Genomic DNA, 72,089 nt, shown 5'->3' with positions numbered 1-72,089 from the left:
TATATATATATATGATGTTTTTATTTTATTCTAAAAAATAATTACATAGTACAATCGTCTGATAGATAAAGCTTCCCACTTTAAAATGTAGCAAACATTTAGTATTCTCTTACTTCAGTTCCTAATTCATTTAAATTCTGTAAGTTTTGATTTTTATTCTTGTATTTTTTTATTTCATAAAATTTGAAATTATTTTTTTAATCTTTGTAGAATATATGAATTTAGATTTTAGATTCTATAAAAAATTTTATTTTTAAATTTCATTTCTTTAAAATTTTAAATAATTATTTTTATTTCTAATGTTTATTTTAAAATAGATAAATAATATTGATTTTACAAATTTAAAATATATTTTAAATAATATATACTAACATTATATCACAAAACTAATATATACTATTTGAAATTATAATTTGACTTTTTTAATTCAATGCATAAGTAACTAATTAATATCATATAATGATTGAAAGAGATAATAGTTGATTTTCAAAAATGTAAGAACAAAAAGGAATCTCCATAGATCAAAATCAAAAGCTACCTCAACCTCATTTTATAAAAATAAAAATATATTTTAATTCAAAATTAAAGTAACAAAAAGTGAAAGAAACAGAGACAAAACGGTAATCTAACTTCTATCATATCAACAGATTCAGATAGACAAGCAAGAGCACTATCTTTGTCTTTCTCTTGCTTCTTTCTTCTTTTTTTCATTTGTCAACATGCACTTCTTTAATTCTAACGGTAGTTTTTTTTTTTCTTTTAAATTTGGATGATTTCATTGTCTAAAACCTTTGGCTTTGTATGGTGTCACCCACTTGAGTGAAAATAAAGAGACTAAAGGTCAATCGACCATAGAGAAGCAATCCCATGAGCACACATCATAAATTGTTGAATGGAGTATTAATCGGGATTTTCAAATAAAATCAAAAGTATTCAAATTTATAGATATTGATCCAAATTAATAAGTAAAATGATTTTTTATGTTTTTTCATAAGAACTTATGCAGACAATTTATTTTGGGCTATATCTTCTAAACTTGTATTTTCTTTTAAGGAATAAAAGGTGTTGTCTTATAACTGAAAATACGATGTCGTACTACCAACAAAAATAAGTATTTTTTCATTCAATAAATCAAGTCATAAATCTATTAAATTTGAAGCCCAGATGAATGGCATGATTAACACCACTTTAGTGAGATTGCCTCATCTTTTTTCCAATCTATCATTCTCATTTGTAACAACACTATTTTTAACCTAATGTATTGCATTAAATAAGCTATAATCATTCTTGTAATTCTGCTAGCAATACAAACAAAATATGGTTATCATGTCTTTTAGAGTATTGTGCATAAGAAGTTTCTTGGCAACATTTTTATACATATTTACGATAGGATCTTATTAACACTTTTCTAGCGCTCTGTCTTCTATTGGTTTAAATTTAATGAAATTTACCAAAACTAAGATAGAGTGAAAGTTGTGAAGCTTAACGAATCAATTTTAGTTACTATGAAAGGAGTGTATAAGAATGTTAAAAAAAAAAAAAAACAATGGTAACATTTATCTTCAAGGTGCTGCAAACGAAGAACAAAACGTCATTATCATCTCCTTACCAAAACAATTAAAGCAGTGAAAAATACGAAACAACCCTGCAAATTCAGACCTCCACAATGAAAATAAGCCAAAAGTTCATACCGCTGCAAATTCTCTTCCCCTTGACTCAACCCCTCAGTTCCCAAATTAAAAGAAAAAAAAACAAAGCACGAGCCTCAAAAACGACATAGTCGAGTGGGCCACGGCGTAGGAGAGAATGTAAAACACGGAAAAACAATAATAAATGTCAGAAAGAACAGTGGGTACTCTTACAAATGCAAACCAAAGACGGCTTCTTTCAAACGACTCTCACTGTTTTTTCACAAAGTCAATATTTCCCACCGCTTCCTCTTTCCTTCCTCTCTCTCACTCAAAGTCACAATCTTGTACCTTTCTTTTCGCTATAAATTCAATGATCCCATCAGAACAGACACTGATTTTCCACACTCGCGGATCGGTTTCACATTAGCAGAAAGAAAGAGAGAGAGAAAAGATGGAAGTGGAAGTGGTGGTTCCGGTGGACTTCAACTTCGACAGCAACTGCTCCTCCCCATTCATCACCGCTCCTTCCAGCCCCCAACGCTTTGGTAACAACGCCAACTTCTTCTTCAGCGCCCCCACCAGCCCCACGCGTCCTACTCCCTTCTTCTTCCACGACTCTCATTCCTCCTCTGTTCCCTTCCTCCGGGAACAACAACAGCAACAACCCCAACCTAATGCCAACCACGATGATTTCGAGTTCAATTTCACCGGACACGTCGACAGACCTTCTCTCTCCGCCGACGAACTCTTCCACGCCGGAAAGATCCGTCCCCTCACGCCGCCCCTTCCCTCCCCTTCTCCCGTGACATCTCCGGGCAAGAACAAGAACAGGGAAGAAGAAGAAGAAGAAGAAGAAGAAGAAGAGAAGAAGAAGAAGAAAGTGCGAGGGAGGGAAAGAGTTTCGGTGTCTGGTCGCAGAGGAAGTAGTAGGTCCTTGTCTCCGCTGAGAATCTCCGACATTATGAGCGACTCCGAGGAGAAAACCGTTCCTTCCCCTACAAGCAACTCTAAATTGTCATTCTTGTCTTCCATTCCCTTCACCAGAAAATGGAGGATTAGAGATTTTCTCCTCTTCCGAAGTGCCTCTGAGGGAAGAGCCACGGACAAAAACCCGCTCAGGAAATACGTGATTCTCTCCAAAAGCGAAGATGTTCGAAACTCCAGCTTCCGGTCCGCCGAGAGTTCCGGTTCGGTCTCCAAACGCCGCGGCCCGGTTTCGGCCCACGAGTTGCATTACACGGTGAACCGGGCTGCGTCCGAGGAGATGAAAAAGAAGACGTTTTTGCCTTACAAGCAGGGTTTGTTGGGCTGCTTGGGCTTTAACCCTGGTATGCATCACATTTCTAAGGGTATGGGGTCTTTGACGCGTTCCTAATCAATTCAAATATATCTCCTTTGGATTTTCTTTGCTCCATTTTCATATTGTTCTCCTCTTGTCCGCAAAAACACTCAAATTTGTACCAAAATAATTTTGCCATTCACACCAACATATCATACCTTACTCTCACTTCTCTAATTTCTCACTCTTAAATCATTCAAACAAACCAAAATAAAATTATACTATAGAACAAATTAAAACGCATTTTATCATATTTAGTGAGACTATATATTTTTTATTTAACCGGGATTGTTTTTATTATTAAGTTTAAAAAAGTTAAGAGTATCGAGGTTTGCGAAGAAGACATTGAATATGATGGGATGGTGTTGGTTGCATTGATGGTGATTGGTATAAACTGAGAATGGTATATGGAATATGGTTAGCGAAAAGAAAGAAGATAAAGCATGGACGTGGAAAGAATAGAAGCATGATATAAGAAAAGGAGGAAGCTTTTGGTGTGATAAGAATGATTAGCGTTTGGAAGAATGATGGAAACGGTGTTGTACAGTGTAAAGCGTGTGGTTGAAATGGGCACCCACAGTGAAACAAAAGTAGCAGTGAAGGGCCAGATACCGAACTTGAGAGTATTTTTGTCCATCTCAATCATCCACACCTCAAATTGGAATCACAAAGCCTAATTATGTGCCGGGTTTTTGAATAAACACAAAACCAAATGCTACATCTATTTTCGGTTAGTTTTAGCGTTATTTGTAGTTATTCATTAAAATCATCACTAGATGTATGACAAATTTAGTTCAGTGATTTCAGTGGAGCCTAATTCAGCGCAAACTAATATTCCAATCCGAGTTTCGTTACTAGTACTCACTGGACAATTTAATAATTTTCAGCCTTCTCATCATCGCTTCTCTTCTTCTATATGCTTTAAAGAGGAAAATATATGTAAGAAATAAAATAAGAACAATAATTTCTTGCTCGAAGAAAAAAGAAATAAAATTATTTGATTTAAAAAACACTTTTCTGGTTTACAAAATTCCAAATATTTTATTATTTATTATTTTCATGCTTAGTTATTGATATTATTATGGTCATTTACTTTTATAAAACGCTCTAGTATTGAGAAAAGCGTTTGGAATTTTGAGAGCATGGGATTGAAACACGTGGCATTATGGGTTATAACCTGCAGACAACTGATCGCCGTAAAAATTTTGTGTATATTTGTATTTGTAATTTAATTAAGGAAAATGATATATTAACGACCATTTGACAACTTCTCTTACAATGTGACGTGGCATATGTTTTTTAATTTTTTTTAATTTTTATGCTGGCTTTTTGAAAGAAAGTGGGAGGAGACAAAGTAAAAAGTGGGAGTGAAAATTGGAAGAGAAAAAATAGAAAGCAGAAGTGCTAATGGTTGAACTAAAAAGCACCATGTTTGTCGTCTTCAACTATTGATGTTCGTCTTCAACTGCCATTCTTCATCTTTATCCCCTATTTTTCTAAAAACCCCTCTTTTTCCTCTTCGTCGTAACAATGTGGGTTTACCCATTAGACGAAAGCTTCGACGGTTCGGCGTTTGTATCCATTGGGTGGAAAGGAGAGATTTTTGTTGTTGTTTGTAATGTCGTCATCGTTGTAGTGACGTAAATTTGTGGGTTTTGTCTTTATGGTGAAATCTAATCGGGGTCGCTTCTTCGAAAGGTGCGTGGTAGTAAGTTGTATTTATTTTTGCATATTGATAGTGATTATTTTTTGTGTAAAAAGCAAGACCGAAGATGGGTTTTTGTTTTGAACGTGGGTTGTTGAGGTTAGGGTTAAGATTCTGTGTTCTTATTTTGGTTGTTGTTATTTCTGAAATGCTTCCGCTTACATTTTTCTTGGATTAAGTCAGTAAACTGTAAATCCACATATGTGCTTACTTAAGACTTAATATCTGCGAACCTATGTTGTATGATTTGTACATTAGATATCATTGGTAGTTATAATGGAGCATGAGTGATTTTGCATTTGTGACTTATTGAGTAAACTGTAAATCCACACTTAAGATATAATTACTGTGAAAACTTGCTCTATGATTTACACATTAGATATTCATGTTAGTTATAGTTGAGCAGGGATGATAATCATTCCTTGGTTTACTGAGTAAACTGTAAATCCAAATATGTGCTTACTTAAGAGTTCATAACTGCAAACCCATGGTTTATGATTTGCACATTGGTTACCCCTATTAGTTATAATTGACACATAATTGACATGTGTCTCATTAATTTCTTTTATTTAAATTACGTTTTAGGTTAAGTGAAATTGGCGTTTTGGAAGTGAGTTTTTAATGGAAGAAAGGGTTGAATTGCAAGAGAGATATGGAAGGAGGTTAATGTGTTGATGTTGGTGGTGGTTGAAGTAAATTTTGGGGATTAGGGTTTCTTGTTCTCCCTTTCAAAAAATGAAAAAGAGTCATGGATCGAAGTGTTCCACCTCCTCTTCTTCATCTTCAAAGCTCGGATGTTCAAAAATTTGTGGATATGGGGAAAGATTATTGCTTTTGAAAGCCACCATCGCGAAGAACAATGGTAGATTTTTCTAGAGATGTAGAAACTGGGCAGTAAGTATCATTTCTTGCAATGTTTAGATCTGAGGCAGTTATTTGTTCTGAATGAGTTTTTTTTTTTTTGCCATTGTAGAGATGTAGAGATCAATTGTAACATGTAGGTTGTTCATGTTTACTCTGTAATAAGTGGTGCTAAATTAAGATGTTAGTTCTGGGTTTGTTATCAGTCCATTCCATGGAAGTGTTATTTGTTATCAATTTGTGGTGAATTGTAAAAAATAACATATAAGTGTTAAAAACTTTGGCATTTGAAGATTATTTGTTATCAGTGTCTTTGTTACCAGTTCATGTACGAGTCCATTTGGGAGATGTTATCATTCCTTGTTACATATAATTGTTTAAAATTTTGGCATGAACTCGTCCATTATTAAATGGTTCATAACTTGTGTTGTAATATTCAACACACACATGTATTAATTGGTTCAATATCATATATATATATATATATATATATATATATATATATATATATATATATATATATATATATATAAAAGCTGCTCCATTAACATATCAAAGGTCCATAAACATTACAGTGGTTCAATTTCTTGACAAGTGGTGATAAAGATAAGAAGTGGTCCCCTAAAGTTGAATACAAAGCTTGATTCAAAGTTTGGTACAACCAAAATAACACATCTTCCCAAAATAAAGTTCCAATACCACTTCGAATTAAAAAAACTCCCAAAATAGCACAGCTCCTAAACTAGGTCACATGGGCTGTCATCAAGCGTTGTTTGTACTAGCTTACAAGCCTAAAACTGTTGTGGTCGCTGCAGCTTTCTTAGATCTCCTCCCTCCCCTGCTAGTTGATGGTTGTGATGTGGTGCTTATGGAGGATCTCAACCTCATATTGGTTCTCAACATTTTTGTTCTTTTTCTAGTTCTTTTTCCCTTGTCACGAATATGAAATATTGATTAGGTACAAGGCTACTATAAGTAATGTTTAATTTGATTGTAAAAATTTCAATTTTTGTACCTATGTTTTTCCAGCTTTACAACCTCTACTATTATGTCCATATTGGTTACATTTGTTGCATTTCATCCTCATAGGTTTCCTCCCTGCTTTAGAGTGACTCATGTTCTCATCTGCCTCCCTTTTTCTTAATTTCTTTGGCCTCCCTGGAGGAGGCTTAAATGATGGAGGAAGTATAGGTGTCGAGTTTGTTCTTGGCCATAATTCTTGTCCATTGATGGGTGTAATTCTTGGCCCATAGCAAACTTTGTAAGCCTCTCTCTTATAATAACGGTGGACATAATCTTGAGGTTGTTCTAATTTGTAATTTATTGCATCAATGGCATGTCTGTAGGGTATTCCTACTCATTTCCAAAAATAACATGAACACCTACGATTTCCTAGATCAACAATAAATTTCTCCATTGTAAATCCTTGGGTCACTTTTATTGGGTACATGAGGCGTACCTTTTGCTAGTCAGAAATGAACACCCACCGATTGGATTGCACATCCCCAATGTCATCCAGCAATAGACTTAGAAACCATCTCCAACTCTCCTTGCATTCATTTTCCATCACAACAAAAGGTAGAGGAAAATACTAGTCATTTGGGTCCTTTGCAACAGCCACTAATAATTGCCCTCCATAGCTACTTTTCAGGTGGCACCCATCAACACCAATGAATGGTCTGGAACCATTTTTGAAACCTTCCTTGCAACCCTCCAAGCCCATGTAAAAATCCCCAAACCGTGGCTGCAAAGTTAGTTGTGGTTGATTCACTTTAATTTTGACTGTTGTTCTAGCAGACACCCTTTTCAACTCTACTGCGTAGTCATAAAGCATGGTATATTGTTTCTGTCCATCCCCTTCTAAGACATCCATATCTAGTTGTTTTCCTTTGATTTTCCTCCACTTAGTGATCCCCACACTATAGGTCTTCTTGATGTCATCAATGATCTCATTTGTTGTCATTTTGCCTACATTTCTGAATTTCTCAACAACCACTTTAGAAACCCAATCCTTATTTGCGTTTTGATTCCCAAATACCCTGCCACAAGCATGACTATCAACCAATGTCTTGACCCTAAATGTATGGCTTCCTCCTACTTTACTATACAAAATCAGAAATCCACATTTCTTCTTGCAAACCGCCCTCATTCTTATATCATCATTTTTAACAAACATTATCTCTCTTCCATGTAGTACTGAATACTCCTTAAGAGCTTGTTTAAACTCCTTAGGCAAGCAAAACTCCATCCCAACTTTGAATTTGAAGTCCTTTCCCATATCTTCACTTTGAAAAGTGGTATACTTGTGCACAAGCTCTTCTTCACACTCAACATCACTATCTAATTCATCAGTGCTATATGTAGCATCTATGTCATGATTTTGACCTATTGAATTTGTCTCAAAAGCACCTACACCAGCACTGGCCGAAGGCTTTCTTCTTCTCCTTTCCTTAGAAATTTTTTTCCACCTTTCAAGTAGTTTTGTGATGTCTCTACGTGATTTGTTAGTGGATCCAAAACAATCATCGTCGTCTCTATGACGTTCTTCTTCACTTTCGCTCAATTCTTGAACACCACTATCATCCACATCACTTTGGTCATCCACACCAGTAGCATCCTCATTCTCAGCATCCCTACCTTGACCAACAGAATTATCCCTTCTGGCATCCCCTTTCTCAGAAAAATCAACTTCTTCCAAAATACCCTCATCCTCCACTCTGGCATCCCTTAAGTCAGCAACCCTAACTTCTTTTACAGTAGCCTCATCCTCCAATCTTGCATCCCCTTTATTAGAAACCACATCTTCTTTTCCAATATCCTCCTCTCAACTCTTGCATCCCCTTTCCCACCTTCTCGACATTCAACATTAGCCACCACCAAATCAGGCTCCTCTTCACGCCCACCCTCACCTGCATTTTATGTCCATTCAGTCACCTCAATAGGTTAAGCTGTACTCACCACACGTTCTACATAAATTTGGACCTCTTCTTTCTTTCTTTTCGCACAAGCACACAATTGCAGTGCATCATTATCTGATACAAAAGGCCTTAAATCCCTATCCATCTGACCTCTCTTTGACTTCCACTACAATTTCATCGCCCCATCGTATTTGAACTCCTCCTTCAATATAGACAACGCCTCAAAATAGAACCACCTATCAGGATCCAATTCGTGGAAAATGTGTTCTTCCCCTTCGTTGTAACGCAAAAACCTCCCCCTAAATGACTCAAATTTTCCCATGTGAAAAAACGCAACTGAGAAAGACATTCTTTGCAAAATCATAAACCCTAACTTTGTCACCCCAAACAAAAATCCCAAATGCAACCAACGATTTCAAAGCATAAAACGAAAAAACCAGTAAACCAATTGAAAACCTAAAAGAATCGAATCAAACCTTCGTATTCAGCGAAAAATCACACCACGAGATTAAGCCGTCTTCCCCAACCTTTCACGTCCTTCGAACACTATTACTGAAGAAGTAAAACCACCTTTCATAAGATTGAGTCGTCTTCCCCAATCTTTCCGCCGCGATTTGTGGTCAGTGCTATGCCGCACAGTAAAACAACATTCAAGTGGTCCACGATTGTTGTAGCTCTGGTTGTCAACAGATTTTACAATCCAAAGTAAAATTTTCATTCACCCATTTCACTTAACCTAAAATGAAATTTAAAAAAAAAATTAATGAGACACATGTCAATTATATGTCAATACAGGTGTCAACAGATATGATACTGATGTGGAACGTCGTTTGCCACGCAAGCACATTTTTAACGTCGTTCAAAAATAGGGATGAAAAATAAACGTTTTGAAAGCGCAAGGACCAAACGGTGATCAAGTTTTGAGTAGGGACCATTTACAAAATCCACTGAAACTACAGGGACTAAAAACATATTTTTGCCTAATTTATATATAAATGTTAGAGTTGGTTTAAAAATAATTTTAGAAGCATTTAATAAAAATGTCAATTTTAATAAAATATTAGTATAACATTTATATAGGAAAAAGTTTGTTTCATTTAAAGAAAATTTTGATTCAATTGAATCAAAATAACAAATTGAAGGACAAAATTGAATATAAGACATGTGAGAGTGACATGTGGCATTAACACAACATTGACATTGACACATGGTACTATCATTGCCACATCACATTGATTGTGTCACCTGACATGATAGACTTAACACGTGGACAATTTTAAAAAACAAAATAAAAATTAAAAATAATTAAAAAAAATAGAAAAATCAAAAAGTAACACAAGAAGATACAAGATATATATTTAATGTCATTGATACACTAATAACGAAAATAACTAAATTACACTAATTTTTCAAAAATTAAAATCTAATTGAAACTACAAATATTGGAAGATCAACTATTTTAATAAAAATATAGATCAAACGAGAATTTAAATCTTAATTATATTATTTCTTATCTACTTGTGCTAATATAGTTTATTAACTATTTATTTTGTTTTATTTCTCTTTATAAATCATTTCTGATTTCTATTTTATTTACATTATCTTTTTCTAAATGATTAATTTTATGTACCCTATTTCTCTAAATTCTACTTACAAAAACAAAATTGTTGCTAATGTATAGAGCTAAGTGGTATGATCCATCCAGTTCAAGCAAGTAAAAAATAAAATTGAAAAATGTTTGTTCTGAGCATTAAACAGTGATAAACTTGTGATGGCATTGTATTATAGGACCACATTCCTCGTCTGAAAAAGCAGAGCACAGCGTGGCCTTAACACACAAAAATAAAGTTAGAAAAAGTAGAACACGTAAGTGCAAAATGCTTTTTCCAATTTGGAAATCACCTACCAAGTGTCTGCTCCTAATACATATATAAGATTAGTTTTGATATTGTAGTACTTTAGAGATTTATACAATAAAGTAATGTAAACTATTAATAAACTTTAGTTAGGAATGATTTATTATACATATTTTTTTCACCTAACTTACTATTAAATAAATATTTCAAGCCTGTATAGGTTTAAATATATTTAATGTTATACTCACAGATATGTCTATTGTTCATTCTCATTTTTTTTTTAGTTTTTGCTTGTTATCCAGGAAAAATACAGTGATTTTTAATTAGTTTTAGATTGCAGAAATATTTTTTTTTTAGTTTTAGTTTGCGTTATTTCATAATAAAATATAGCAACCTTCAAAGTAAAAATAAAAAATTAACGATAAAAGCAATTATTTTTTCCAAAGAAAGAAGAGAGAAGCGATTACATTTATTAGAAGTAAAATATATTTAACCCTATCAGATTTCATGTTACATATCCAATTGTTTAGCTGGGTGAACAAAGAGAGAAGTAAAAGATGAATGAGAGAGTTTAATTGAGAAATTATTTTAGAAATTAAAATGTTTAATCGTATGACTTGAGTTGAAAAAGTAATAGCATGCTGCAATGAGTGATTGAAGCATATGATATAATTTGCAGGTAAAGGTAAAAGGAAAGTACAGATATCCATGCATGCATGTTGATGGGGTTATGCAGTTCTTTAAGAGAAAAGAAAAAGAAAAATGTCTTTTGGGAAAAGAATGAAAGAAGAGTGGGGAAGCCATGCATGCATAGCTGTCTTTATGTAAAGGGAAGTTGTGTCCATTGAAGAGGAAACCCAAATGATTATGAAGCTCTACAATTTCTTAGCTACTACCCTTTTTCTTCCCTACTTTATTATGTTTCACCAAACAAGTATTATAGGAGTATAAGTCACCATAGTGTAATATATAAAGCCATGTTAAGAGAATATTTATGCACACCATAGTCATAATACAATCATCATCCCATGGAGAAATGTATCACTTAATTAATGTATACTTTTATATGTTTAATAGTCTTGTATCATTTAGAAATTTAGAAATTGAGCTTAAAAATAATTTAAATATATTTTTCTTCTCTAATATTCTAAACTATCCCTTAAAACCAAAATTGTAAAAAAAATTCATATTCTGAAACAAATAATATTCCAAATATAATGATTAACTCTAGAGAACAAGAACAAATAGATACATGGTTGTTGTTATTTAGCATCGCGAGAATATATTATTTATACTCTCCTTTCTTCTCTTTTATTCTTGAAAAAAAATACATCTATTTTGTCTCATCTAATAGTGAAATATTAATTTAATAATTAACATTAATTTTTATTTCATGAGCTTTTTTATATTCATTTTTTATAAATATAAAAGAAAAAAATATTATACTATGTGTTTCTTCATAACTGATTTTTAATTATGGCTTGATTATTATAATTTTTTTTAGTATTTACATCTCAATTTTTTATTAAATTTATGATAAATTATTTTTTAGTCTTAAACTAAAGGTATATTGATGAAGAATAGAAAAACATATTCATATTTTAAAACGTGATAAAAGGAAAACTATGTGTGAAGATGAAAACAAGACAGTTTCAACTATCACATATATTCTCACATATATTCTGAATCATGATACTTAAGGTTCAAAAAATTACATATGAGCCATTTTCATTGTTTCTACAACTATAATAGAAAGATCATTTTCTACAATCAAATCAAGATTGCAGAATAAAAATGGAAGAGGAATTTCTTGTCAACAATATGATTATTTAAATTGAAAAAGAACTGAAAATTTTAGTTCTGGTTCAATTATTTTAGTTCTGATTCAATTATTGATGAGTTTAAGAATATGAATGAACGAATGACAATCCTTTAGATATGTATGATTTCTTTCATAGTTATGGTTATATTAAAATTATGTATTCATTGTTGTTGATTTAGTGACAATAATTGAATATATAATTTTTTAGTGTATTATTTTGGCTCTCCCAAAAATATTAGTCAAAATTCGCCACTAAGCATCACTCAGATCTGAGGACAAATATCCTTCTCACGAGGGAGGGAATGATGGAAAACCATCCAGCCATAAAAACCATGGCTAAGAAGTTGAAGAAGATGAAGCCTCATGGAGGAAGACTCTACATTTGAATAGTGAAATACAAGGGTTTCTTCCATCCTTTTTAGTCTTGTAAAAACGTAAATAAGTTATTTCTTTAGGCCTTGGACTTCTGCCAAGACTACATTTCTTTTAGGTTGTGTATTTTGATCATTTTAGTGTGATAGCCTCAATTTAATCGATTATGTAAGTGACATAATTAATTAAATCGAGAAACATTTTACAAAGTATGCATTTTGGGTTTTCTAGCATAAGTTCTTTGTGACCAGGTCTTGGCAAGCGGATTAGGGTTTATTTGGGCTAGTTTGGGCCCCAAGGAACCCTATAACATTTTCTTGGAGAGCTCTAGCTCTCAATTTGCAACTCTCTTGTTTCTAAGTTCATTAGGATAATATTTCTCCTAGACTCTCTTCCTATACATTTTCCTCTCCTTACACATACCAACCTTCATCCAAATCCCTTCCGCTTCCATCAATCTCGTTCATCATCTTTTTCGTGGTTCAACATGGAGGAGCTTCAAGTTCATGGAGCCATTTCCATCAATCCTAGTGAGACTTATTATTTGTTGGGCCTATTATGCCACCCAATATTGATATATTTGTTGGGTCTATTGTGTCACTTGCTATTAGGTTGCTATCAGATCACCTATCAATGTCTAATTCTACGTTCAATATGTATATGTCTCGACGTTAGATGAGTGTGATGGAAATTCCACGTCAACTAGAGATAAAACAAGTTTACATTATATAAATGAAATGTCACCTTATAAGTCAATTTTATGAGATTAAATTACTTAAATCCGACTTCTTAAAATAAGATATGTAAAATAATTATATGTCTATTAATTACATGTTGATAAACTCTCACAGTAATTAAATACAATAATAAAATATCTCAACTAACTAATTGAGGAATCATGTACTAAAAATTTAAGAGTAGATGATAGTATGTAATAGAGTGTCCAATAAAGTAAAATAATAAAATTTTCAAAATATTCTTTTTAGTTGCTCGTGACTATAAACTATATGTCTCAATAGTTCTCTTTATATGAATTGAGAATAACATTGGATACTATTGATTTAATTGATTTTTCTCCTGTTCTTTCAAATTCTTTACTTGATTTCTCTTGCTTTTATTGATATGAAATATTTGACAATCCTTTTTTCGATTTATAAAAATAACCAATTTAAAAACATAAAAGATCAAAAACAAAAATCACTCGGTTAGCGGAGACGTAATCTAACTCTGTAAACTTATTTAGTGGTTAAGTTAAAAGTGATCAAATAAACTCTTTTAATAGACATAAAATACTATATTGAAATCTTTTAAACTTAATGTACCAAAATACTAAACCCCAAAATATAAAAAAAATATATATATATACTAAAATTAACACTTAACTTTAAAGAAACTTTTTACTCTCTTCAACTTTTTGTTTCAACGTTTACTTCTTCTACAATCATCTTAAAATTTTAAACTAAATAAATCAATCTTTTATCAGTGAAATTAATTTCAAATTTTGGTAAAAGTTCAAAACTTTAAATATGTATGGATTTATATTTTACTAATTTTTATATTTTACAATCCTTCATGTCTTTCTTTGAAAAGAGTTTGATAGTCTTTTCTATAAAACTGTTTATAGTTTCTATACAATCTTGTATCATTGCTTTTTATTAAACATTATGTTTATGTGTTTTTTATTAATAGATAATGTCAAAAATTTTAAAATTATTAATAATAAATGTATTTTAATATTTATCTATATCTATATACAAGGAGTTCTTTTTTTTCACATTTATTTTTTAATTTTCTCTTTTAAATAATTTTTTTGTTACCATTTTTATTAATTGAATTTAACTTTTTTTACACTTAATTATTTTTTAAAGAAAAAATTCTCAACAAAATAAATAAAAATCATTTATTACAAAATTATAAAAATTACTTATATTTAATTTTAAAATTTTGATAATAAAAATAATAAAAAATTTATTAGTTGAGTGTGATTTCGATAATATCTTTTGACATAAATAAAAACATTTAAATTAGTTGAGTGTTATTAATATTTGTGATTTATATTAAGAACACACCTAAAAAAAAGGTCTTATCTATTAAAAGAAATAAGAGAAAAAAAAAAAAAGACAAACTGTAGTTTTGTTTAGAAGTGGGCTTAAAGTGGTTTCTAAGGTGAGATTTGCACCTCACGCTGAGGTATATTTATCTCGTGGGTGGAGTTTAGCTTTGATACCATGTTAGGAGTGGGCTTAAAGCCTAACTCAACCCCACAAAACCGGGTTGTAAGGTGACACCTCACTTATATATTATGAATTAGCCTTATCTCTAGTCGACGTGACACTTCCAACAATAATAATTATTAAATTTGAATAAAAAGATTATCAATGTTTTGATATAATATTTACTTTGAAAATGATGTTTTAATATCTATATTTTTAATTTTATTTTTATATGATATTTTTCGTTAAAATTTAATAATAAACTATACACAGTCATAATTAATTATAAAAGTAATTATAAAAATTACATATGTAATTTTTATTAAAGATTTAGTATTTATTTCATTCATATAAAACTAAAATAAAAATATATCTAAAGAAAATTTAACTCAATATGAATGAAACTCAAATAATCACTTAAATTAATCCATAATCAAAATAACTTATATGTTATTAATCTAATAAATTAAATCATGAAACATAATTTTTGATAATTAGAATGGATAAATTAGATTGGATCCAACTCCAAGAGAACACATGGTCTTACCTAATTAAGAATATGAGGTAGTAAGCAAAGTCTTAGTAGCTTATACCAAATAAATGGTATTTCATTTTCTTAGTAGAATTTGGAAACCTTCAAACATGAGCTGGAAGCAGAGGCATCACCATAAGCCGAAATCATTGACTTCGTACACATTTTAACATGCCAACAACTCACACAATTCCTCATTTTATTTTATTTTATTTTATTTTTTCGCTACACAAACTATATAAAATACTAAACCTCAAATATCACATATGTCATGTCAAACAAGTCATTCGCACTCATAATTAAGATCCTATCCTACATTTGAATGTGTCATAATGAACTGTTTCCTAATCTTCTATTAATAACTCAACAATAATTTGTGATTTTGGTTCAGTGATACCACTGATTAATGTACAACATTGTCTTTAGACGTGGAAAGAAAAATGGACAAACACATTACATAATCATACATGAATAAAATATCGATAACATTAAACTTAAAAGCTTTAAAATATGTTTTGAATTTTTAAATGTTACAAATTTAACATTTAACATAAACTTCTTAACTTCGAGTGGTTAAATATATAATTCATTTATATTATTTATGAATAATATTTTGAGGTATTTTCATATCGGTAGATGTATAAATATTCAAATTTGAAATTTGAATAAAATTTCGTTTAAGTATGGTTGAGTCTACGTAAACTAATTTTAACAAATTTTGAAAATTATTATATAATACAAGAAAAAATAACTTGAAGAAAAAAATAATAATAATTGTTATGAAAATTTTATAGAAAACATGTCAAAGTAATTATTAGTCTTTAAACAATAAATAATTATATTATATTATATTATAAAAATTAAAATAAAAATAATAATTATGAATAAAAAAATAATTTTTTATATATAATTATAGATAACTTAGCATAAAACTCAAGCTTTTATACGTACAAATGATTATTGATTTTTTTTTTCTTTGAGAAATTAATTCAAACTATTTAGTAGTATCTTGTTACAAATTTATATCTTGTTTCAGTATAGTTTTGCCATTTAAAATTATTTTTTATCTTTGTTTTTCTTTAGTTTTGTCACGTCTACTGTAACTTTTCTTTTAGTACTTTTTTAAGTTTATCATTAAAGTTCTTCAAGTTTTAGCTTTTAAGTTTTTTATTTATTTTTACCTCTTAAGTCACTTAGTAGAATTGTTTTTATTTTATTTTGTACCTTACTTCACGTTTTTGTCTTATATGTATTTTATTATTGTGTGGATGAATAAAGTAATATATATATATATATATATATATATATATATATTATTTTTTTCTTATGTTCTTTCTGTTATATGTATTTTATTATTGTGTGGATTAATAAAGTACTATATATTTTTTTCCTTATGTTCTTACTGTTATATGTATTTTATTGTGTGGATGAATAAAGTACTATATCTTTTTTTCCTTATGTTCTTACTGGAATATGGAGGATGGAACTTTGGAAAGGTGAATAAGGTTCAAGTGATGATTTGAATATTTCCTTATGTTTTTAGTCTTTTTTTATAAAATAGATATATTAATGAAAAATAAAATAATAGATTTAAATTTTTTTTCAAGTGATAAAAAGAGATATTCATAAAGATGAAAACAAGATAAATTTACTTATTTGTATATTTTCAAACATGATACTACTTTTTTACCCATTTCTTAATCTTTATAGGTGGAGATTTCTTATTAATTTTTTGGAACTTATACCAGAAAAACGTTCTCAAAAGTATTATTCAATGAGGGAAAGAGATGAAATTAAAAAAGTTTATTTAAAATGGGTTCTATATCAAATACAACATCAAAACTGTAATTTTTTTTAAAGAGAAACATACGTTGAGATTTCAATACTAAATTATATATATATTTTTGTTATATTAGTGACAATGATTAAATATATAAATTTTGAGTATATTATTTTGGCCCCTTCAACCATTTTGATCAAGATCCGCCACAGCTTATGACGTTCATCAGTAAGAGAGTTTTGAGTTTTGATTTATGAGTGTATGAGTGAAATTAAGGGAGTGTGTCATTCCTGAGAAGAATAACATATATCTATAAGATTTCTGGACCTCTATAGAATCTGTTACAAAATCTTGAATATCAATAATAATAAAAATTTACATTATATAAGATAAATTAGCAAGATAATAACAATAATGTACCATCATATATTGTGATGGTACATGATACAAAGGGATGTTGTGATATCAATATATCTTCAAGTCAAACTACTGAGATTCTGACCATATATTCTGTTAATATACGGTTACAACTCTAACAAATATTTTGTTAATATTATTTAAATTCTTCAGGCTAATAATATTGAATGGGCCTTGTTGGGCTATGCTCTTAAATATATTTGTTTGACTAGGTAGGTACACTTACCTCTCTCAGAAAAGGATAAGAGTCAAACACTAATTGTATTTGATTATTTGTTATTTTGTTTTCTAAACTTAGGTCAATGTTAAGATTACCATCTTTCCACCCTCTACTTAAGCATTAATGTATAAGAAAGAAAATAGTAAACTAAAGAGAATCATAGAACAATAAAAAGTGCAATGAGAACAAGTGAGAAGACATATGGATAACATACGAAGGACCTCTCATACCCCATCTCAACATGGAAGTCATAATGAGATAGATTGAAGAATTCAAGAAACGAGTCATGACTTCTTTGATTACAAAGTGCAAAAGCCAAATTTAAAGATATCAAAATTTTATGGTATAAGTGATAAAAAAAAAGTATTTAGAATAGGAAGCTAAAGTATATCAAATTTATAAAATATATAATAGAACCCAAAAATTCCAATTAGTTTATTTATAATTTAAGGACTATATCATAACATGGCAAAATAAAAACTCTTGGGACATTGGAAAAATAAGAGATTATATGTGGTCTTTCTAGAGGACTTAAAATATTTTATGTGCTTTAAATTTGTTTCTTTTAGGAATGACAATGTCGTGCAGACAATGCAGCTCAACCTCATGAAAAAGTGTGGGGTGAATTGAGTATTTTAGCTAGTTGACCCTATAAGACCCGAGAAAAATAAATAAATTTCAAGAATGATGGGCGTGAATATTATTATTTAAAGTAAGGTTTAAATACTACTTTGATCCATGTTTTGGTCCAGTTTATTCAATTTGATAATTTTTTTGTGCGTTCATTTTGATCCCTGTTTTTCTAAATTATGTTCAATTTTGTCCTTTTTATTCACGTTGTTTAAATTGATAACCATAGATTGTACATGCTAACACTGTTCACATTACGCGGACTGTTTTAATTATGATTGTTTTTGTTTTGTTCAAATAAGTCTCTATTTTAGTTAAGTTTGTTCAATTTAGTCCATCCTCCACTTCATTACCCTTAACTTCCACTTCATCATGACCTTCACAATGGACTCCTCCATCATGCTCACTCTTTATTTCATTATGATGGTTTCAATTGGTGGTAGTAGTGGTGAAGGGTCATGAAATAAAAAGTGAGGGTAATGAAGGAGTCCATGGTAAGGGTCATGATGAAGACCAAACTAAAACCATCACTACGACCCTACAACCACCACCATCACCACCACAACTACAACCACCACCACAACCTCCCTGCAACCACCCCCTACAACCACCACCACCACAACTGCCACACTAAAATCATATTCACCACCATCAAACTAAAACCCTACCACCGTTAGTGTTGTAGTTAGTGGGTTTAGTGTAATGGTGGTGAATGTGATTTTAGTGTGGTGGTGGGGGTGGTAGTGGTGGTGGTGATTTTAGTGAGGTGGTGGTTGTGAGTTTAGTTTGTTGGTGGCGATGGTTTCAATTGGTGGTAGTAGTGGTGAAGGGTCATGAAATAAAAAGTGAGGGTAATGAAGGAGTCCATGGTGAGGGTAATGATGAAGTGAGGTTGAGGGTAGTGAAGTGGAGAGTGAGACTAAATTGAAGAAAATTAACTAAAATAGGGACTTATTTGAACAAAACACACGCAATCATAATTAAAACAATCTACGTAATGTGAATAGTGTCAGCTTGTACACTTTGTCATTATCAATTGAAACAATCTCAACGAAAAGGACGAAATTAAACATCATTTAGCAAAACAGGAACTAAATTGAACAAACTAGACCAAAACAAGAGCCAAAATAGTATTTAAATCTTAAAGTAGTAAATAATAATCTATATCAAAGTGAAGAGTACCATAATTAGTAAGAGCTCTTTGTTATGGATTGAGGTTGGGAGGTCATGTGTTTGATTCCTATTGTGTTGTAATTTATGTTTTATTTTATTGGACATGTTTATGGGTGTAATTAATATTTGTAATGTTTGTTGTGTATGTAAGTGATAAGATAAATGTGATAGTTTGCTTGATTTGGAATTCTTTTTTGGAACTTAAAGGTGGTGAGTTCAAACCTTGACTATAACAAAAATATATTAGTTTTCTTTTAGCATTTTTGGTGGTATTTTTGGGAAGATGAAAAGCTGAAAGCAATCTAGTTGAATTTGGTCACACACACAAGAAATAAAAACTCATTAAGGTGAATGAAGTGCATAATTAAAATTATGTTTTTCTTTGTGTTGTTTTTGTGCTGGACAGCATGAACTAATAGAAATGGATAAGGATATTTTTTTAGGGTTGTTAGTAATATTAACGTTGACATGTCAGGAAAATAGGGGGTTTTATTTTGCTGAGTTAAAAATTGGTCTTTAAGGAGAAGTGGTAGTAACATTGGTTGTTTTGAAAGAGAGTGGTCAGATTTTGGTCAGAGAAAGAGTAGAGCAAGGACGTAAAGGAAGGAAAAGAAAAATAGAGTAAAGTTAAGAAGTCTTTGTTGGAGGAATTTCATGTGAAGGGAGCTAACTTTTTCTTCCTATTATGTGTGGCGGTATGTTTGAAGTTGAGATTATAGAATGGTAAAATATGTTTTGTTGGTGATCATAATTATGATAACGAAATTTTAGTGGATGAATCTCTAATGAAATTCTAAAATTCATATATTCTTTTGGATTAAGTTTTTGGTGTAAAGATTTTATTTTTTTAGTTTTTAGTTTTTATTTGACAAATTGCTTTTAAGGAGCTTTTATTTTGATTAAATTGTGTTTCCAAAATAAAAGGATAGGTTTTTATTATATCATAAAATATATGAATTGGTATGTGAAAAAAAATGGAATTGGTATGTGATGAGCATATATTTTATAGTGTGTAAAAAGTTAGTATTTTTGTTACATGTGAAAGTAATATTTTATTTGAAAAAAATAATTTATTTAAATAATAAATTGATACATATGTCTAAAAATTAAATCTTTGTTTATTGGTTGAGCAATTGCATGGTTATTTTGTTTATTGGTTTAGTAATTATGGTATTGTTTTGGTATGATATGATATGTAAGTATAAGATTTTCTTTTATTAGCAATTTAGTTTTGGTTTCTTTAAATGTCCATGGAGGATGTTGTATTTTGTTTTAGCATGTATTTTGTAATACATATAATCATATATATTTATATATATGTTATTGTTTTTATGATATAGTTTGTTTAAAATTCTATAAAGAAGTATGTATGGTATAATGTATTATAGTTGATGGGAGTCTTGTATACAGTCACATAAAAATTATATCATATTATATAACTTGTTGGAAATTTTGTGTAATATGAAATAATATTATATTATTTTCAATAACATGTATATATTTTATAATTTAGAAGTTATATGCTTGAATTTTCTTTTACGTTGAAATAATCACTACAAAAAATATTAATTTTAATGAAGGATATTTAGTGGAGGTTAATATAACCTTGGTAAAAAAATTTAAATAGTAGAGGTTTTAAGAATCTTTGTTAAATTCTAAAGGTTTATTTAAAACCCCATTAAAATAACATAGGTTTATTGAAAACCCCATCAAAATAATGTAGGTTATTCAAAACCCCAACAAATATATAGAATTTATTCTATTTTTCCCTCGTGTTTATTTTCGTTCTCTCCCTCTCGCTCGTTGTTTTCATTCTTTCTTCTTCATCTTCCTAAACCCTAATCAGGCACTCAACGAAAAGAAGCATCGTAACCGACGAAGTCGCCTCACCGTCGTAGCTCACCGCCATAGCTCGCTGCCTCTGGTTTCTAGGGTTCCGCTTCACTTTCATGATTTCTCGTCTTTCTGTGGTAATGCGTCTTTTCTTCTCTCAACCTCACTCATTTGATTTCCTTCTTCTCCTTTTCCTTAGGCGCTGGCACATCGTTTATTCGCTTCATTATCCGCGGATTTCATAATTCAGATGTTCAACATGGATTGTGGTGTTTTCTGAAATAGAATTGGAGAAATCTGTTGGATTTGTGATGTTCAACATGTTTACTCAGTACATTTTCAATTTGTTGCCTTCAAGTTTCGTAGGACGTCAAAGATGGGGTTTGAGCCAAGCTTCTTCGGTGCCTTATTAATGTACATTTGCTCACTTATTTTAATCTCTACACAGCTTATGTATTCTTTCACCCAAAAATGCCAATGAGTGATTGGTGGAGCTCAAAAATTGATATTCCCGGTTATTATACTCTAATTTGGCTACTATTCTTTTAAGTTTCGTTAATTTTCTATAGAATTCTGGATATACTTTAAAATGTAATATTAAAAAAGTATCACATTATCTAATGGCTCTATTTTGTTTCCTGTTTAGAATTTTCCTTTGTTATGTCTTCGTATATGCTTATTGCATCCCAGTAGTATGTCCTTCATTCAATTCACCAAATTACAATACATTCCATAGTTTTGAGAACCAAATAATACTTCATATTAAAAATTCTTATAAATACTCTGTTTCAAATAGAATTTTACTGTTAGTAAGTCAAGATATTTTCATTGATGAATTTTACATGTTGATTTGGTCACCATGTTGGAGAAAGTGATTAGTTATGTGAAGGTTCTTCAGTTGCAAGTAACCCAAATATCCCGTTTTTCATTGGGTCTTGGCTAACCACTCATCAGAGGTTCTTGATTTTAACAAGTCATCTACATTTCAAGATCTCTCAAAGCCTGTTGGAGCACTTGATACAAAACGATTTGAGGTTAGCGTTTAAAATATAAGTCAGTGTAATCTATTATCTTTATTATTACCATTCTTATGGTATGCTTCTTATATTTAGGTATTTGAATATGGTTGAGTTGTAGGCTAGGGATCCAAATGCAGATTTAGCACATTTCTTTGATGTGATAGGAGGGAGTGGCACTGGTGCACTCATAACAGCTTTGTTAGCCACACCAAGCCCTCAAGATCCTACTCGTGCTACCTTTACTCCTACACAAATTGTTGACTTCTACAAACAAAATGGCCCGCATGTATTCAATTCATCTAGGTATAATAACACCATTAATATTTTCAGAACATCATCAATATTAACAATTAACCACAAATCATAATAACATGCTTTCGTTTTGTGTTTGTGATATTGAAACAACCAACATGCAGACATGGAAAAGATACGCAATTCGACGGGGAGATTTTACACAACATAACTCGTGAACTGTTGAAGGACAATTCGACATCAAGAGACAAAAGCTAGTTATATTCTCAAACTACAAGGTTAGCACCATATGCATTTATTATATTTTTCTTTACTGAAAAAAAAAATAATATTAAAGTTTTGGTGATGTAGGTTGAGAAGTATCCCTACTTCAATGCCTTGATGTCTGATATAAGCATATCGGCTTCAGCAACACCCACTCTTCTTCCACCCTACTATTTTCAGAATGATGGTGTTGACTTCAATTTGATTAGTGGTGCGGACTTGAGTATGCTTAGTAATGATCTAGTAAATGGGAATCCGGTGTTATTGATTACAATTATGATCAAATTAATTAGATGTAAATTATGATGCATGGATACTTATATATATTGTTGCTTCCCCGTGTTTTGTGTTGTTCTGTTTTCAGGATTGTTAATCTGTCTCTATTATCTTGTTTTTCTGCTATTTGGAGGAACTTTTTTTACCCTATCCAAAAAAAGATAAATAGAACCGTGCACTCACAAAGAAAAGGAATATGTAACTTTTATGCTAGTATAATTAAAGCTATTAAAAAATATTCAAAATTGATCAAATAGATATCGAATTGACTTGTTAATTTTTTTTAACCATTTTGTAAAGTTTTTAACTGAAACTATCATATTTCATGAGCTCTATATACAGAGCTGATTAATCTATTACATGTTACTAAACCAATTAAGAAGAAGTAAATAATTTTATGCACTCACAGGGCTTTAAATATGCAGAACCATTTATACCTTGTGAACATTATAAGTGGTTTCCTGTACTTGAATTGAAAAGTCTGTTGGGATTTGAGGAGCAACGAACCTACATAAGACCAACTCAGAAAAAGAAACAAAAGGAAAACCAGCACATAAAGGGTTCACTCAAAACATGTTACTGTAGAATTTTTATCTGTCTAATCCATAAAAAGAAATGGTATTTTGCAGTTGTACCATGAATGTTCTCTTTTGAAGCTATCAGCTATTGCCGTGAGTTTGTTAGGAATGACAATGGTTTTTTCAGAAAGCTTATCACTTCCATTGGAGTCTCGTTGTGGTTGAAGGGAGTTCATGGTAATAGAGTTCATTCGAAGCCTGTAATGTTTCTCATTCTCTCTCTCTATCTATCTATATATATATATATATATATATATATATATATATATATATATATATAGCAATGCTATATTCTAATGTGTAATAATTATAATAGCAGAATATTTATTTTGAATATTAATATTATTCTATTATAACATATTTTAACAGAATTCATGCTCCTAGATTTATTTATTTGGTTACTGATCATGAATATGTGCTTAAATTTGTTTTCTTAGTTTGTGAATGTGAGAGGATGTTTTATTATTAATCTTCAATATACGGTTCAATTTTGAACCCTCTGATTCATTATTTGAATCCTGATTCAACTACCATCTATAAGTTCATTTATTTACAACTTTGATTTGTTTTTTATTTGAATATTTTTTATGTGGGTATCTTTTTTATCTAAAAACTTTTTTGTTTAAAAATCTAGGGAAACCAAATGTGTTATGTCTGCTTGGGATGTATTTTGGCATGCTTTCATATCTTTTCAAATAAATATTTGCAATATTCCACATTAACATTGTTTATGTGAATATATCCTTCCTCATCTTTTTGGTTTATTGATACATCTTTTTGGTTTTTGGTGAAAGTCAACAGTGAGAAAGTGGCATCACTTGCATATGCTCACATACAAGGGAAAGCAACACTCATTGTCCACTTCCAAAATTAAAGGTTGATGAATGCGGATAATCATTGCAGGTCTATCCTTTTTTATATATATATACATGAAACTCGTATATAGTATAATACACATGTTAGTTGATTAATGGCGAGAAAAATAAAAGGATATATATATATATATATATATATATATATATATATATATATATATATATATATATATATATGTTCTTTAGGATATATCCAAGGTAGGGGTGCATCCTAAAAGGACTTTATGTGGAATGATATTACTAGGAATATACCGAAGGAAATTGGCAATATAAAAACATTGAAACTCTTGTAAATTCACTCATCTATCTTGGCCAGCATGTAGGACCATGGTTGAATGTTTTAGTAGTTATTAATATGTATGTTTTGAATGCATCTTGACAACAATAACTTGACAGGAAATCTCCCATCCGAGCTCTCTGAGATGCCATGCTTGTTTATTATGTTATTTATTTTCTAGTGTAAGGAATATATCATCATGAAGTTGCATTTGTGGGGAATTGTATTGGGCTGGTTTAGAAAGGAACATGTGGATTACATTGTAGAATACATTTATAGTATGTTGTTTATCAGGTTGTTTGGTTCTAATTGTAGCAAATAATTATATAGTAATGGAGAAATATTTTAACTATATACCGGAAATTATTGTTGTTGAAAAAATATATACGAATGTATAAATGATAAATCATGGTAGTTAATGGAGGTTTTGAAAACCCATGGTAGTTAACGGAGGTTTTGAAAACCCATGGTAGTTAGCGGAGGTTTTGAAAACCCATGATAGTTAGCGGAGGTTTTGAAAACCCATGGTAGTTAGCGGAGGTTTTGAAACCCACGGAAGTTAACAGAGGTTTCAAAAAACCCCAACAATTGATCGGTCTTTCCTGAGGTTCAAAAAAACCCTGGCTAACACATTCTCCAGGGATGGTTTAGCGGGGGAAACTAGAATCCCAGGTAAATGACTTAACGAAGGTTTTAACCCTGGGTAATAAAAAAAATAACCTCCGTTAATACCTATTTTTTTTGTAGTGAATGTATAATACAATTAAATAATATCATTTTATTGCTAACGCATGATAATATTATTTTATTTTAAATATTTAACATTAACCACGTGGATATTTTATTTAAGGTTTTATGTATTATTATTAGCGTTCCACTGAAAAATGTATATCATTTTGAGAGATTTAATTAGAAGTTGGATGTTGGTGCTATTTTTACACTAAAATATTGTTGTTGTTTTAGAAATGTGATGTTGTTGTTATTTTTAAATTAAAATGTTGTGCTATTTTAGAAATTGGATACTAGTGTTGTTTTAGAAAAGTTGATGTTGTTGTTGTTTTAAAATTAAAATGTTGTTGTTGTTTTAAAAATTGGATGCTAGTGTTGTTTTAGAAATTTTATGTTATTGCTATTTTTAAATTAAAATATTGTTGTTATTTTAAAAATTGGATGTTGGTACTGTTTCAGAAGTTTGTGTTGTTACTGTTTTAAAAATTGGGTGTTGTTGTTGTTTTTAAAAATGGTGTTGATGTTGTTTTAAACATTTTGCTATTTTTGTATTATTTGGTGCAAAATTGTGGTTGCTACTTCTGTTTAATTTTTGTGCAGAATTTTTTTGAGTTATATGTTAAAATCCTTAAGATCAAATGAAACAATGTTTGAGTTACGATATGATTATGATGCATGGTTAATCATATGATGATGAAATGTATGTATGTATGCATGCATGTATGTATGTGATGGTGTGTATGTATTATCTCGTAACCGTAAAGTTTGGTTGGTTCTTTTAACCATGGACTTTGGTGAGTAGGCATAGTTTTTTCTTGTAAGTCTTATAGAAAGTAGGGGAACAACTCTTTCCAAGAGGTGTTGGTGCCCATGAAATGTAATGAGTAGTTATGAGATAAGGACATACTTAATTTTTATACTTGGTGGTAATATGACTTGGTTGAGTTTATGAACATGTTTATTCTTATGATCATGGTTTTGGATTATGGTTTGGAATTGTTTGGTTTGAATAATGTGGGTGAGTAATACGATTGGTGGATATTGTCATGAATATGGTTTTGGATTATATTCTCGATGATGTTAGAATTAGTGATGTTTGGGTGAGTGATATGTTTGGTAAATTATTGTTATGTATTGGTTTTCTATTAGCTCACCCTTGTATGTTTGTGGTTGTGGTTTTCACTTGCGATGATCATATGACTGGTGTTATACTTGAGTATAGTGACATTGCAGATGATATTGATTTGGATTCACAATAGTGAGGATCTCAAGGTGTTGGATTCCCCCTCATACTTCAATTCTCTCACAAGATTTTAGACCTCTCTTTCTCTATTTTGTAGGATTTTAGTAAAGAAAATGTGGGAAATGAAGTCCTATTTATAAGACAAACTTTGCACAAATGAATAAGGATTAATTAATGGTAGATTTACGAGATTCCTTAGCGAGGGTAAATTTATTTTGACCATATAGAGAAGTTGTAGAAATCGTGTAGCAGAATAATTAGCGTTTGGACAAAAACCAAGAGGGGGTGAATTGGGTTCTTAATAAAAATTGTGCTTTCAAAATTTTCCCTTTTAATATAAAAAATCAATTAAAATTCTTTCCTTTATTTTAATAAACACAATAAAATAAAGATAGTAGAGAAGATAAAATTACACAAAGTATTTATACTGGTTCAGATCAAAAGACTCTACGTTTAGTTGTTAATCTCTCAAAAACGAGATTAAGTTAATCACTAAAATAAACCAAACTTACAATTAATGATAAGAAATATTATTTTTAGAAAACACCTTTCTTGAATCACACAAGAGATGAAGACACCTCCCTTGAAATCCACAAGGGATGAAAACGCCTTCCTTGAATCACACAAGGAATGAACACCTCCTTTGAATCACACAAAGGATGACTGGCTTCTCCTAGCAACAACAACAGCACTCAATCACTCAAGATCCCACTTGATGAAAGTTATCGCTCTACCCGCAATAGATTTTTCAAAGGCTTCCCATAGAGAGTTCTCAAGTACTCAGACTTCTCTTACTTTTGTATTTGATAATTAAAGCCTACCACTCTATTTATAAAAGCCTATTTAGAAATTAGTTTAAGAATATGAAAAGTTAAATCACAATTGCCATAGATAATCGATTATCATAAGTGATAATCGATTATCACATAAACTTTTCTAAAAACATTTTTCTCGCTGTGATAATATATTATCAGCCAGGATAATCTATTATCAGCAAGTGATAATCAATTATCAGCAGTGATAATCAATTATCAGCAATGATAATCAATTATCAGCAGTGATAATCGATTATCGCAGAGGCTTTTCACAAAAATCAGTTTTAACTAAGATAATCAATTATCACTAAGAATAATCGATTATTCTAGTTAGTTTTGCAAATAAATAAAATTCTCTTAGTGCTCTACTACTTGGGTTTTTCTTTTTGACTCATACTAGTTTAACTATTTTAAATAACATACACATATTAAAAGACTTAAATAACTAAACCCCTAAGTCTTCAATGTATCTCTTGATTCCAAACATTCTTTTAAGTCTTCAACATGTTTTCATGCATAATCAATAAGTCTTCCATACTTCTTCATAAGTCAATATCATCATCATCAAAACTCCTTATTGAAGGAAGATGTCCATCTTCTTCTTTTTGTCAACAGAAGCTTGGTCGAAATTCCCATAGTTGGCAACTTCATGGTAGTTGCAAGGAGACTTGTTGACTTTCTAGAAGACTTGTTCTTACTCCAAACTGTAAAATTTATATCTCTTACCACACACTCTTTTTTTTTTATAAATCCTGATGCTGAAACTAAAGCTCTATGTCTCTAGAAAATCTCTAAAAAATTTGAGTTCCATCCAACAGTTAATGAAACTGTAATCAAATTTGTACTGAAATAACTCAAAATAGGACATAAGTGACGACAGTTCAAACTACAAAAATTATTTTTCTAATCACAAACCTTTAAATCGAAATCCAAAATGATCAAAATTAAGTACTATTTCTTAAGAACTATGTAAACATATTTCATCATGATCCAATGGTTAGCGAAGCGGGAATAATATGTTTACCAAGGCAACTCAAAACTAGACAACATGTGGAGACCTAACTTTTACACTAAAGTGCGGGAATACTACTCCTTCTATACATCTCTAATTCAAAATCCCATTGTTCACAGTAAAGAACTATGTTTGAAGAATACTCTATAAAAATTGCAGCTTAATCCATTGGTTAATGAAGTCTTAATCAAAATGTTACTTAGACAACTTGAAAATAGGAAGTAGTTGACACCCAAAAAAAAAATCATTATTTACTTTATACAAAACCCTTCCTCATAATTTTTCAATTTACTTATGAAATCATAAAATTACTTCATACTACATATTTAAACATAAAATAAAGGGTGTTACACATTGCCATACCTAGTTCCTTCACACTATCAGAAGGAACTCATTTTGAAACATCAATGACTTCAACAAAGATAAAGAAGTGTGGATGTGTATTTATATATTTACAAATCACTATGATGAAAGCCAATTCAAATTATGAAAGTTGATGTGTTAAGATGGCTAGATTTACGAGTGAACTTAATAGAGATATCCATGATAAGATACAATTACATCATTATGTATCCTTAGAAGAATTAGTTCATTAAGCTATGAAAGTTGAGAATCAATTCAAAATAAAGGAAAATTTGTAAAATACTCATGGAACCACTTACTACAATGAATTGGAAGGATACAAATAAAAATAAATGAGAGAAATCCTTCCAAATTGTCTAAAGTGGTCACTCCTCATAATTAATAAGTCTAAATATTAAAAACCTTTCCTACACACTCCTTTTATTTCTCTAAAGAATAAAGAAGAATAGAATGATTATCCCTTACTTTTACCATTATACACGTTGAATATATATACATAAATCATTTTGAACAATTTCTAGACTCCTATTGGATAATTTTAGAAATAAAAAGATATAACAAATTAAAACTCAATAAATGAATAATTATAGTTAATAAAAATAATATCAGAAATTTCCTAAAATATCCCAACACTCCTTCTTAAACTGGTGAATAAGTGTTTTCCATTTCCAACTTGGATATAATTCTTTCAAAATTATTGTTGTTCAACCCTTTGGTCAATATATCCATAATTTGTTCTTGAAAAAAAAACATATGATGTGCAAATGAAGTTGTTGTCAAGCTCCTCTTCCATTAAATGTATGTCCACTTCAATACGTTTAGTTCTATCATGTTGTACTAGATTATGAGCTATGCTAATTGCAGATTATTGTCACATTTTATCTTCAAGTCGTCCAATATAACTTTAAACCACAATAGCTCACATATCCCTTATGACATTGCTTGAAATTCTTCTTCAGTACTAGACTAGCTATCACACTTTGCTTATTACTCTTCCAAGTTACCAATTTTCCAACAAGGAAAATGTAATAATCAATAGTTGGTCTTCTATCAACATTGATCCTACGTAATCAACATCAATATATGCTTCAAGATTGGCATTCTTATTTCCTCTAAACAAAATTCCTTTTCTTGGTGTCCCTTTCAAATACTGGACAATTCTAAGAGCAGATCATCAATGAGCTTCCTTTGGTTGATGCATAAACTGACTTAATAAACTCCCAACAAAAGCAATATCAGGTCTAGTGTGAGATAAATAAATAAGTCTTCCTACAAGCCTTTTATATTCTTTTTCAACAATCACACCATCCTCTTCATTCCCAACTTTATATTTGGACCAACTTGTGTGCTTACTGGTTTGCAGGCCATTTTACATGTTTCTTGCAACAAATAAGTAATATACTTTTATTGGGATATAAAAATCCCTTTCTTGGAGTGAACAACTTCAATTCCTTAGAATATTTTATTTTTTCCAAGATTTTAATTTCAAATTCTCTAACCAAATTTTGGCTCAATCTTTGTTGTTGATGTTCATCATTTTCAGTCACAATAATATCATCTATATAGACTAATAAAATGGTTACTCCCCTAAATCAAAATACTTAAGAAATAAAGTGTGGTTTCCATGACTTTGTCTATACTTAAGGCTCGTCATGACTTTGGTGAACCTCCCAAAGCATGCTCTAGGTGATTGTTTCAACCACACTACCTTTCTCATTTTGAACAATGTATTTGCCTTAATCTGTCTTGTATATCCATGTGGTACCTCCATAAGATACCTATGTAAGAATGCATTTTTCGACATCAAATTGTAGCAAATTCCATTCATCGTTTACTACCAAAGATAAAATCATTCTAACTGTGTTCATTTTTGCAACTACTACAAAAACCTTTAAGTAATCCACTCCATATGTTTGAGTGAATCTTTTTGCCACCAGTGTAGCCTTGTACCTGACAATGGTTCCATCAGCCTTGTATTTTACTGTATAAATCCACTTTCACCTAACAAATTTTTTTCCAAGTGGTAAAATGGCTAACTTCCAAGTATTATTCTTCTCCAATGCCTTCATTTACAACTCCATACAATGGTTCCATCAACCTTGTATTTTACTATATAAATCCACTATCACCTAACAATTTTTTTTCCAAGTTGTAAAATGAATAACTTTAAACTATTATTCTTCTCCAATGCCTTCATTTCCAACTCCATATTTTGTTTCTATTTTTGTAAGTTAATGCCTCGGTTTTAGGAAGATTTTGACTTATTTCGGTTTTAGGAAGATTTTGATTTACCACTATTTACCTCTCAACATGTTTAGTTTCACTAGCATTATTCTTTTGTCTTTCAAAAAATAGATTTGGAAATATAAAACCATCCACAAACTCATCATCTACCCTAAAATTCCCCTTGAAGATGAGGATGGCCAAAATTGCTAACTTGCTCATTGAAAGTGACATCCCTTGAGTTGGAAGGAGGATGAAAACACTTCTACCATTTTTTGTGTGACAGATTACCCTAAGAAAGTTCATTTAAGTGTCTTTGGATAAAGTTTTCCCTTTTGTAGTTTATGAATATGGATAAAAGAAACATAACCAAATATTTAGGAGGAAGCTTAAAAGAATGATTTATATGATAGTAAAAGAATGGAGTACCTCCATTAGACTTTTTAATTATAAAGCAGTAGAGGGTGACCTATTAATTAAATAAGTGGAAGTGAGAGTGACTTCCCCCAAAATAGTTTTGGAACATTGTTTTGAAAGAGAAGTGCTCTAGTTTGTTCTAAAATATGTCCATTTTTCCGTTCAACAACTCCATTTTGTTGGGATGTATAAACATATGATAATGAGTTTAGCTTCAAGATGTTTCCCATATGAAGCTCTGGAAGAGTGAGGCAAGAAAGCAAGGAGTAAAAGAGAGTAGAATTGGTTTGACGGTGGTGAGTAGAAGGTCTCTAAGGATAGGTTAGACCAAATCTAGAGGAAGGAGGCTAGAGGAAACCTAAGAAGAAATTGTAGCCTAAGGTGATTCACAAAGGTAAAGTCTACAGTCATCTCAACAGAGTAATTATACTACACTCATGAATGAATTTACAAGGTTTATATTCCTTTATTTATAGGAGCAAATGAGAGCTAGTGTCTCTAAAACAGAGAGGGAAAGTTTGAGCATAGAAATTGAATTTTGGAGCCAAAAGGAGACATGCCACAAGTGTGACTTGCCACATAAGCAAGTCACACCTTCCATGCTTGTAGGCGCAAAAAAGAGTATAGTAACCGTAGCTTGCTCTCCAAGCTAGTGCACTAAATTAGGGTTTACGCCCTATAAATGTGTGTCCTCTTTTCGAACCCCAACACCTTCTAGGCCCAAACTCCATTCTAGGCCAAAAACCCATTAAGGCCCAAATACATGGCCCAAAGAAAATTCTATACTATTGGGCCCAAAATTAAACTCTACTATAATATTTAAAAATATATAGTCGTAAGTTAGGTCTTCACATCCTCCTTAGCCTATGTGAACTTTAGTTTGGGCTTGTTATGCTCAGAGGAGGCCTAGTATTCTTGTATCCTTTTAGCCATAGCTTTGGTTGTAGATCCCTTGGGTACAGGTATGTCATCATCTGTTCCCTCTTGAGAAAGATTTGAGCTCAAATTTGAAGGGTCTACCTCATCATTAGTTTCACCAGCGAAAAGGAATTAAGTTAGTGACATTAAAAGTGGCCTTAACTTCATAGTCCTTTGACAACTCTAGCCTACAAGCATCTCCTTGGGGGCTAAGTTTGGACTTCCTTTGCTTAGGAAACCTATCTTTGCTTAGGTGAAGCCAAACTCAATCCCCTTCCTAAAATATGACTTCTCTCCTCCCCCTATTGTTATATCTAGCATGCCTCTCAATTTGTTGTTGTATTTGTCTTTTAACCCTCTCATGCATTTTCTTTATAAACTCATATTTAGCTACCCCTTCTTTGTGAACAAAGTCAAAAGATGTGGAAAGTGGTAGCAAATCCACTAGAGTAAGAGGACTAAAGCCATAAACAACCTCAAAAAGAGGAATTTTAGTAGTCCTATGAACTACCCTATTGTAAGCAAACATCAATATGGGGAAGGTACTTATCCCAGGTTTTGTGGTTTCCTTTCAAGATTGCACGCAGCATAGTAAAGAGAGACTTATTGACAACTTTTGTGTGCCCATCAATTTGGGAATGACATTCATAGTCTTGTCTTGACCAAAGGGTTTTCTAAAAATGAATAAGGAACTTAGAATCTCTATATGACATTATGGTGCGAGATATACCACGAAGTCTCACCATATCTCTAAAGAAGAGCGTAGCAATGTTGCTTACATAATCCACCTTGCCGGGTATAAAATGTGTCATTTTACTAAAATGGTCAACCCTTACAAAAATGAAATCACAACCCCTTTGGTTTTTTTGGGAGACCTAGAACAAAGTTCATGCTAATATCTTCCCAAATGATTGATGCAACAAATAAGGATGTATAAAGTCCATGAGGCATTGTCCTAGGCTTAGATTGTAAACATGAGATACAAGTATGACAATGTCTTTGGGAATCCTTCCTCATATAGGACCAAAAGAATTTTTATTTTAATAAGTTAAGGGTATTCTCTATCCTAAAATGGCCCATAAGCTCCCCCTCATGTATTTATTGGATTAGGAGCTTTCTTTGTGAACCTTAAGGAATTCAAATTTTTCCTCTTTAAACAAATACACATCACTCACATAAAAGCTCACTTGACACTCAACATAGGTGGACAAAAACTAAGAATCTTGGGCATACATTTTAGGAATGTGATCAAATCCAAAACTTGGACTCCCAATTTTAAAATCAAGGTGTGACTCATAGGCAAGGCATCAACCACCACATTACTTTTACCTTGTATTTAATCACATAGGAAATTTTTTTCAAGAATTCTATCTAGTTAGCATACCTTTTATTTAGCTTATGTTAGCCCTTCAAGTATTTAAGCAACTCCTAGTCACTATGAGTGACAAACTCCTTGGACACTAGATAGTGTTCCCATGTTTGACAGGCTCTAACTAAGACATATAACTCTTTGTCATAGGTGGTGGTGGAGCTCTTGGTGCGGAATGGATGAAAGCTCCATGAAGTAGACGTGATCCATGGAAAGGAGTGGAAGCAAGCATTTAAGGCTCTTACTAAGCATTGGTTCGAACTATGGTGTTTGAAGGTTTAGCTTAAGAGAAATCTAGGGAAAGGTGGCTAGAGGAGATGATTCAATCCTCTAGCAAAGGAGACTCTCAAATGTAATAGGGTGGAGTACTCTCAATACTATGCTTCTATTGCAAAATTCAAGAGTGATTACAATAACCTAAAACTTAGGCTTTTATATGAAAGCAAATACACATAAGCACTCTTAACCCTTAGATGAGAATGTGATTCAATCTTGGTCATGAAAGATGGCTTGGAGAAGGAGGAAGGCTCACGACCATTGGATGATGGCTTGGAAAAGGAGGAAACATTCCTAACCCTTAGATGCATTGGATCCATGAGGTGTAGGAAGGAGTGTTGACTTCCACTTAGTCCACCTTGGACTTTTGATAGCTCATGGCCAAATCTCCTATTGGGCTTAGTCAAGCCCAATTTTAGCAATTCAACTACACATTATTTGACTTATTATTCTAGAAAATAAAGCCTAAACAATGGACCAATCTTATTGCTATTCTACTGCTTTTTGATATACCTCTTCAAGTTTTCACATCTTCTTTGGCCCATGTGAAGAGTGTGAGAAGTCCATGTGGATTTGGGCATCTTGGATGAAACCTAATTGGATCTTTTTGAGCATGCCCCTTGTTATTAGGCCTCTTGATGGGCTTGGGTTTGAAGGTGTACCTTGTCTTAATGTTGGGCTTATTGGGGTCACATCAGGTGGGGTAGTTGAGGGAGGCACCATTGTAAGACCCGTAGAATTTAATTAATTAAATAATTAATTAATTAATAAATACGGGAGGGGTAATAATTTATGACATTAAATTATGGTTGGTATGACGTGGAAAAGTGCTAGCTCATGTGGTTGAGAGCACTTTGATTGTGCGAAAGGACTTGGGTTCGAGTCCTATGTATGGTAACTTTTGATGTTATGGTTTTGTTATTTAAATTTATGAAAATATGTTCTTCCATATTATGATAATTGAATTGTGATTTCTAACAGGAAATATGAATTGGCATGATGGTTTGATATTGATTTGGCAATTGCATGGTTATGGGTTCAAGCTTTGGAGAACTCACATTAATTTTTATATTTTTGGGCATTTTTGGGTTTGACTTGAATATGAAAGGGTTAGGAAGAAGCCCTAGTGGTAAGGCAGCCGAGAGGTGGCTGGAAAGGAGCCATAATGGTGTGGTAAATGATAATAAACTCTATTCAATAAGTAAATTTCGTTTTAAAGTATTAGCATAGTTTTAGGGCACCTTTAAAAGGTTCTAGAGAGGTAGAAAGAAGGGTTTTGCAATCTGGAAATCTGACTTACATAGAGAGCACGGAAATTCTGGAAACTTGTGAGGTTTGGGAGAGATTGAGAGGCTGAAAAGAGAGGAACCAAGGAGGGCTAGTGGGCAAAGGAGAACTATTCAAGTTTCAAGGGTTTAAGCCTAAGAGGAGAACCTGCTTCTTTGCATGTTATAATTTATTTTGTATGCAAGTATGAAACATTGGATGTGTATTTTGATAAATTTAATGAGTTTTCACGTTTCTGGGAAAATTTCCAAAAACCGCCTGGCGGGCTGCTCATAGTCGCCAGGCGGCACATGTCATTTTACTACATTTTCTGGGTTCCGTGAGGAACCGCCTGGTGGTGAATCCTTATACCGCCAGGCGCTACAAACCTGTAATCCAATTTCTGGGTTCTAAGATACACTGCCTGGCGGTCATGCACACCCGTCAGGCGACGCGAGTAGAATTGGCTCGATTTTGAGGTTTAGTGTGATCTGGAGTGATTTTGATCGGATGGAAATCAAGGGTTAGTGATTTAGAGATGAAATAGAGTCATAATCGATTGAAAACCAGTACAAGTGATAGGTGAAATTCAATGGAACAATGATCAAGTGTTTAGGGTTGAACAATTGGGGTTTTGATGTCGTGAGTGTGCTGGTGATTGAAATGCTTGGAAAAGTTCCTAAGGAATGTGTGTGTGGACTGCGAGAAATATAATATATAGGTGAGATTGTGCGAGTAGGGATGGAGATTAATCTGGAATGAGAAACAGGGAAAAGTTGGGGCTGCGCAGGTGTGGAGATTCTGGAAATTTACCAGAAGGCTGATGCACCGCCTGGCGGCACAAGGCTTGCCGCTAGGCGCCAGCGTAGTGTTGGCGTTTATACCTGGTTGCGGGGGGGGAGGGGGTAATTCTGTTGTGGAGGTTTTTGATGGGCAATGTATTGTGGAAAACATAATTGGGATTGGTAGTGGATAGTTAGAGAAGGAGGGATGGATTGGGAGGTGCGTTCAGGTGAGTACATTTAATGTAATTTTTATTGAGGCTTAGTAATGATATATCAGAAATTGACGATTGGATCAAGAAAGAGTATGACCAGGTGGAAAATCAGTTCAGGGGATAAAGATGGCATTTAAAATAGATTGGGAATGATTGCTATGTAAATTGTTTTGATATTGAGAATTCCACACTTTGACAAGCTAAAGTATGGTGTAATACGAAACTGGATTTGGGATAATCACGAGTGTGACTCTGGTGTTGAGGCAATGGTGACATTAAGAAATAGGCACTGGGAGCACTTTGGTATTATGCATCAACGAATGGGGTTACTTAAGCAAACAAATTTTGAAGAACTTAGATAGTTGAATCTAAATGGAAGTTCAAACTGTGAGAAATAAGTTAACCACTAAAGGGTGAAGGTAATAGAATTAAGAGAAAATTTTGTAGGGAGGTACGATAATTAAATCATAGCGTAATCTGGTCGGGTGGACTGTATAATAGTACCATTTAGGTCGCTGATGCAGCGCTTGGCGACGTAGTAGCACCCACCAGGCGATAGCAAGGGGACAAAGGGGTTCTGGCGCAGGTGGCGCCTGACGGAAGGGAAGGTCCCGCCAGGCGATAGCGGCGGAAACAGTGAACCACTGGAGCACGTCCGCCTGGCGGTGGGGACTGCCCCGCCGGGCGGTGACTGCGGGGTTTGAGGGTTTTGAGGCGCTTGGCGCCTGGCGGTACGTGTCCCCCGCTAGGCGATTTAGCTGCTGTAAGTCCTAGTTGTTGGACTTTGTAGGGTGTTCTACAAGGCTTCTGGTAGTGCTTTGGAGGTGAGATTGCTGGAATTCCTTGAGTCGTGGCTCGGAACGTATCCCTTGAGTTGTGGCTCGGGATAGGGGCTAAGCACGTGGTATTCCTTGAGTTGTGGCTCGGAATAGCATCTCTTGAGTTGTGGCTCGAGATGGCGGATGAACACGAGAAACCCTAGAGTTGTGGCTCGGGTTGGCGAGTGTTGCCGGTATGAGTGTGCTGGTTGTGGCCAGTACGGATGGGTCCAGAGAGATTGCCCTCCTCAGTTGTTGGCTGACGAGTTTGGTAGTCTTGGGACGATACGGACTATGTTCGTATACGGGAACTCTACCTGGCGTTGCGGTGTATGATCCGTAGCATGTTTTCCCGCACGTGCTTTATCGGTTGTGGCCGATAGGTATGGCAGCAAGTCACCTTGAAGTAATCATCAGACGATGTAGAACACGAATAACCGTATTGGGGATCAGATTGCGGAAATAAAAATATAGGACAATGTGGAAAGTTAAGTTAAGTGTTGTTATGTGTATGTATACTGATTTTTATATATATATATATATATATATATATATGTTTATAGCTTTGTATATATATGTGATTTATCTGCTAAGCTCACCCTATCTGCGTGTGTGTGGCGATGATCGTGTACGCGGTACACGGGAGCAGATATTGGTGATGCAGGTGGCTCTGGTGCAGCTTAGTCGCGGAGAGGGGATTGACTTGGGGAACTTTTACTTGTATTACTTTGTTTTAGAATCATTTGTAAACCCGGATGGGTGACTTAATAACATTGTGGTTTTAATTATGTAATGGACGTTCTAAAATTTATCTGCTCATTTAATAAAGTTTTAAATTTTCCCGCGTTTTGGGAAAATGAGGTATTATTAATCGCGCTGTCTTATTTATTCCATTTAATTATTTATAAATCCGTAATATCCTGACGGGATGTTACAACCATGAAGTTTTTTACTAAAATAAACAATTGGATGAACTCCTTGCAACAACATTGCACCTATGCCCACACTTGATGCATCACATTCTAGCTCAAAATTTTTAGAAAAGTTTGGTAATGCTAAAATGGGGACATTGGTGAGTTTTTCTTTGAGTTGCTGAAAAGAAGACTCTTATTTTTCCTCCCAACTAAAAATACATAATTTTTTACTAACTCATATAAGGATGAAGCTAAACTAAAAAAGCTAGGAAAATACCTCCTATAAAAGTACAAACTTGTTAGCTCATGGAACCTCCTATTCTCTCCTACATTTTTAAGAGTATGCAACTCCTGAATGACCTTTATTTTCTTAAGATATACATGAACCCCATAAGACCTTTATTTTCTTAAGATATACATGAACCCGTAAGAAAATGACACTATAGTTACCATATTCAAATTTGTTTGTGACTAGCTTCCCATTACTTTTAGCATTGATACAACCTACAATAATGTTTTAAATTGCTTTTTATACTTTAATTTATCTCAAAATTTTCCACTTTAGAAAACTTAGAAAATATATTTTATGAAATAAAACTCTGAATTTATTTAGTTTTTATTTAAATACGTATGAAAATGAAAATTATATTTTAGCGATTTGAATGACAGTAATTTTAGGATATAAGGAAAAAACCACTTTATTATAATATTATAGCATCATAATAAAAAAATGAATCTTATTCCATTAATAAGATTATATTCTAAACCAAATAATTGAGAAAGATAGTGTTTAAATAGAAAGTAAAAAATTTAAAATGCTCAGTCATTGGTTTGTCCGCACTTAAGTTTTGTTTGGTAATAGGTAGAGAAAAACTCACTTTGGCCCATTAATACGGCGTTGGCCATTTATTTTTTTTTTCCGCATTAAAGTTAGTAAGAAATTATTAGACAGTTTCTTTTTCTACCTCCATGACTTTCTTCTTACACCCCTATTAAATAAATTTCCCATTTTACTTTTTTCTAATTACATAATCTGAAAATAAAATTGGACTTTTAAATTGTACAGTCCAAAAGTTAAAAATAATTTTAGATTCTGAAATCTGGAAGTCACTTTTTACTTAAAAAAGAATTTTGCATCGCTTGATCTGATAATTAAAAATTACAAATAGAAAGTCAAATGGCTTTTGGATTATGTAATTTAGATGTTATTCTTTTAAGAAAAACTTTTAAATTGTATAATCTGAAAGTATTTTTAATTTTTAGGTTTTACATTTAAAAATGGATAAAATAGAAAGTTTTTTTTGAATGAGAGTGAAAAAAGAAACATATGATGATGCCCAAAGAAACTGCAAAATTATTCAAATGTTGAGGGTAAAGCTTAGCTAGGTTTCCCTCCCATACTTCTGTTGGAGAAACGATGCACCCTTTTATTAGTAGGAGGACAAAAATATCTTTAGGGATAAAATCTGCTATCAATAATAATAATAATAAATAGATGTCGGTTGTTATAGATGAGTTAAAATGAAAATCATATTACCTATATTGGCAAATATTATTACTTGTAGTTGTATAGTGGATATTAATTACTAATAAAAAATTAAAATTTAATTTTTATTATAGTTTATATTATCTTTATAATTTTATTTAGATTTTACTTTAAATGATTATAAATTATTATTTTTTAAATGTTTTGGAGTATTTATAAATTCCCTCAAATTTTAAAAAATTGAGAAGTATTTTTTTAATCTGTATCATGTGAATAACGAGATAAATAACATATCGAATTTTTTGTTTAAGATTGGATAGGGGTAGACAATATTCAGAATCTGCACAATTTTTGGCTTGAAGGGTAATCATGAATAAGGTGCCTACAAGGATAAATCTGAGAAGGAGAGAAGTACAATTAACTGATATTTCCTGTGTATTTTTTGAGTTAGAAGAAGAGACTAATACACACTTATTCCTCACTTGCAATGTAACAAAAAAGATTTAGAACATGTGTAATAGGTGGGTGGAAGTGAGAACGGTGCATCATAATCAAATTAAAGCTCATTTCCAACAATTTGATATGTTCACCCACCCTTAATAGTAAGGGAAATAAGTTATGGAAGGGTGTTTGGATTTCAATTATAAGGAACATAGGGGGTCACAGGAACAAAATAGTGTTTTAGGCAAGGAAAAGTAGATGTAGAAGAAATATTTACCATGACACAATTAAATGCTTGGGCTTGGATAAAGTATAAAATTGGTAAGGTTGATTTCTCTTATTCAAATTGGATTCTTTGACCAATTCAGTGCCTCCACTCTATTACTTAGAAACATAATCACAATCATAAATAGGTGACTAGGTAGGGACCACAAATGCCTATGAGGAAGCAAGAAATAGATTCAGGTGCTTTGTCTCTTCTCAAGACATCCTAACCATGTCAGACTTTTAGTTTGGTGCTTGTTTCGTCTGTGCATAAAATCAAGGAATATTTGTCTCATGCAACCCTTATCATATTTAAAGGCAACTTGAAAATATCAAAATCAAATGTAGAACACTAAATGGATATCAAGGATTGAATAATATATTATGGATTTGTTAGAGTATGATGTTTGACTACAAACCCAAACTTTGAACCTGATGTAACTTTGTAGTCACTCTATATAAATGTTTGAAGGGAGAGTTAGCTGAATTTTGTTAAGTTTAAATATATGATATTTACAATAGATAAATGTTTTTATAATAGGAAAACACAGTAAAAAAACTCTATAATTTTTTATATTAATATATATATATATATATATATATATATATATATATATATATATATATATGTAATTCTTTACTAAAAAAAATGGTAGATAGATGTGATGATCATAGGAAGAAATATTTTTCCATATCAAAGAAATATATAAAAATGAATTAACTTATCCTTCATAAATTTTGAAAAATCTTGGAATCAAATCATATTTTGAAAAAAGATATTTGTTTTTAACTTGTGGCCTAATTATTTTGTAGGTTTGATGGAGTGATAGAGGGAGAAGAGAGTGGGTGTTGGTGTGGGGGATTTAATGTAGGTAAATAAATGTAAAGAAGGTAAAAAGGATCGTTGAAGTAGTGGGGAGAGCAGTGCAGGGTAGGTGTCAGTTGGCACCGCAGGAGAACAGAAGAAGAAGAAGAAGAGAAACAGCGCGGTTGTTTTGTTTGGAATTAGGTTTTTGTTTGTGTCCCTGAATGAGTGTAATAGAGATAGGAATAGAAATTGGAAAAGAAAGAGAAAGAGAAAGAGATATCGATAGTTGAGGAGGTGAGGGAGGAGAAAGGGAAAGGGAATGGATCAATCGTTCCTGGTAATGCTGTCAAATCTGCTTCACCTCCACAACTCCCTCGACCCAACAACCTCCCTCCTCTCCGACTCACTCTCCTCAACCACCGCCAACCCCTCCTCCCTCCTCCACTCCTCCTCCATCGCCCCCCTCCTCTTCTTCACAATCGCATCCGTCCTCTCCTACGTCGCCTCCACGCGCCCCTCCTCCTCCCCTCCCAACCCCAACGCCGCCGCCACCACCACCACCAACAACAACCCCAACACCCACGCCAACAACAACGCCTCCTCCGACTACTCCGTCTCCGCCTTCCGCGCGCTCTCCACGGAACACATCTGGTCCCTCGAAGCCCCTCTCCGCGACGCCCACTGGCGCTCCCTCTACGGCCTCTCCTACCCCGTCTTCACAACCGTCGTCGACAAGCTCAAGCCCCACATCGCCCTCTCCAACCTCTCCCTACCCTCCGACTACGCCGTTGCCATGGTCCTCTCCCGCCTCGCCCACGGCCTCTCTGCCAAAACCCTCGCCGCCCGCTACTCCCTCGATCCCTACCTCGTCTCCAAAATCACCAACATGGTCACGCGCCTCCTCGCTACCAAGCTCTACCCCGAGTTCATCAAAATACCCGTTGGCCGCCGCCGCCTCCTCGAGACCACCCAGGCCTTCGAGGAACTCACATCCCTCCCCAACATGTGCGGCGCCATCGACACCACCCCCGTCCACCTCCGCTCCACCCCCAACAGCAACCCTAACCTCAACCCCTACCGCTGCCGCTACGGCTACCCCTCTTTACTCCTCCAGGTGGTCTCTGACCACAAGAAGATCTTCTGGGACGTCTGCGTCAAGGCCCCCGGCGGCACCGACGATGCCACCCACTTCCGCGACAGCCTTCTCTACCACAGGCTTACCTCCGGCGACGTCGTCTGGGACAAGGTCATTAGCGTTCGCGGCCACCACGTGAGGCCTTACGTGGTCGGCGATTGGTGCTTCCCTCTGCTGCCCTTTCTCCTCACCCCGTTCTCCCCCAGCGGGATGGGCACCCCTGCGCAGAACCTGTTTGATGGAATGCTCATGAAGGGAAGGTCCGTGGTGGTGGAGGCCATTGCCCTTCTGAAGGGGAGGTGGAAGATTCTTCAGGATTTGAACACCGGTGTCCATCACGCCCCCCAAACCATCGTTGCCTGTTGCGTGTTGCACAACCTCTGCCAGATTGCAAGGGAGCCCGAACCCGAGCTGTGGAAGGAGCCCGACGAGAGTGGACCCCCTCCCAGGGTCATGGACAGTGAGAAGTCCTTTCATTACTATGGGGAAAAATTGAGGCAAGCGCTTGCTGATGATCTGCACCACAAGCTTTCCTCAAGATAGTACTTCCTTAATCTCTTTGCCCCTTTTTTACTATTATAACTGTCAACTGCCTCGCAAGCAAGACAGCAACCTCATTGTGTGTTTTATGAGAAGAAGTGTGTTTTTAGATTTAGTTTTTATTAACTTCTGAGCTTGTTGTCGTTCATAACCGGGTGTAGAAGTAGAATACATAATGATAAGTTAGATTGGTGACACTCTCAAAGTGTGATGGCTGCCTCTCGTCTTGTGAATGCGGAGGACAGAACTACTAACATTATTTTCTATTCGTATATGAAATGTTCATGTTTAAGACTAGTTTCAACTCTGATACCATTGTCTCCCTTCATTTGCTTTCGACGTTTACATCCTTTCTTCCTTCTTCAATGTTAAAACATGCTTCCTTTTGATGCTTTTAGAGAGATTCGATAGGTCCTTAGTTCTTTCTTTGATTTTGTGCTGGTTAGGTGTTTAATCTGAACCTATTCAATGGAATTTGTTAGTAGCAAGTCCATCACCAAGAGACTCTGATAATAATATGTTGCCGCTTCGGTCTAGCTGCATGATGTTTGAAATTAATGAATATATTCTGCATGATGTTTGAAATTAATGAATATATTCGGTCTAGCTGCATGATGTTTGAAATTAATGAATATATTAGATACCGTGTGTCTGGTAATGTGTCTGGAAGTAAAAGTTTACTTCAAATCAACAATAACAATTGATGCAAAAGATACAAGTTGTATTTTTCATAGTGTTGTGGAAAATCATAGCATCGGTGATGACCAACTACAAACTTAAAGTAATAGATAGTTCAGAACAAATTTTTCATAGTGTTGTGGAAAATCATAGCATCGGTGATGACCAACTACAAACTTAAAGTAATAGATAGTTCAGAACAAAGATAACCCAAACTGTTTGTAACACTGCATGTAAAAGTAATGCCTGAGAAAACTTGAAACCAACGAATTACATCTTCTGAAATGAAATATGACAAGAATGAATTCAAATTCATCGTTCTACATTTTCATAAAAAGGCAAATGTTTCTGTTGAGTTGATTCAGTTTAGTAATGAACGAAAATGCACATTTTAATATACCCTCATTACATGAACGTCGGAAAGGCAGAAACTACATACTTGTCGGAACTACATACTTGTGAATGTACACAGAAAGGCAAACTACATACTTGTGAATGTACACAGAAAGGCAAACTACATACTTGTCGTAACTACATTCAGCAGAAACTACATACTTGTCGGAACTACATACGTGTGAATGTACACAGAAAGGCAAACTACATACTTGTCGTAACTACATACTTGTGAATGTACACACGTAAAGGCAGAAATTATATACTTGTGAATGCACATACGGTAAGTAACACAAATACCAAAGCAAAATATTGAAAACTGAACAAAAATTGATAGATACGAGACGACTGACTCAGCTACTATTAAGACCACGCTTATCGGAATGTGCATCATGGTGGACATTTTTCACACTTTCCAAACATTTAGAGTCGCTCAGCCGCAACAGCTTCCAATAATTTTAGTTTCTCAAACAGCTAAAATCCCCTACAATATGCTACTAGGAAAGTAACTGATTCATAGAATGTAAATGTAAGGTAACACTAATACAACATCTAAAATTAAGATGAAATTTTCAGACTCACAAACTTATGGTTATACAAAAGCATTCATTAATACAGGTGACAGGAAATTATTACCACCCATTGAGACAAAGACAAAGTTAATCTAATTCTACAATTCATATATTAATTCTTAGGCCAACGATCTGTAGACTATTTTACAGTTTGAGCTCCTTCAAAAAGAATCAGAGTTGCATTTCATTATGAACCTGTACTTTTTTAAATGGGTGCTAGCAAGGGCTTCAGATAAGAAGACAACAATGAGTTCCGGCGCCAACTAAACACAAATCCAAATATGGTCGAGTCAAGCCACACAAGGCTCTTCTGCTTTAAATTTTATTGAACCTTGGCAAGGCTTCGGCTAGATACACCGTGTAATAATTTGACAAACCCAAGAAAGCTTAACTTTCCATCTGTGTGACGTATCCAATCGTGAAGAACAACATGAACGGGGATAGAGGGGCCAAGTCCAAGTTCCTAAACAATATTTTGAAGAAATATGATGGGGATTAGGCATATATACTCAGTAATTTTAAAATTTTCAATGATTCCCTATGACTAACAAGAGTCACATCAGTACATTCTTGACAGATCCAGCAGTAATCAGTAACAAATAACTACAGATTCTTTAGATGCATATAAACAAAGTGGCAGATAGAAAGTGCACATGCATTAAATTATGCAAAGTGATGCCATCAGATGTAGTTACTCAATTATTTTTGGAAGTCCTTTGTTAGATTTGGTTGGAGGGCCGTGCATGAATTTTGAAGGGTGTCTTTAGTCTCTTCACCTATTATGGGAAAGGGTGGTGCTTTATGGCCAAGCATCTTTATGGCTCAAAGCCTTGCCATACATCTACTTTTTGGGTTCTTTAGTTTCTTAACTTTCCCTACTGTCTGTGGAGAGGATTCCTTATCCTCCATTAGTTCCACTTTCTGTTCTTTCCTAATAAATTTTCTGCAACTACCTCCTCCATCTGTTTTTGTTTCCTATGTAACTACCCCTGCCAGTAGTTCTTTTCTTTCTTTACTTTTCCTACGGTCTATGGAAGATTCCTTATCCTCCTTAAGTTGAACTTTCTGTTCATCCTAATAAATTTTGTAACTGCCCCTTCACCTCTTGAAAAAAGAAGGGTTACTACCTACATCAATTACAAGCACACACATATAAATCAGTTCTAGTGGAAATAACTGTAAATGCAGCTTTGAGAATAATGCTAATAGTCTAAGAGTGAAGTGATCTTTTCTAAACATACTGAAGCAAGCTCTTCAATGACAATAGCCCTGTTTCCATCTTTGTCAAAGAGCTCATAGGCACAGCGAGCATGTTGTTCCCAACGATCAAGAGCTTCAAGTTGATGCACACTTAATGCAGCTGCACAGAATTCTTCAAAATCCATCCTTCTATATTGTAATGAATTCAGCTGTCATAAAAAGAGAAATACAAATGTAATAGAGAAACAAATCAAATTAAGGGATATATCTATATACACAGAGCACGGTAGTTTTGGTAGTTTTGTTTTACCGAGGAAAGAAAGTCAGGGATGCGAGACTCTTTCATGGCATCTGTTGCATATTTCATCAAGGCCTGCTCAGAAATATATGAATTAGAAAAGCATGTGGAATCTAACATCGATAAATTTCATACACATCGCATGATGACTAACCTTGTTAACATTCTCTAAAGATATGCTTCCATTTTTACTTGGTTCTAGCAGTGAAAATTGCTCCCTCAGATAATAGAGTTCATCTGCAGTCAGTGTTTTTGACAAGGCCTGTGAAAGAGACAAATAAAATTAATTAGTCAATTACAAAAGAAAACTAAATTGCACACACTTGTGGTCAGAAGGACGGACCCTTAAGGCAGCCTTGCGTAATGATGATGATCTCATATATGTCTTCATGAGCTTAAATATTAAAATATCAAGTGGAACTTTTACGTTGTTGTAATTCCGTATCCAAGGATGACCTGCAAGCAAAAGATTATTGGTGGCAGCTTGAAAAATATCTTACGAGACGTGAATGATGTTGTTATAGGTAAAAAAAACTGACTTAGAGCCTGAGCAGCAGATATCCGCTTCCGTGGGTCCTTGTTCAATAAGCGTTTGACAAAATCCTTTGCTTCTAAAGATAAAGATGGCCACGGTGTTTCATCAAAGCTAGGATCAGCTTTCAGAACTGCCCTGAAAATACCAGACTCTGTTCGAGCCCAAAATGGACGACTACCACATAAAAGAATATATGCTATCACGCCTATACTCCACACATCAGCCTCTGTGCTATAAGATCTATGGAGAACTTCAGGGGCCACATAGTATGCACTTCCAACAATATCATTAAGCCTTTCATCTGTAAGACGCAATTCAAGAAACAAGATCATATTCCCACACTCTCATGATGTAAAGGATACTACTACCAACTACCAGGTAAGGACTAGTAAAGGAAGACCTGGTCTCACAAAATCTGATAACCCAAAGTCTATGGCTTTCAACTCAGAACTTTCATCCTTTTTAGTGTACAAAAAATTCTGAAAACAAAAAAGCAAGGAGGTTAGATAATATTCCAAGTTGAAATTCATATTCAATGAGTAAATCTAACCTTCAATATATATATATAGAAAAGAATTTCTTTATGGAATTTTCTTTGCTATTATTTATGGTTGACTTTGTTTCCTAACCATCAAAGTGACTGAACTATAGCTAGGATTCCTCGTGTAGATAAGTTAATGAGCTTTATCAAACATTTTACCTGTGAGACAAGAATGAGGGGCTTCTTTGGGGAAGGGGTGTAAAATTCAGTTACAAATGGGTAATCCACCCATGCCCAACTAACCATTTCCATGCCTAGCTAGTGTTAGGTGAGTCTGGAAATATAGCAGATTCAGAGGCTTTAACCATATGCTCACCTCTGGCTTAAGATCTCGGTGCACAACACCCTGAAGATGACAAAATGCAACAACATTTAGTATCTGCACCATTACAGCCTTTGCATCATCTTCTGAGTATTTCCCTCCCCTAAAGAAGAAATAAACCATGTAGTTAGTTAGTTAGTGGCAAGGCGCAATTCCAAAGGTCAATTTTCTTATCAGTATAGAATGTAAAGCAGGTGTGTTAAATGAAATTACCTTGATAATATCATATCTAAGAGCTCCCCCCCTTCACATAACCTGAATTGTCAATAAGATCCAGCTGGTTACAAAAACAGTATAAAGCAAAAAAGAAAAATCAACGAGAAATAGGTACTCTATAAACAAAAATATGATAACCTAAGCCATAGTGCAGGTGTCACTAAAAAGGTTGTATCATATATTGTTATGATAAGATATTTTATTTGAGCTAAAAGAAAAGTTATTGTTAAACTTCACTAGGATGGCCAGGGAGCACTACAGCTACAATATAGCTTTGAAGAGAAACAGAAACAAACATCGCAAACTTACTCCATTACAATGTACACATTATCTTGGTCTTCAAACGCATCATAGAACTGTATCAAATTGCTGTGACCATTCAAAGCTCGCAATATTTTCACCTCCCTTCTCACATCTTCAATAGCAATTGCTGTTGTCATCTGGCAAAAAAAGGGGTGATGAGTCTTAATTCCTTCTATACAAACCATCAAAAATGACATAAAACCTCGAGTTTTCTCCAGTAAACTACCCGAACTATTTGGAACTCAACGACAATCTCAGAACTGCTGAGTGTTCCAAGTGATGCACCAAATGTAAAGCAGAAGGGCATATGATGATTAAGATTAGGATTGAACATAAAAAAAGTTAACCTTTGATTTCGGTATGACCTTAACAGCCACTTGTTGACCCTTAAGCTCACCCTTCTTGAACCTAGCAGAACAAGTATACCCAAAATGCCCTCGACCCACTTCTTCACCAACTTCCAACCTACTCGTGAACTCCTTGGAGAACCCAAACCTCTTATCCAAATCCGCCGCAGCTCCACCACCATCCTCCCCCTCCTCCGATATCGCAGCAGCCGCCGCCTTTTTTCCCTGTCGCCGCGCCAGCACAGCTCTTATGTGCTTAGCCGGCGAAGGCGGAGGGAAGGGCTTCCGGAAGAACCTCCTCGGCGTGGAGGCCGCGCTCCTGCTCCCTCCCGCCGGCGCCGGAGACTTCTTCAGGAAGCGCGCGGGGCTCGGGCTGTAGAACGGGAAGAACGGAGACTGTTTCCCGGCGGCGACGTCATCTTTCCGGCGGTGGTTCTCGGCGGCGGCGGGACTAAGTGGGGCTTTCGGGATTTGCGAAGGGTCGGCCTCGGCTTCCGCTTCGCGAAGCGCGTAAGGGTTCGCCTTCTGCGGCTTCGATGTGCAAACTCCCATCACTGGAAGATCACAGAAGCTGCGAGCTACTCAATCATTGGTCACGCCATTGCGGAAAAGATTCTTCTGGGTCTTGTTGTTTTCTGCGAAAGATTCGAACTTTGCAGAGGGTTTTAAAGAGGGCGGAGGTGGATTTGTGGGGGCAGTGTAAGAAGAAGAAGATGAAGAAGAAAAAGAAGAAGAAGGAGAAGGAGGTTGATTTCACGCGACACGTGGCATGCACGTGAGTATTGGGTTTTGGGTGTTCATTGAATTGGGAAGTAAAGAGAGAAGGGAAGGTCTGAAATTGAATTAACGAGGAAGAGGATGATAATGAGAAGAGTGATGATATGCTTAGGTGAGAAGATGGCGAAGGGGGGTTGTATTCTATTGTTTCTTGCCACAGGTTTGGCTACATATTGTTCCCCCTTTTGACTCATCACCAACAATGCCGTACCAAGAGAAATATACCATTATTATAGCAACAAAGAAAATTTTTATCTTTTAATCAATTATTTGTTACTGTCACATGAACGAGGCAACACTGCAAAAACTCATCAACAAATTAAAAATAAATAGGACCATTTATCGTTTAAAAAATCTTTATTTGTTCATACCACTTGTTATTCCGTTGAAGTAAAGTCGAATTCAAGAGCTTTAATATATTCTTGACTTCATTAACCACTTTTTGTAAATAGTTTGGGCATGCTTCTTCCCTCTTTGTTTGGCTTAAACAAGAAATGAAGCCAAATATGGTATTCCCTTTCCAACTGTGAAATGAACAACAGCGACGGTTTGAGATCACTTTGTTAGACGAGACACGTAAATAAGCAACACCCAAATTACACGTATCAGCTTTTGAAAACATCTTTTACTCAGAAAGAAAATATTGTGTCAAAAAAGTCTCACCTATGCTCTGTCTGCTGGAGTAACACAGCTTGCGCATACTGATACGAAAATTGAATGCAGTTTGAATTGAAGTGTATAATATAATATTATATGATGTTAAAGGATTTGTTTGGGTTGATTAAGTTGAAATTTGTTAATATTTTATGTGATGAATAGGGTCTGAGATCTGTTCTCTTATCTTGGGACTCAGATACGGATCTGGTACATGGAAGTAACTTGATTTGGCAGTAGCATATGATTTGTTGTTCACATGCAAACGCTGGATTTAACAATGCACGTAAGACAATTTTATAAATTTCCCTGACCAACACGACTTGGAGGTTCTCACCCATGTGAGGGCCAACTTCTAAATAAATTGCAGGGAGTGATTAGTAAGCAATCCCTTCCATCCTTTTTCTTTACTTATTCTAAATGCAGTTACCATTGTGCTTGCTTTTAATTGTTCTCTATGTTATTCAATGGGTTTAGTCACCATTCATGCTGCCTGCTTTTATCTTTTGTTTTAGAAAGCTAGTTTTCAAAGTTATTTATATTTGTTAATGATATTTTAAATTCAATTTACAGAAGCTAAGTGGAAGTGTAAATAAAATATGATTAGATCGGGAGAGAATTTAAGAGAGAGTGGTTGGAGGGATTTGAAGGAATGAAGAAGGATTTGTTAATGATTCCATGAATGTCATAATTAAAAAAATATATTAAAAGATAAAAGATTACTCTTTTGTCCCTGTAGTAAAAATAAGTGAAAATAAATTAAATTTAGTTTAAATTAATTTTAAGTTAATAGAAAATATAATGTATTTCTTAACATTGAGATATAGTTTAAATATAGGCTTAACACCTCTTCTTTGCTTCAAATACCAAAAGCTCAAAACTCTCACCTTCAACAACTTGGGACTGAGCTTCATAATGTCAAGAAAGGATATCAGATAGTATTGAAGCTTATACTCCACATGAAATCTTTTATTGTTTTTCTAAAAGTCATAGGAAATCTTGCATTAGATAAATAGAAAAGTTCACTTATTTGATTAATGAAAAATTCAAAAATTCACAATTATTGTAACACATATACGAAAACATAAGTGTAACAACTTTGAACCAAACTTCATAATATGAATACTCTATATAAAACCCATTGATACTTGTCTGAAATCCATTATAGATATTGTATTAAATCAAGAGTAACTCAATGTTCTCCTTATTGGCCTTTCATCTGAATATGAGACCATTATTTTAATGATCAACCATAAACTATAACTCTTCTTGTTGAATGAGATTGAGTCTTTTACTATTGCTTAATAATCTCACATTGAATGTTTGAAGCAATATAGTGAAACAACTTTTTGCTCAATATTACTCAAGTTGCACTCGAAAATGAGAATAGTGTGCGTGAAGTCATAATCTCAAGTCAACTATGTAAACCCAAATAATAGTTTTAACTTCACCTCCAACATTAATTAATTGTCCTTTGATGGAAATCATGCAGGAAGAAATAGAAGTAGTAGTGGAAGATACAGTTGATGGAAATAATAATGTTCAGTATTGCTACCATATATTACTATAGGTTTGATTCTTCCTATCAATGCCATCGCCAGCATAATATGACAACCATTTCACATGACCTTCAACTCCTTAACCACATTTTATTAAATATTATAATCATATTCAAATTTTTCTTTCCAATGCACATCTTAAAACAAGTATTTTGAGTTTGAGGTCACTCATTATGTCACTAAAAGTTTCACTTCACTTAATGAAGAGATAACTTCAAAGTAAAAAACTTTTTTTCTGTAGAAATAAAGAAAGTTTGCTCCCCAAATTCACTCTAATATCAAATTTCATCTAAATATTTTTATTATCTTTTTTATAACTTACCATTGTCAAATTCACTCTAATGGGATTGAATTTATTTTTTAATTTCATCCCAACAACTTTTTTTGTGAAATCTCAAGTTGACCACAAACTCTTTCTCCATAGTCACCTCATTAATGATGACATTTTATCAATTTGTCAACCTTCTACCCTTGTCACACCTCAATAAATATAATTTACCATATTCATCATGTTTATAAGAATAATCATTCTAATTTTAGTAGCAATATTGAATCTTCTTTAGTTTCTCTCTAGCATAATAGACCGGGACATCCACACTCATTTATTTTGTATGATTTATTATTGTAATACTCTTATTTAAAATAAACAAAAAATGTACCATTTTGTGTAGGCCACTATAAGATAAATTGCATCCTATTACTTCTCATTGTTCGCTAATTGTTTATACTAAGTTGTTAATGGGTTATATGAACTAAATAGGCTTTGTTGGTGCTTTTTAGTATGTATACATAGATTTCTTTTCTTAAAAAAATATGAAACTATATTTGTGTTAAGAATTTTAAAAATATAGTTGAATTATAACTAAATGAACTAATTAAGGTTGTTGAAACTTATTAAGTAGTGAACATACTAGTGCAAAACAGTGAAATAACAATAGGATACCAGATCATTTATAAAAAAAAACGATGTAATAAATCATGCGGTGGCAATTTTGTAATTACTGTGAACTATATTACATCGGTTGTTGATTTAAACGATGTAATACATCATTTTTTAAAATAAAAAAATTAAAAGACATTTTAATCGTCACTTTTTTAAAATTAAACTTGATATTACATCGGTTATATATGGGAACCGATGTAATATATATGTTTGATTTTAAAATAAATCATCACTTCTGCTTCCCTTCATTCCATCTTCTTTTGTTTCCGTGTTACTTTCACTTCTTCGTTTTCCACCTCCGTTTGCACTGTTGCTCTTCCATTCGAAGTATTCGTTGCTCCTCCATCGTTCACATTGTCGCTTTGCCGCACTGTTCTTCAGTCACGCCGTCTCACAGATCCAGTCGCGCGACCATGGAGTCTTAGGTCTCAATCATTTTGTGCTCTGCTCCTTCCAACCCTAGCCTTAAGCCACCGCTGCATCGCCCTCAACTCACACCTCTTGGCCATGCTTTGTGGTGGGCTTCATACGGGAGTTTGTAACGTCGTTCCCAACCAACACCAACGATGTCATTCTTCCCACCCACCACTAACGAGAGGGTTTTTGTGTTCGGATGTCGTGGGTTGAAGTGTGGTGGTGTAGGCGTTGTTTTCGGTGAGCTTTCTGGTGCTTATGGCTTTTGTTGGCATCTAGGGTTTGTTTCAAGCCAATGTAACAATTTTTTGTTGAATAAGGAAAAATTTATTTGTGTGTTTTGATTTTGTTGTGGGTTGTGTGTTAATTGTTGGTTTCTTCTGGCAGGTGGAAGGTTAAAGGTGTTTTACCCGCTTACTAGATGCTTGCCATATGTTTGAAGAAATAGTGTCATGCTCTCTTGTGGTTCTTACGAATTGCTCACCAAGTGTTTGTCTTATTATATCTTAGATAAAGCTCTGTTGTCTCAAATCTTTCTAAAAAAAATAATAATAGATACAAGTTAATTCATTATAATTTTAACTCTTTATTGATGCGGGTTTTGGTTTAGAAGCTAGAAAAACCTGTAATCTGTTTTTAAAATAATAGTATAGGATATTACATCGGTTCCCACGAACAATCGATGTAATATGTCTTCCACTTATAACATCACTTAATACAACATCAGTTATAAAATCGATGTAATATGTCAAAAAAAAAACAGATGTAATATCACTTTATTGTACTAGTACATGTTCCTTTACTTAGTGCTTTTCAAATTTGGGTATTTAACATATAGGTAACATTTATCCTCTCGAAGACCACCAAAATGTGTGATTAAACTAAATTGTTCACATATTATTGATTAATGTTTGTAGCTCATGCTTGTTCTTAAAAGTGTAATTATTAGAAAACTATTAATGAGATTTGTTTTGGATGTTTGAATTCATATTTTTTAAGTAAAAATTTAATATGAAAATAACGTTAAGAATTTTTCAAATTGAAGTGATTTAAGTTACTATGTTTATTTTTGCACTAAATTAGGTCTTTTTGGTATAAATAATCAATTGGTAACCCTATTTCAATGTTTACTCTTCCTGGTAGTTTTCTTTTTCTTATAGGGTAGTCGAAATAATCAATTATTCGAAGAACTAATGCTTGAAAAAATAGAGTTTCTTGTGTATTGTCTATATTACTATTATTTTATTTATTTTTTTAATGGCCTAGAGGGTGATTAGGTAAGTGTATGAAGATTCTTTCATGTCTAATCATGAGTATGCAATTGTTTTCAATATTCACCATTCATCTAGATATTTCTACATCCCAATTTTAAATTCATCTTATCATTTTCTTAGATCTCACTTCTGCATCCAAATTTTAAATTCAGCTCATCATTTTCTTATATCTCACATATGCTTTGCCTTCATGCATATCATAATCAACTTTTATCATACAATTATATTAGTTTTGGGTTAGATAATTTTTCATTTTTTTCTTTTATTTCATTTTCCCTTGTTGCATTGTTTATGTTTTCTTTAGCAAGGTTTAAATGTACAATCTAAGTTTAATACACACCATTTCCACGGATTTGACCCGAGTCTTCTTTCCTATATTATATTAAGGGGAAACTTTGTTTTGTTTGACTTTAACGTGACTAAAGGTGGGTCTAACATGTATGGATTTTATAGACTTCCTCAAGTGGTATGTTGTTATGAACTAAGTTCCAAGTGCTTTTGCCATGGTAACTTCTTTTCATTTGTGTTTAATTGAAATTATTTCTAGGTTTGTGGTTGTCATGTAAATTGTGTGTGTGTCAATAATGTGTTTCTGGATTGTTGGTTATAGACTTGATAAGGCTAGACATATTCATGGATATTCAAAGATTGGATAAGGTCAAGATCCTCTTGAAGTGAGTCAAGAGTGGATATGACATAAATCCTTTTTTATGTTCATTGTAAGATTGAGGTTGATATCCTTTAGAGTCTTGTAATTGTTCTATGCTTTGTACAAAATCTTATTTTAATAGTGGAACTAGTTTTTCTTCACGAAAAAAAATTGAGACTAGATGTAGGATCAATAGTGATTTGAACCATTACAATTCTTTGTGTGTTATTCCTTTATCTCTGTCATCTTTTATTACTCGTCTAATTGTTGTAACAATTAGTTTTAAGAAAAGTTCATTCTAGGTTTATGAAGTCTAAGAAAAATGTTTAAAACAATTTATTGTCCTTTTGGTTTAACAAAGCCTACCTCTTTTTCTACTAGAGGAAATTTCTTGTAATTAATGAACATCTAAGCAAATGCTAAAATAAAGAGGACAAGGAAATATGAGGTTTCCTAAAAAAAAAGGAAGACTATTTTTACTAAAAGAAGGATGAAGTCTCTCAAGATATCTTCTACTTTGAGTGAAAGAAGGCCAAATATATGTAGATTGAGTGTCCCTAGTTTAAGAGGAAACCATGTGGCATGTCACGCCTCCCACATTTGCGTCATGTGCTAAATATGCAATGCATGGAACAAGCTAACAAATGTCCCAACCTTGGCTTTTGAAATTGGGCTTTAATAGATCCAATTTCAAAAGATATGTGCGTTATGGACCAATCTACTTTCTAGAATTTTTACAAATTATTGAAGGCTTGGCCTAATACATGGCTTAATTTAAAACTACACTAATGGAATTTTTAGGAAGCTTGATGTCCTCCTTAGCCCATAAGAGAAACATTTGGAGTTCTTTAGGCCTATTGTGGTATTGAAGCTCTTAGGCCTATGAGAGAAGCATATTGATTGGCCTTTGATTGGGGCCTATGGCTAGGCCCAAGTCACCATCTCCTCCCTCTTGAGGATTTGTCCTTAAATTTGGAGGGTATATCTCTTCTTCAGTACCACGTGATCCTTTGAATTCCAGCTACTCCTTTATTGTTGATCATGGTGCTTCTATTTTCCTCCAGGATCAAATATCATCCTACAAGAAACACCAAACGAAGTAAGTAATTGTATTAACAGACCGAGAAAGGATACCTCCAACAATATGTGGCTCCTAAGACTTATACACCTCATATCAATTGAATGACAAAGGCGTTTGTAAGTAGGAACATTTTTATTGGTTGCAATTGTGGCCTTATGTTGTTTCAAAATAATCTTGAAAGGATTTTCAACATAAGGTATATTGATATTATTAAAGACTGTAGAAGGGTTTATTGTAGACAACTCACACTTCTTTTCTCTTACTTTATTTGTGAAATTAGTTTGTTCTTCTTTTTTTACCACTTGTGGAGGTGATATAAATCTAAGTACAAACTTATCAATGCAACCATTAACTTTAGTAGGATTTCTAAACAAGTCTTTACCTCTTAAGGTTAAGATATGTTTGTTGAGAGACTTGGAAACCCTACCTAGATTATTGGAATATATGACTCCTTTGGTACAAAGATAGTTAGAAACTTTTGTCTTTTCTTGCTCCTTCTCTTCATCCCTCTTGATTTTCATTTGTACTTGATCCTTAGCCACTTGTTATGGGGACAAAGGATGAAGTACAAAGTTCTTTTCCTTGTATAAGATGGTTATTGTATTAGAAAGACCATTCTGTATTGTTTTTCTATCAAATTGTCATCATCTTTCAAACAAAATACGACAAGTCTCCATGGGAATGACATCACATAAAACTTTATCTTTGTATTTCCCAATGGAGAATTGTACCTCCACTTGATTTTTAACCGTCATATCCCCATCTTCATTTAGCCACTGAACTTTGTACGGTTTAGAATAGGGTAAGACAGTTAAACTCAGCTTCTCAACCAATCTAGTGCTGCAACAATTACAACAAGAGCCACTATCAATAATTAAAGAACTTATATTGTTTAAAACATTATATCTTGTATAAAAGATGTTATCTCTTTGTGTAATATTGGAAACACTAGGTTGGTTGTTAAGGTTTCTTCTAATCATGAGAAGATTTTCTTCATAAGGGTATACATCCTCTCCCTTTGACTCTTTTGAGCTCTCACTCTCATTCTCACTAGTGTTTGACTTTTCTTGACTACTATAGTGGTCAATGCCTCTTAAGATGATAATCCTTTTAGTAAGGCACTAAGCAATTATATGACCTCTTCCTAAACACTTGAAGCACTTAATATCACTAGTGTGAGTGTGTGCAGATGCTTCACCCTTGCCTTTGTCATGTACCTTAGCTAGATTCTTATGAGGTTCATCCTTTTCCTTCTTGAAATCTTCTTTGACATAAGAGATAAAGAAGCTTGATCTCTTTTAGAAGATGATTCCTCAATAGCTGTTGTTGCTCTATCTTGATACATATTTGAACTAAGTCATTAAAATCTCTAAAAGGTAGTAGCTCCACTTTATCTCTTATATCAAGGTTCAACCCACTCAAGAACCTATCTAGAGTTATGTCTTCTTCTTCAACTATACTTGCCTTCATCATGAACAACTACATCTTTTGCCTATATTCCTCCACATTCATAAACCTCTGTTGAAGTCTCTAGAGTTTGTCCATGAGTTCCCTATTGTAATAGGAGGGAATGTGTCTCCTCCTAAGGGTAGATTTAGTTCATTCCATTATTGGATGGCAGGATCCCTGTGGTGTAACATCCCGACCGGATGTTACGAATTTAATTAATATCAAAAAGAAAATATAAAAAACTTCATTTAATAAAACATCATTTCCCAAAACCACGAGAAATTTAAATCTTTTATTTACTTCAATAATAATCCAGAATCCATGGCATAAAAATACTATTATAGTTATCCAAAAGTCCAATAATAACAATAGTTACAACTTATTTGAAATCATAAAAAATAATATAAAAACTTTGAGAAAATTTCCACGCTAGCCCACGCTCCGAGCCTATGCCTCACCAAAACCACTTGCAATATCATATGCTCCCGTGTACCGTGTACACAATCATCGCCAAATACAAGCAGATAGGGTGAGCTAATAACAAACAATCATATATATATATATATATATATATATATATAACAAATATATATCCAATTAATTATACTATAAAAAATTCCCTTCCTTCATCCCACATGGCCACAACCATGTTTTGATAACATAAGCACATCCAGGAAAACCATCATTTGATCTCACATGGCCACAACCATGATTTGATATCAAGAAATATCAAAGGAATCTTATCTTTTCCTTCCGCATGGCCACAACCATGTTGACCGTGTTCTACATCTTCTTGTGAGTACCTCTAGATGTCTTGCTACCACACCTATCGGCCACAATCGATAGAGCACGTGCAGGAAACCATGCTACGGATCGCACACCGTAACGCTAGGTGGAGTTCCCAATATGAACATAGTCTATAATGTCCCAAGACTACCAAACTCATTAGCTATTTATTGAGGAGGGAAATCTATTTGGACTCATCTGTACTGGCCACAACCAGCACACTCACGCAGGCAACACTTGCCAACCCGAGCCACAACTCAAGAGTTCCTCGTGTTCATCCACTATCCTGAGCCACAACTCAAGGGACGTCATTCCGAGCCACAACTCAGAGAATGCCACGTGCCTAACCCTTATCCCGAGCCACAACTCAAGGAACACCAGCAAGCCCACCTTTGAGATATCTTAGAAGCCTTATAGACTACACATCACAATTCAAACACCAACCAATCCAAAACAGCATAATCGATTACCTTGAAACACACAATTCCTCCATCCTTCGTTTAAGCTTGAAACCATCGCCTAAGTACCTAAGCCTACCTTGCTTAAGCTAGGTTACCTCGCACAAAACAAACCTTGAACTCTCGCTTGGGCGAGCCTTCCTTTCGCCCATAAAACAAATTTCTTGCCTAGGCGGCGAGTTAAACCAACGTCAATTCAATCCTCGAATTCTCGCTTAGGCGAGGGTCTCTCGCCTGAGCGAGGTACTCTTTCGCCCAAAATAGGGCTTCATGCCTGGGCGAGATGCCCCAAGCACAACCTCCAAACACTCACAGATTCTCGCTTAGGCGAGGCACACTCGCTTAAGCGAGATGGCCTGTCGCCCAAGACTAGGATCCTTCGCCTAAGCGAAACGCTCGAGCAGAAATAGTATTCGAGTCTTTGCTAATCTCGCCTAGGCGAGCCTGGCTCGCCTGAGCGAGAAATGTAGATTCCTATATTGTCAACGCACTCAACACCAGCAACCAGGCCCAATTCACACTCCAATTCATATTCATGCCGCACTAATTTTTAGCAAAAATAGAGTTAAATTTGGTTGACCAAGGTTTGAACCCATGACCATACCAATGCCCAATTCAATGAACAACCACTTAACCATATCATGTTTCGTGACAATTCTTGTAATTCTATAATTGTGTTATCACTCAACATGATCATGCATTTTATTAAAATTAATAATAAATCAAACAACACATAATTGGCACACATAAGACTTGAACCCAAGTCCTTTCACACAACCAAGTACCCTCAACCACTTGAGCTAGTATTTTTGCACATCATAGAAGTTAGAATTTAATGCCATAAAGACTCCCACTACCCACATTTATTAATTAATTATTTATTAAATTAATAAATTTTCATGGGTCTTACATGTGGCATATTCTATCTTGGACCAAGATGGTCCACCAATACATGACATACCTTTGAAAGCTAAGGGTAGCCAAAGGCACCTTCGTTTCTGCATTGATTTGGTGGCAAGCAAATAATTGCTGTACCTTCATTTCCCAATCCAAATAGACCTCAATATTATCCTTGCCATAAAAATAAGGTAAGACTACCTTAACTTCTTTAGGGGTATGCTCCTTTTTTTGCCTCCTAGTGTGAGAAGGTTATTGGTAATATTCCCCTACCCCTAACTCTTGATCAGAGAAAGTCTCTCCGCTTCTACTCTTTCTTGACTTATGAATGCTTGAAGCTCTTTCTGCTCTTTTTGTTAGGGCTCTAATTGATTCTTCTAGGCGTCTTACTTGGGTGTCCCTTTCTATGTTCTTTTCTCTTTTATCTTGGGATTCTTGTTGCATACTTAGTTTAAATTCTCTAAATTCCTTAACATATCGTGGTTGGAAATTTCTTTTTCGTCAGAGCCACTCTCACTATGTTTGGAAGCATGTCTTGTCATCATCTTTTAATTTTAAAAGTTTTCATAGATTGAAAGTTTCTAGTATTTCACAAGTTCACTCCCAAGTAAGAGAGGTGAGTAATAAAGGACTGTTTAATTACCAAGTCTTACCTAGCTAGAGTTTTCCTTGGCACCAAGGCTAGGCCTAAGTCATCACCTTCTCAAGTTACTATAGGCCAAGCTACATATGGTACAATAGATTACAAAGAGAAAGGTTACTCAATATTCTAATATTGGTTCATTTGATAGCACATACTACATCCGATAATTGACCAACTAGTCAAGTTTCACTAGGTAAACTACTACAATGAAGTATAAGCGAGTATTCTTTCGAATCATAGCCATTCCTAGATAAGCCAATAAAGTATTCTTCTAGACTTAGTCACTCCTATCTAAAAATGACAAGTATTATTTTGAATTATAGCCACTTTGGTTAATCTCGAGTATTGTTTCAACAATAAGTCACTCCTAAATTAACAAGAGTACTCTTTAAACAACAAGTTACTCCTTGTTTAAGACAAAATGAATGTCTTTGTGACAAATAAATCATAAATTTTTGCTCACTAAAGATAGATAACATCTTTTGTAATTTACAAGATTATGTATTATCTACTAGTTTGCTTAAATAAACACGAACATTGTTCCTTACAAAGATTTAGAGCATAGAGAAAAATTAGTATAGTTTCAACACTTACAAACAATGGCTTTTCTTGATGTTTCTCCTTCAAGAACAATCTTTAAATAGGCACTAAAATAAAGTAGTCATTATAGTCCATTTTTTAGCCATTAAGTAGCTTTGAACTCATTCTCAATATATTCTTCTTCTTCTTCTTCTTCTTCTTCTTTTTCTTTGATTGTTTGTCCATCGTTGATAGTTTAGAATCCTTAAATTTGCTTCATGAAATATTTATTGATTTTCTCTTCTCACACGACATCATTAATAGTTAGTGGTACTTATCTCCTTAGGTTGCATAACCTTTCAATAAAAAACATGGAAAGAAAAACACACAACATACTGGAAATACATCTGGATCAGAGTTGAAATATGTTTGTGTTAGGATAATTGATGGATGAAATAAATTTAGCTTGATTCCTAATTGATATTTAAACATAAGTTGTATTTGGCGCAAATCTTCTTGGTGATAGATGGTGAAGATATTCCCCACCACACAAATTTAATTCAAGAAAATTAGTTATGTTCACATTAGCTTAAAGTATGTTTTCGTTTATCATATGATCATCATCAACACTTATCAGATCAAGAATATCATAGACACATGTATTCATCGAAATAGGCTAAAGGGAGATTAAAAGATGAATATAGGCAAAAACATACATGTCATCATTCAACCAAACATTCCAGTACTAGAAAGATTCTAACACTTTCACTATTCCAAGCATCGTAAAATATTAAGTTATGTTGGATTCAAAAGCCTTAATAGTTGTCATGCCAAAATCATTATGGAATTCATTAAGGCTCATGAGAATTGAAACACAACTTATATCAAGGGAGTTGTGGAATATTTGTGTATCAATCAATAAAAAATGACCTAGAGTAGACTGTTTCTCAAAACTACGCATACTATGACTCATGTACAATTTGGCACATTATCAATAGAATTTTGGGTATGACAATATTAATTTTAATTTGCTTGATGTAGAGAGATACCCAAGATGTTACTAGTTGGTTGATGATGTGTGTGAGAACTTGTTTCTCGATCTTCCTAAATTTTAGGCATTAAAGGTGAATCCCAATGTTTATATTATAATGGAGTTCATTATGTATGTTTTGTTTGTGTGGTAACTTATCATGTCTATAGGTTTTTAAAAGTATTAACTTTACAACTCTTGTTTCCATTGACATTGTAATTGATTCTACAAATTTTGATGTATTTTATAATTCCACCTCAAAAATTTATACATCCATGTTGTGTTTTTTTTTCTCATAATTTCATGAGTTAAACGGTTTCTATTAGTTCAGATGGCTTGGTGGGTCATCTTAATGTCCCTATGCAAGATCCTTCACATGGTGCACGTGCTAAAATTAAACTAGTAGAACAAATATATTTAAAACTAATAGTGGAGCTTAAGCCATTGTTAAAAATCTAAAGTATGCATTTTTTGCACCAAAGGAGAAACATTGGGTTATTGATCATTGTCATTTCCATAATCAAATTAAAAGAATAAATAGTATAATGTAAGAGTAGATTGTCCAATGTGAGGTTCTTGACCATCAACTACATAAAAGTTTTCCAAAAATTAAGTATAGATAGGGTTAGTCAACCCAAAGTCATCTTCCAACAAATTCAACTGCAATCTCAACAAATTATATTTTAAGGACATATGTAGAAACAAAGATTTAAGGAACAATAAAGTAAAAATAATGGTTTTCTTTGATGCAAGTAATGCTAAAAGAGCGAGAATAAAACAATTAAAAAGGTAAATTGATTCTCTAGTTAATTCATAGCTAAATTCTTCATCAATTAGCATATGATTATCATTAATCCAATTTTTAAATAAACTCAAATCAATCAAGCAAGTTAAACGGTTTCTATTAGTTATCTCTTCATGTTTCCAAAAGTCTACTTTTGAGATTTATACTCTTTTATCTCTTGAATTAAGGAAACAAAAGATTGTTAGAATTAAGCAGGCTAACAAAAATTCTAATAAAAGAATGAAATAGAATTATCAATAGACAATAATTTGAATAGCAATAATCATAATTCAAAAACAATATTATGAATCACAATTTGAGAATATTCATTCAAATAGAATCAAGTCATTGATGGCATGTCCAAATGTCCAGTAGGTCGTCTACTAAAATATTAAATGCTTTGTGACTTTATTTATTCATAAAATATATCTTAGAACATTCAGAGAGTATGAGTGGATTCAATCAGAAAAATCACTTAGCACATATATGATTTATCAGATTGAGTAGTGAAATTTGACAAATTAGACTTCTTGTGAGACTTGTCTAGTTAGACCGTTTAGCATCATATGAGGGATTAAAAACTAATTTTTACAATTGATTTCAATTGAAGCTCAGATAATACCAATTGGGACAATTCTAGTTAAAATAATGGTTTAGTATCAACTACAATCCAAGAAAGTTAAGATTAGATGTTCAAAATGTGAATAAAAATGTAATCATAAGTTAACATAACCAAGGATTTACTACTAGAACAAGAAGAAAAGTTGTTAAACATATCAAGGCAAAACATTAAGGCAATAGATTGAAAACCCATAGCGATGAGTCCATGACTCACCATGAAGCTCTAGAGGACCTTCCAAGAAGAGTGACTAGAAGCATGACTAGAAGGGAGGCCTCTAACCAATCATCTTTGTCTTTATTTTCAATTTCTTTATGTTGACTTTTCTTATGTTGACTAAAGTTGACTTGACTTGACTTTGGTTAACTTGTTGACCTTAGTTGACTTGTATTAAGTTGACTTGCTGGCCCTTTTGGTTGTTTGTTTTGTAGGGTAAGATTATGCCTACAAAGAGGAGGATTACATTACTTATTGTGGAGGAGAGCCTTAAACTTAGGACCACACAAAAGGGGTGCATATTTGAAGAAAGGAAGAGCTTGGAGTTTGTCACACTTAAGTGCTACTTATTTTAGACCATATAACAAGATTATTTTAGAAGTGCTACTTATTTGATTACACACTCAGTCACACTTAAGTTTGTCACAAAAAATACAACTTATTAAATTTCTTGATATAAAGATGAAAGAATTAACAAAATTATAAAGCAAGAAGAAAACAAGACACAATAAATTTTTACACTAGTTAACTCACAAGAGTTACATCCAATGTAGCCTTAGCAACCTAATCTAGGCTTTCCACCATATCAAGAATTACAAAGGTTATTTACATACAAATTTTTGAAACATGAACACCTTCTTGAAAACCTTACAAGAAGCTAAACACCTAACAACAAGACACCTTTTGCAAACTTGAAATCACACCAGATATATGAAAACAACACTCAACATAAGATTAATAAAAGTTGGATGATCAGCTCTCCCTAGCTAATTAAGATATCTTCTTCCAAGATCAAGATGGAGACAATCATAACTCCACATCACATAAGACAAGTACATGCTAATTTAGTACCTTTAGCTCTCTCTTGAAAAGTGTTTGATAGATTGAAAAGAAAAAATTTTTCAAGTAAAGACTCACTTCTCAAAGAGCAAATGATGAATATATAGCATATGATGTGTATTAAGTTGTTTAAATATTAATAGTCAATTGGTTGATTTCACTTACCTTAGTGAAATCATCTGATTGTTAGTTATTTTAACCGATTTAATATGTTAATCATATATCTATATATAAAAGACATTTAACTTCCTAAACACTCTTTTAACAAATTAAATAACTCCTAGGCACAAGCTAAACAAACTAAACTAAGCAAGTACATGATTACAAAAATCTTCAAATTCTTTATGCTTCAAGGATTCATCAAATCTCCATTAATCAAGCTTCTATAACAATATTCTACACTTGATTTAATGAAGCCAAAAACCATTGCAAAACCTGAAACGACTACCTCATACAAAATATGAGGGGAAATAAAATAAAACCATTCACCAACTTATATAACTCCTCCTGTCAAATAGAATCAAACACCTATAAAACAAACCAATAAAAACCATATATTTATCCCACTTTGGACTCATCAAATAGAACTCATCTAACAATTATAACCAAAAGAGAGAAATAGAAAAGAATAGATTATATCAATCAACCTGAATAACAAGATAAAAGGTTCACCAAACAACTAATGAAAGCAAATAAATGTTAAAGATGCACTGCATGTCCTAAAAGCTAGCCTAATCACTATGAATATCACGATAATAAAGATCAATAACGAGCTCATAGGCATTAGTGATTTGTTCATCAAGATCCTAAAACTATGCATTGCAAAAGTTTTAGTGCTCATCCAAAGATTCAGTTAACTCATGGAGTTAATCCAACACAACACATTTAAAGGGAGAGTAGGTAGGACCCCTATCCTCTAATGGATTATATCGAATAAGGTAAGTGATCATTGAAGTTGAACCACTTGGACCATGTCTTTGTCCAGCACCACTTGGACCAACTTCATCATCATTAGCACCAACAACAACTCCATCTCTGATCCAACTGTTGTTTTCCTTGGTAAACCTTATCTTATGCAAAGTAAGACATGAAATATGATTGAATGTATTGGTAGACTCTTGCAACTCATCATCCAAGTCAACACCAAAATCTTCCAAGAACTTAGAGATTAAAACCACAAAAGGAAACCTAAAATCAATGAGTCTCTTGACTTTCATCATATGATCACGAAGCACAAAAGTCCAGTCCACTTAGAGCTTGTTTTGAATGCAATACATGAGCACCAAATCCCCTTCATTAAGGCTAGAATGATTTTTTTTTTCTCGAGGTGTAAACAGCCATATGACAGTGAAATCTAACAATCTCTCTTTTTTCTTAAGATTTCTAACATGCAAACTTTTGATCTCGCGATGTCTACAAAGGCATTGATGATAAGCTCTATTGAATTCTTCAATAACTTAAGTGTCTCCTTTATACACTTGAATGGCTTTTTTCTTCACACCAGCCACATGCTTTCAAACATCACTTGTCATCTCCATCTCCACACATTTCTCACAAGATTTCAAAATATCACCATTAAATTGGAGATTAGTGAAAGAAATGAAATCAAAATAAAGGGTTTTAAGCTAAGAAGGGAGATTGAGTTGGCTCTTTTTAAGAAAAAAAATTGTTCTTTTCAAAATCTATAAAAGCCTTTTTATAATACTAGATAGACCACGCGATTTAACAATGTATCACTTTTGGATCAAACATTTGAACTAACTAAAATACAAAATCAACATGTTAAATTCTAGCAGTAAATTTTGCAGCAATATCACTTAACAATCAGATTTCAAGTTTGATTATTTTAATTATAAGATCAATCATAATAATCACAAATGCACTAATTTATCAATTTGTTATGCAATCATCTGAGAATTATATTAAAGATCAAACAAATTAGTTTTCTTGTTAAAAGTAACTTCAACAATAATATACAAAAAACTAAAATAATCCACATGGTTAAGGGTTTAGGGTTGGTTCATTCTAATGAAGCTATATCCAGTTGGTCAAGACAACGTGAGATTAACCTATCACTAACACAAGACATTACAATATCCTTACAATTAAATTCTTGAAAACACAAATAACACAATACAAGTTTCTCGAATCACACAAGAAACAACAAATGCACAATAGGAATCCTCTAACAAACTTGGACTCACACCAGAAGCAACACACAAACACAAGCGAATACACTAGAATGATCAAACCTAAAAATTGACTTTCCCTAGTTAATCAACAACCTCTCTACATCTCACCAACTAGGAGCAATCAAAACTCCAACATCTCCAAGTTCAGTCACGAATAGTATGTAGTTGCATAATTTTCCTTTGAAAGAATGAGTTTTTTCAATTTTCATATCTGATTTCGCATTTTTCAGAAGTGTTACTCATCTCACAAAAAAGAGAGGTTATATAGCTTGTAAGTGTTATGTTTAATCAATTGAAAGTAATTCTCAATCAATTGAGTTCATTTACTTAAGTGAAATCAGCGGATTAATTATTATTTTAGCTGATTTAACATGTTATTTATCGAACTACATGCATATCTCATTTTACCTATTAAACATCATTTTAACAAATTAAATAATTTCGAGACACACATAAAGACTTCTATCCTAAGTCAGATTTACACATGATTTCGAAACTTCATCAATCTTCAAGCTTCATGAAATCTTCGAACATCAGTACTCTTTTGACCAACAAAAAACCTTTACCAGGTTAGGGTAAATGTTATTTGATAACTCAAACATGTCTTTAAATGTTGATACTTCATTAGCTTGTAGATATTGTTAATATTTTCAACCTTGAGCCATGAAAACTGAAGCACTTTTGGGATATTTATTTGCTTTTTGGTTACTTCCAACAAAAAGACTTGAATTTTATCTTCATTTCCAACAAACTAGGATTCCAATCTTCCTAAGTTTAAATTTTTGGGAGATCTGGAAGTAGTAAAAGTGGATTGTTCCTCCTCTTGCTAAGAATGACGAGAAGTACATCCTAGTATAATGTTCCAATAAGGTTAGGAAAAGTAAATTGAAACAACACAAGAAATAACATGAACCAAAAGGAAATAATTTAAACCGAATTAAACACCTTTTAATCACAAAAAACAAAATGAATTATCACATATGGTTCAAAAGCATCATGTATAAACCCACATGCTTTAGATACAAAATACGAGTCCCTATTTTTGTGTTTTAAATTTATGATGTATCCAACATGACTTTTAATTATTTATGAATCATTATAATTGAAAATCATTTGGTCAAATCAATGTTTAACTATTTAGAAATTGTTTTATATTGATCTTGAATGAATTAGAATGAAGGAGCAAAGAAATCCATACATTAAAAGTCAAGAACTAAAAATTCACTCAGTTAGATTGATCAAAACTCATGGATTCTTAATTAGAATGTATTGCCAATGAGTTAGGAGTACAAGAAAAATAAAAATCAAGAACAACAAAAGAATACGTAAGGGATTAAACATGAAAAAACACACTTCTTAAGATACTATTAAGCACAAAAGAAAAATCACTTGCTAAATTTAGAAAACTGAATATAAAATTCATTATTACTTTTTTTATCCATTATAGTAAGAAAGAGGTTTCATTATAAAAGGTTAAAAATAATCGTTCTAGAGTTCTTCGAGTATCAATATTTAACTGTCTAGAATTTTGGCACTATGACTTCATTAAATTATTTTTTGGTAAGATCCCATTTAAAATTAGTAAAAAAAATAATTAAAAGAATAACAAGAGATTAATTATAATGTATAGAATTCAACTAATGATGTATCAAAATAAAACTTAATTTTTAATCAAATAAAAAACATTTTGTAAAATTTATACTTTTATAAAAATATACACAAAAATATCTTTTGATTATATATTTCTTTGTTCAGTGATAAATCTATTAATTACACCATGTCATTAATTGGATGATTTTCCAATTTGGTTGGAGACAAATAGATAAACTATTTACTACTTTAATTAAAAAAAATTCTAATAAATAAATAAATAAATAAGTCAGGTTTATTATTGAAATTTTTAGTTTTAATTTAAAAGGCTTAAATACATTTTTGGTCCTCATTTTCGTAGTGTTTGTTGCGGATGGTCCTCATTTTCACAGAATGTTTAAAATGGTCCTCATTTTTACCGAATGTTTAGAATGGTCCTCATTTTCGCAATTCGTGTTTTATTTGGTCCTTTTCTGTAACGCCGTTTAAATCATTAACGGAGCATTGTACATGTGGCACGATTTGTATTAGGGTGTATTACGTGTACTGTACAAGTGACTTAATTAGATATTTGGGGATAAATAAGTGAGTTAGGGTTTTAGTAGGGGATGTTTGGGCAGTTGGTGAGTTTTGGCAATCTTGTTCCTCCATTCCTAATTGGTGTTGCTGCAATCTTCTTCTTCCTGCAATCCCGTTATATAGGTATGTTACGGTCCCAATCTTCTTCCTTTACCTCTGGTTGTAATCGTTGGAGGCAACCGTGTTGTATCACTTCGTACACTATTGGTGGTTCAACGAGAAACGAATTAACCCCGATTTGTAGTTGCGGAGAGATGGCAGCTTTGAGGGTGGCAAGAACTCTAAAGAATATTGGTAGAAAATTTTGGGTACAATCTGTTTTTATTTTTGTGTTAATAATAAATTGGTTTTAATTTTTGGTTTATTGATTTACAGAGTGGTGGTTCCAATAATGTGGGCTGCAACTTTTTCAAATGGTGGTATTGATGAAAAGGATGTCATCATCATGACACAAATGAGGCAGATTAATGATTTGGAGAAGTCATTGAAGGTTGTCGAGAAGAGGTTGCAATTAGTAATAGGGTTCACTTGTGTTGTTATTGTATTACTCGTACTGTTATTGTGTGTAATCTCTTAAAGTCCAATCTGTTTTGTACTATTGTTAAATGAAGAAATGAATTAGTTTGATTATGTTGATATTAGTCCCAACATGTTCAAAATGACATCTTAATCTGAGCATTGAAGTAAGTGATATTGATTTAAGTTTGGCAAAAATTAAATTGATATAAGTTTGGCAAAAGTGAAACTGAACGAAGTTTAAGGAAAGTCAAAATGCAGTACATCAATAATGAATTCTACATCAGAAATTCTAAAAAATAACTAAGACGTTTGTAACTGTTATCATGGCCTCCTCCTAATCTGTAATTTCATCCTGAACTGCTGAGATGGTTCTTCTGATGTTGGTAGTGGTGTTGCTTGACTCTCCACTTCATTCCTTGGTGGTTGAGTTATTTGAGTTTCAACAGTTGGTGCATTCTCAACAGTTTCAGCAGTTGGTGCATTCTCAACAGTTTCAGCAGTTGGTGCATTCTCAGCAGTTTGGGCATCTGGTGCAGTCTCAGCAGGTGTTGTAGTATGCTCATCCACAGGCTTATCTAGGCAATTGTTCCTGTTATGTCCAATCTGACGGCATATGCTACATTTTTTTTCTATGACCTCCTTTGCTGATTTGTGTGTTATCCTTTCTCAACTCCCACTCTTCCAGCCTTCTTTTTTTCTTGGGTCTTCCTGGTAAGATCCTCTTATGTGGTGGATGGACGTCAGGGTAGGGAGTTCTTTCCCATAAGACTTCACCATTGACTGGAAAGATGATGGATTGATATATTTCTTCATAGGTGGATCTCCTGAAACAGATTGGTATGAAGTCCTCAACATTGACATTGATGAAATTCATTGCTGCAATAGCATGGCAGCAAGGGATAGCAGTCAGAAGTCATTTCCTACAGCTGCAATGTTGAGCATCCACATTCACTGTGTACTTATCTCCAACCATCGATATGTGCCTCACTTCAAATAGCTTTTCTCCTGACCAACTGCAAATATCAATACACATATCAGTACACAAATAAGTTGATTGTGTTAAAAAAAGACAAAAATCTAACCTTGGGATCCAATATTTGGTTAACTCCTTTTCCTTATGTAGTCTGTCAAGGACCTTGGGGCAAATGTTTCCTTCAAAAGTTGTAACTTTTTTTCTCTTGGTAACCCACTTTTCCATTAAATAAACTCTGATTTCCTCGAGCATGGTTATTATGGGTTTGCCTCTTGCATCCACCATGACACTATTAAAAGCTTCACTCATATTGTTGACAATTGTGTCGCATATGGCTCGACCAGAACCTACATAAATAATAGCATCAGTATTGATATCAGGTATTTGTACATAAATCAGGTATTTGTACAAAAATCAGGTATTTGTACAGAAATCAGGTATTTGTATAGAAATAAGGTATTTGTACAGTAGAGATACCTTGAAGGTATAACAATAAGATATCTGTAAGCATCAATATTTAACTCTTTAATTGTTAACATCACTCTTTCCCAAACTGCTGGGTGTATGCTTCTAGCAGCCTTCCACATGAGTATCTTTAATTTTTGGCCAGAGAATCTTTTTCTGAAATTTGCATACAGATGCCTCATGCAAAACCTGTGCTCAACAGTCGGTAATAGGTCCTGAATGGCAGGCACTAATCCCTGTGCAATGATAAGATTATTAGTACTTACAACATTAAACAAAAATGAATAAATTTAACATATATTAAACATACCTTTTGTTGGTCAGACATAAAGGTCATTGTCCCACACACGTCAATACCTCCAAGATCACCAATAAGCAATTCCAAGAACCATGTCCAAGTTTCTTTATTTTGAACTTCCACAATAGCATACGCTAAGGGCAGTAACTAATCATTAGCATCTCTACCCACAGCACTCAACAACTCACCTCCGTATTTTCCTTTTAAAAAACAACCATCCAAACCTATGATGGGTCTACAGAAGACAAAGGAATCTTTACATGCTTTTAAACAAGAGTAAAACCTCTGAAAAATTGCTTCATCATTATCATTTTCCACTTTGATTTTTATAGTTGATCCGGGATTACATTTTAGTAATTCATGTGCATAGTCGTAGATTCTTTTATATTGCTCTTTAAATGACCCATCTACTATATCTGCAGCCATTGCCCTTGCTTTACGAGCTGTTGATATTGACACATGTGTATTCCATTTTCTTAAAGCCCTTTGTCTTACGTCATTTATCTTTAGCTTTGGATTCTCTATTAGAGTTTGGTCCAAGGTTTCACTAAGCCACTTTGCTTTAATGATATTAATCTTGAACTCCTTGCTACAAGAATGAACATCAAGTAGTTTCCTTAATTGCCAAATCTTACGGCTACGAACATAGGAACAATATGCGGACCATTGACATTTATTTTGTGCACCTAAACAACCAACCCTAACTCGCTTACTATCATTTTTCAAGAATTTCAGATTTCTCCCTGCATGAATAACATAAGCCCTAATGGCATCCTTGAAGTGGTTGTTGTTTAGAAAAATAGTTCCTACTTCCCATTTTTAATCCGCTATACTTTTTGGCATTACAAATGTTTGGAATGGACCACATCTTGTCCTTTCATCATTGTTTTCTTCATCCCCAACTGTTTCACTCTCGCTATTTGGCCCACTAAGTAATTCTTCTGAATGCCATTCATCATCAGATAACTCGATTAAATGACATGCTCTATTTTCAAATTTACCTCTGCTAGAATCATCACTTTCAGGCATAGTTTCCACTTCAATTTCACCTTCCACTTCAACATCACTATTCAGACCACTGGCATCCCCAATCTCTACTTCAGCAGCCTCTTCATGGGCCTCTACTTCACCACCATGGTGGACAATAACATCGAACCTATCATCACTCATTGCCCTAAAGTAAATTAAACAGATAAAAAAGATGTATTATTAAGCCTACTTTAACACAATGGGGGACCACTGCTATAATCAATTACAAATAAAATAATGGGGACCATTACACCAACATCGACAACCAACAAACAAACCAACTAAAATAATACCCCATTGAACCCCACCTACAGACACAAACTACACAAAATCATGGAAGTAATTTAGAAACCATGCAGAACATCACAACAATCGAAAGACAAACAAACCCAAAAATAGAATTATGAAAACCCTAACCCACGAGCAAACACAACCCAGAAAACCCTAAACCCACTTACCTCGTTGATGGTGATTAACTGGAAAATTGAAATGAAGAGTGCAACTGCAATCCAATGATGAAATGACAAGTATTAGCTACTTCCTCTACAAATCTGAGCTCAAGAAAGACGA

The 72,089-nt window shown here is 33.4% G+C and overlaps 4 protein-coding genes and 1 long non-coding RNA gene across 5 annotated transcripts; 3 read left to right on the top strand and 2 right to left on the bottom strand.

The window, feature by feature from the left end:
* The first annotated feature begins 1,917 nt into the window (after positions 1 to 1,917).
* Positions 1,918 to 3,431, top strand: LOC114175635. Its single transcript, XM_028060403.1, has one exon. The coding sequence runs from the start codon at positions 2,083 to 2,085 to the stop codon at positions 3,004 to 3,006; it is 924 nt and encodes a 307-aa protein (XP_027916204.1). The 5' UTR covers positions 1,918 to 2,082; the 3' UTR covers positions 3,007 to 3,431.
* A 17,784-nt stretch (positions 3,432 to 21,215) lies between these two features.
* Positions 21,216 to 23,830, top strand: LOC114179665. The gene is made up of 6 exons (XR_003603512.1): positions 21,216 to 21,402; positions 21,502 to 22,336; positions 22,440 to 22,624; positions 22,738 to 22,851; positions 22,925 to 23,095; positions 23,743 to 23,830. It is a non-coding gene; the product is annotated as an uncharacterized LOC114179665 (long non-coding RNA).
* Positions 23,831 to 41,255: 17,425 nt separating this feature from the next.
* Positions 41,256 to 43,203, top strand: LOC114179043 (protein ALP1-like). The gene has a single exon (XM_028065239.1). It carries the CDS (start codon positions 41,522 to 41,524, stop codon positions 42,878 to 42,880), a length of 1,359 nt encoding a protein of 452 aa, XP_027921040.1. The 5' UTR covers positions 41,256 to 41,521; the 3' UTR covers positions 42,881 to 43,203.
* Positions 43,204 to 44,607: 1,404 nt separating this feature from the next.
* LOC114179042 (CDPK-related kinase 5-like) lies at positions 44,608 to 48,834 on the bottom strand. Its single transcript, XM_028065238.1, has 11 exons — positions 48,283 to 48,834; positions 47,942 to 48,072; positions 47,630 to 47,671; positions 47,411 to 47,519; positions 46,954 to 47,032; positions 46,558 to 46,854; positions 46,362 to 46,474; positions 46,173 to 46,280; positions 46,031 to 46,093; positions 45,762 to 45,929; positions 44,608 to 44,983 (listed from the first exon to the last, which is right to left on the bottom strand). The coding sequence occupies exons 1-11, from the start codon at positions 48,832 to 48,834 to the stop codon at positions 44,843 to 44,845; spliced, it is 1,803 nt and encodes a 600-aa protein (XP_027921039.1). The 3' UTR covers positions 44,608 to 44,842.
* A 21,803-nt stretch (positions 48,835 to 70,637) lies between these two features.
* Positions 70,638 to 71,660, bottom strand: LOC114175193. The gene is made up of 2 exons (XM_028059956.1): positions 71,324 to 71,660; positions 70,638 to 71,233 (listed from the first exon to the last, which is right to left on the bottom strand). The coding sequence occupies exons 1-2, from the start codon at positions 71,658 to 71,660 to the stop codon at positions 70,638 to 70,640; spliced, it is 933 nt and encodes a 310-aa protein (XP_027915757.1).
* Between the last annotated feature and the right edge of the window lie 429 nt (positions 71,661 to 72,089).

Source organism: Vigna unguiculata, chromosome 3 (genome assembly GCF_004118075.2).
Source record: "Vigna unguiculata cultivar IT97K-499-35 chromosome 3, ASM411807v1, whole genome shotgun sequence".
In the NCBI taxonomy this organism is placed as follows: domain Eukaryota; kingdom Viridiplantae; phylum Streptophyta; class Magnoliopsida; order Fabales; family Fabaceae; genus Vigna; species Vigna unguiculata.
The sequence above is the reverse complement of the archived record's forward strand: the minus strand, read 5'-3'. Positions and strand labels throughout refer to the sequence as shown.

Coding starts and splice junctions, on each gene's coding strand:
- LOC114179043 (XM_028065239.1), top strand. CDS start 41,522: ATGGATCAATCGTTCCTGGTAATGCTGTCAAATCTGCTTCACCTCCAC.
- LOC114179042 (XM_028065238.1), bottom strand. CDS start 48,834: ATGGGAGTTTGCACATCGAAGCCGCAGAAGGCGAACCCTTACGCGCTT. Junction 47,672..47,941: donor AATGTGTACATTGTAATGGA/GTAAGTTTGCGA, acceptor TTGACAATTCAG/GTTATGTGAAGGGGGGGAGC. Junction 44,984..45,761: donor TCATTGAAGAGCTTGCTTCA/GTATGTTTAGAA, acceptor AATATTGTTTAG/GAACTTGGACTTGGCCCCTC.
- LOC114175193 (XM_028059956.1), bottom strand. CDS start 71,660: ATGAGTGATGATAGGTTCGATGTTATTGTCCACCATGGTGGTGAAGTA. Junction 71,234..71,323: donor AACATTTGTAATGCCAAAAA/GTATAGCGGATT, acceptor TTATTCATGCAG/GGAGAAATCTGAAATTCTTG.
- LOC114175635 (XM_028060403.1), top strand. CDS start 2,083: ATGGAAGTGGAAGTGGTGGTTCCGGTGGACTTCAACTTCGACAGCAAC.